Source organism: Acomys russatus, chromosome 9 (assembly GCF_903995435.1).
Source record: "Acomys russatus chromosome 9, mAcoRus1.1, whole genome shotgun sequence".
In the NCBI taxonomy this organism is placed as follows: Eukaryota; Metazoa; Chordata; class Mammalia; order Rodentia; family Muridae; genus Acomys; species Acomys russatus.
The window spans coordinates 35,318,785-35,390,346 of NC_067145.1; the positions used below are offsets into that span (position 1 = coordinate 35,318,785).

Below are 71,562 nucleotides of genomic sequence, written 5' to 3' on the forward strand. Positions count from 1 at the left end.
TCACCACTGCACACTACACAATTCTGCCATTATAGCGTGAAAACAGCCATGAACAGTGTGTATAGGCACAGATATGGTTGTCTCCTGACAAATCCATGTAAAACCAGGATTCGGTGTTGGCTGTAGCCGGCTGATTCCTCCCTCCTAGGACTCACCAAATGCTTAGAACTGTTTGAGCTGCCGAGGCTTTCCCAAACACTTGTTTACAGCTGCAAAGCCAAAGGTGATTGGAAACAGAGTGGGGTATCTCTAGATATGTTCTCCTCATGCATGATGATGATGAAATCACGTCAGTGGATAAATACTTGAAAAAAAAAAATCACCCTGTACCAGGTTTGCTAGTACTACATTAACAGGTATAGTGTTAAGTGTGTTTTGTATTTAAAATACTTCAAAATTTAAATCACGTCTCTTTTGTGTGTCTATGTGTGGGCAAGTGCAAGTGTGTGCCGGTGTCTCCTGGAGCTAGAGTTACAGATCTCAGTGGCTCTCTGTAAGAACAGTGGTCATTCTTAACTACTGATTCACCTTTCCGGCCCATTTTATGTTTAGATTGAATTTGGCCTCACTTGATTCCCGAGCGCACGTATGGAAAGGGAACACTCATTTAGAAGGGTCATTAAGGAACTTTCTCAGTGTCCATAAAATAAACATAAACCAGCTTCCACAAGACTAGGAAGGGGAAATGAACATAGGCAGCCGGACACTTTTTTTGTGTAAGTTTTTAAGGAACATTCTAGAAACATGCACATAAACCAACAAGTTATATTATCTTTATTCATGTTAGAATTTCTATCAGTGTTTGAACATTAATATTTAGAGAGTTTTGTACATTTTCATCTGAGAACTGCACTAGGTCACAATGCTCACGTCAACACTTCCAATCACATGAACAGCTCTTCATGTACTCTCGTAACACTGTTAGACATATCTCTTCCTTGCTGTCATTTACAACAAATGTGTCCTCACACTCATGTCTCAGCAAAGTTCCAGACATTATGAATTTCATCACATATAAATTCTTTAAAAATATACTTCTGTCAACAGACTTGATGACTACTATGTACACTACAAAAATAAATTTTCATATAAATAAATTATATGGCATACTTTCATCTTTGTAATTGAAATGACACAAACTCATTTCTGCCCAAATTGGCAGACGAGACCCAGTTTGAATATTTATTTCCTTTAAACTCCTTACACTAAAGCCTACGGTGAGTCCTTAATGTCAATGTTATATACTCTGAACTATTTAACATTAGTAGCACTCTATACAAATAAAACTTCTGTTCAAAAGTAAAACATAACCGCAATATAGTTTCCAATAGAAATAAAATCCCTGCTTTTTTTTTCTTTTGTTATAAACTGGCATGACAAATTCTGGAGGACATTCTTATGATACAAAATTATAAATATCAGCAAAGATCTTTTCTTTTAAAAATTAAAACATCCAAACGAACAAATAATACAGACAAAATAAAACTATGAGAGAGAGAGACAGACAGATACACACACTCTGAGACTGTCGTCTCCTGCCAGCTCTGTGTTCTTCCTGCCTTGGCTGACGTGTTGTACAGAAACCAAGGGGCTGTATGGAAGAATCTCCTTTTGCCACGTGACTGGGGCTCAGGAGTGAGGGACACAACCAAGAACTGCAGGGAAGCGCCTTCAGGGTTTTACAGCCCCCTCCTCAGTTCAGGGTGCAAGCTATCTGAGCAGAGCTGGTGCTGGGTAGGCAGACAGTGGCTTGACAGGCATTAAGATAGTAGCAGTGGGTGGCCAGGGCCTCTGGCACATGTGTGTGCATACAAACGCACATACAAAGGAGCACATGGCAGCCACAGGTGGGTTCCAACTAGTATCTTACAGTTTGGGGGATACACAGGGTCTGAGGTCACTACACTGCTGATACTATTACTAGGGGCCCATTGCCTTAAATTTTCCATTGAAGACAGGAGGGACTCAGGGAAGCTACAGGCGGAGCGCACTCCTCACAGCAGCTTCCATATTCTCAGTGCTCACCTGCAAGGGACAAGGATATTGCTCTCCCATCTACCAGTCTCTAGGCAGCGGAAAAGCAGCTCAAACCTCAGGGAGAGATAACAGGGTCAAACTTTAAAATCTAACAGCGCGTTCAGAGAGCTTCCTCTGCGCACTTCTATGGGTAAGGTGGCATCTTCCTGCTCCTCCAAGGACATCCCATCGGATGAATGCTAACAGTGGAGAAAGGAAGGAAGTACACACAGGGTAACACACGGAAGAGTTCCCAGAAACCCAGCCGACGGCACCACCAGTTAGCATGCCCCAACTGGGCAGTCAGTTTTGCCAGAGAGAGACTCATATTTATAAAGGCCTGAATACGGACCTTGAATGTAATAGTTTTTTGTTTTGTTTTGTTTTGAAATGCCTGTATCTGTGACATGGGGGTAGGAGGCTGTGTGTATGTGTTGATCATCAGAAAGGTACAACCACACTTCCCTCGAGTGTAATCTCATGCCCAGCTGAGACTCACCACCAGTGGTAACTGGTGAGACTCTAGAGACAGTGGCTCTAACAGCCAACATTATGACCTCTGGGAACACAGCCTCTTTGAAACACAAGGTAGGGTGCCTGGAGAGCTACCCATGACCTCAGGAGCTGCCACAGGCATGAAGCAAGTCTGGCTTCTCTTGAATACTCCCAGAGATCAAGACAGATGATGATGGGGCCATCCTTCCACTAGGACCAAGGCAGAAAGAGACCTGGACCTTCCCAGCTCAACTAGGCCAGAGCTAAGGCCACACAAAGCAAAGAGAAATGACAACAACAACAACAACAAAAAAATCACAGTACAGTACATTGGAAAATCACATGCGCACACACCCATGAGAACCGTATAAAACCACCCCTAGAGAAGCCACTGGGATTAACCTGTTTTCTTCATGTCTGCTCGTTAAACAATTATCACGCATAGCGTGTTCGAAAGTTAACAGTAACATTTCATCCTACCACAGGGTTGTGATATGCAAATTTAAAATATCTTAAACAGAAACCTTTACAAATAATCCTATTACATAAGCAATATTTGCATAGAATTATACAGGTAAATTATACAATATTTAAGCAGCAGCGACATATGCTGGGAAAATTTAAAAACTAAGTTAAGCTTGGTTGCGGCACAGAGCCCAATGTACACAGGGGGAAGACCCTGTGGTCTCCCCACTCTGGGGCAGGAGTGGAGAGGCCCCAGGCAATAGACTGTACAGCATTTCCATGTATATTACATGTGTACACCTCTTAAATATTTATAGGAATATTTCACAAAAATAATACAATCAGTTACAGTAACAACGAACTGCTTTCCCATAATTCCAAGCAGTTCTCTTCAAGCAGTCAGTCTGGAAAGAGGTGGGGGCAGGGCTTTCCAATCTTTGGCCTCTTTGCTTCAGATTTTAATTACCCTTTAAAAGAAAACAAAAAAAAAAAAAAAAAAAAAAAAAAAAAAAGGAGGTCACATTATGGTCACGACCACACTGAGCTGTGCACCACTCACACAGCTCTTAGCTCTGGTGGACAGCTGAGAACTCTGCAACTCTGCAGTAGGCTGACTGTGGTGCTCAATGCGCTCCATCTACTTTCACCTTGCAAGGCCATCTGCATGCTTGTTAGAACTCTGCGGTAAGTGCTCAGCAAACAGGCACAAGGCAAAGCTGTTAAACTGCATTCGGAGAGATTAATAGTAAAGAAAAGAAATCCGGTTTGGAAATGTATTGTTACTCGTGGTTAGATAAGAGTTTGGCCTCATCAGCCTTGCCGTCAGGATGAAAGGTCCCCCAGAGTACAGACTGGGGTGTGCCACTGCTCAGGTGACCCTGGGAAGCACAGCACCACTGGGGTCCCTGTGGCACATACCTCAGTCGGAGCTGCTCCCCCATGGCCTCTCCTCACATTCCACGTCCTGTAGCTCTATGACCTCTACCTTCGAGTCCCTCCTCTCGCACCTGACATGAAAAGGCACATGGGGGTCCTCGAACACGCCGTGGTCAGTCTCAGGGTAGCTCTCATAGCCTGGACAGGGTCCCCCTCGGGGATTGCGCCCAGGCCCAGGTGGAGGGTGCACAGCGACAGTCACAGAGGCAGAAGCCGTCACAGTGGTGATGGGCTGGCAGTAGCTGGGCACAGAGCTGCCCACGGCAGTGGACGTCGGGTTCCGAGGGTTGTGAGAACGGGCCCCGCGGAGGCCTGAGCGGTCCCTATTGCTAGGGCCAGAATGCCCTTCAGCAGAAACCTCAAAAGCGTCTCTGCGCGGTCTGTAGGGGGGTGGCCGCAAGCCTTCTCTTGGGGGATCCCTTCGAGGCTGTTGGCTTTGCCGTCCGGGGGACAAGGAGCCAGAGTCCAGGTGGGGCTGCTGCCGAGGGTTTGAGGGAGGATGATGTCTCGGTTCAGGATGGACCACCTGCAGAGGTGACACAGGTTAACACAGGGACGGAAGGTGGTGACCTTCCACACACAAAAGAAAACCAGTCCCTTTAGTAAACTCCAGATGTGGATCCTGCCAGCTCCCGCATATAGCTGCTTATAGCTGCTGCCTACACTGCAGGAGCATCCCAACAGGGTCACTCTCACAACCAACTGCTCTACCCTGCTCAGTCTACCCTGCTCAGTGTGGTGAGACCCTAGGTCCTTCTCCTCAAAAAACTGCAAGTGTTTGGGCTGGGCTGGCCAAGAGGCAGGAGGTCTTGGTACATATACAACTATAGACTGTAGCCTTTAAAGGTGTAAGGCTCCTGTCTCTGGGTCATTTTGGCTTTGTTTCATCTGCCAGGCCAGGTGTGGCTAGCAGCTAATACACTGAAGAGCAGAGCAAAGACAGATAGTTCTGTTAGGCAATGTGCCTCTGCCTGTCTATTAGGAATCTGGTTTCTGGGTCTCTATACAAAGCTCAGAGCAACACAGTGGCCACATCAATCAAAGGACCGTGACCAACTTCAAAGTCGGTGAGCTTGTACCTATTTTTAGGCTCCTGCTGAACCGAACCAGATTCACACTGCAGCTCAGCAGGGCATCGTCACGGGTGTGTGTGGGGGGAGGTGGGGGGGAAAGGGGACAGGGACACAGTTCATTGGCCAGCCCCTCTCTCCCTTCATGGAAGGCTGCTCTAGCCTAGGACTGGAAGACACATTTCCTGTAAGGATGGTGTGGGCCTCGGGCACCAAAAAGGGGGCTTTGGAGGCGTGTTTAACATCTTGACTGGGGGCTGGTGAGGGTAAGGAAGGAGCCCATGGATTCCTCACTATCTTCTTAATTAAAGTTAAGCTCAGGATGATTCTGAGCTCCAACAGATGGAGAGCCAGCTCTAACAGTAAGAGCTTGAGGCCACAAACCTATGGGAAAGCCTTATGGAGTAATTAAAAAAATTTTGTGCTAAGGCCAATTATAGGTGATAGAGATGAGAAGAAAAAAAATGCTTCCCATGGCAGTATAATAACTGTTTATTACATGTCCTCACACATCATTCTGAAATGACAGGTAGTGTGAAAGGATAAGAATGGGGAGGGGAGAGGGCGCTGGAGAGATGGCTCTGTAGTCAAGGGCATTGGCTGCTCTTTCAAAGGACCCAGGTTCAATTCCCAGCACCCACATGACAGCACACAATTACCTGTAACTCCAGTTCCAGAGAATCTGACAACTTCACACACACAGACAGACATGCAGGCAGAACACCAATGCATAAAAAAATTAATAGATTAAAAAAAATTCTTAAAAAGTTCTGAATCCACCTTGAATCAAGGTAGGGCTGGGAATGAACTCCAAGGCTTTAAGTATTCGAGGCAAGCACGTCACCTCCCTATAGCAATGCTAGCACTACTCCACTTTCATCCACAAGATTAAAAGGAAACATGTCACAGTTTACAAAGAGTGGCATGCTGGCAGTTTCCTGTGACCTGACCTGGTGGTGTATGTACTTCTTTCTTGCACCCCATCTGTCTACGAGATCTGCTGCTCAGAGTAGGAAGGGGCCTCCCCTGGACCTACTGGCCCCTTGCCACAGGAGAGGAATTGTTCTAAGTCCCCCAGGTGACTTACAGTGGACCGGGCAAAGACAGGGTTTTCTGTGGCTTCCACAATCACTTGATGGGCAGGACCTCCTGCGCCCCGCTGCGCCTCGTAGTGCCTGAGCTCCTCACTGATGCCGGACACCGTGGTCTGAGAGCTGTACTCCGAGTCAGAGGAATCAGACCCATTGTTCATGTGACCAGGAGGCACTGCAAACCGGACGACGCTTGGAGGTGGCTCAGGCGAAGGAGTGGGCAGCCGGTTCAGGCCATTGGCTGGAGACACCTATGGAAGGGGATTGCAGATTAAAAGTGTTAACATTTGTTTATCGATTTCAAAGTTCAAAGACAGAGTTGTTCATCACCCTCTGTCACCTGACAGGGGAACCCCACACGTTACACTGTATCTACTTCCTTTCTCCTCGCTGTCTGGAAAACCAAGATCCTGGCACAAAACACTACCCCTGTCTTCTAGCCCCTGAAAGGCAGGATAGATGTCTTTCACCTATTTGTCCTGTGAAGCCCAAACACTTATCTGCTGCAGGAAAACCTTCCCTTAGGTACCCTCAAGACTAAACGTGCCCATCAGTTGGTCTAAAGCAGCTCTATAGCCGCCCACCACCACCTGAACTGTCAAAAGAGCCCATACCATCTGCAAATACAGCAGCACCTGACTAAGTCTGGCGTAGCACTGGGGAAAGCAGGTGGCCCGGAGGGTGAATGTCTCACCCGGGGCAATCACTGACCTCAGGACACGGTCCAAAGAAGGACAAGAGCACAGGCAGCAAAACTAGTCCATTGAGAACCCCCAAGACGGTGAGAATAGCCAGGACAGCAAAGAAGTACCTAGAAGACAAAAAGGGGGTACGGGACTCGTCAGTGCGAAAGGAGAGCACCCCGCCCTCCATGCACCCCCCTACCCTGCTGAAGTCAGCTGTGGAAACCATAGTTCAAACTGAGCCCAAGATTAGTTTGGGATTTTGTTCTTTTTTCACGTTATGACTCTGAGGACTACCCTCTGCACCCTACAGAGCTACAGCGCTAGCTCATGAAGGTGAAAAAAAAATTATTAGTTTGCTGAAATCTCATGCCTGTAATGTTATTTACAAATGTGTTACACCAACACAGAAATATGGAATGTGAACCGAATGGCTGAACAACCTGAAAGCAGATACAATGCCGAGGGGCCCCTCTCATGAAAACCCAGCAGAAGCAAACAAATGAAGTGAAGGGTGTAGAATTTAAACAATTTGGCCCAGGAGGAAAAGCAGCCCGCTTCTGCAGGCAGCTAATCCACTGTGAAATGCCCTGGCCTCTCACGGCAGAATCTCTAATTAAGTCTCCAGTGCATCAGGTAAGTCTTTCATTAATCACAACTTTCTGCCTAGAGTTCTCTGGGTTCCAGTTTTACCAAACAGCTCCAATTGCAACCTTTTCAGAACACAGGAACCAGCTTTCTGCAAAGAAAACGCTGCCCATTCTGTGGGAGCTGGGGCATTGTGCGGGGTGAGCGCGCTCCACAATGGCAGCGCTGCTCTGCAGGCCAATCTTTTGTTGAACAATTTAGCATCTTTGAATACTCTTGTTTTGCGTCAGCCAATTCAAACATAAAGGCTGAAGCACCATGGCAGAAGAGGGAGAGTGAACAGTGAGTCCTGCGTTCCCACCATTGAAGGCTAAAAGGTCTGGGATCCTTCAAGAATACCAAGGTAAACCTGTCGGCCAGGGCCCGCCTCTGCTGGGCACTCTGCACAGCTGGAGGGCACACACTCCACGCAAGGATGCTTTTCTGGAACTAATGATTTCTAGGGCTTTGATGGAAGTGGGTTGCTGGGGCTGGGGGGGGGGGTGGGGGGTTCATAAGTTCTGGAAAGAAAGAGTAAGTTCTGGAAAAAAAGAGGGAAGGCTAGATATCTATCTGTGAATGGTCCCCTGGATCATAAAACCCAATAGCCACCCTACAATGTCCAGTCTTATGTATGTTTTGACATCAGATGAAAGGAGGGAGAATCCTTATAAAAAAACAAACACCTTACAGCTGTTGTAAACACTAAAACCTGCTGAGTTGCGTCAGTAAGAACCTAAGCAGCCAATGCCTTTCTCTAACATAAACTGTGGAGCTTTTGGTGGAGGCACGTATCCTCGGCAGGCATTAAGACATTTGCCTCTCATCCATCTAGCTGTGACATAAACAGACCAATTAGATTTCTGACGGCTTCGTGTATACAGTGTCTAACTCATTTATTCGACTCCAGGGAGGGCTTTATCTATCCTATTTTAGAACATGGCAAGCCCTTCTGTGCTTAAAACAGGAACCCTGGGATCTCTGGGAGGGGATGAGGAGGCCCAGCTAGGACAGGATGTGGGGACACAGGTTCTGCTCTGGGGCATCCTTTGCAAAGCTGTGGACCACCTCCTCAGCTGACCCGCAAAGTCCAGCACACCCTCCATTTCTCTTGGCTTTGAACTGCCTGGGGAGACATGTATGTCCCGAAACCTGCAGACCACAAGCCGCACAGCAGAATGGGTCACATGCTACTTTGCCAGTATCACAAAAATGGCACCCGTGAGACTGGCTTTAGCTTCGTGTTGGAAGGACTACCAGGCCATGCCAAGGCAGTCTCATGTGGCATCGGGCTTTTATACGAGAAAGACACCAGTGCAAGAAACACCCAGCCAATGGTTTAAAAACAAACCCAAGCCAACATCTAAGTTAATCGAACTGACTCACCAGTATTTGGCAAATGTGAATCTACTGATTGGCCCTCTAACTTACCACTAGGCTGTGGGAAGACAAGCATGCTCAGGCTCACCTGGGAGCTGTCTGGAAAGGCCTCTGTCAATGTGCACTTTAATAGGCCCAGCTAAAGAAGGATATTATATAAGAGGGCTGATCTACACTGAACCGGAGTCAGCCTCTGCTTACTCTACCCGCAAACAGTGAGCCCTCATTCAGAAAGACTGACACCCCAGCCAGCCCCAGAAGCTTGGCTGCCCAATGGGGCTTATGCCTCAATGGACTCACTTCCTTTCTTTTTCTTCTCTGGTGGTGGGGACTGACTTCCCCTTGCCCCAGCTACCTTAAGGCAAATGCTTCATGTATCACCGAGCCAGCCACACCCACAGCATAGCTAACTTTTGTTCCTTATTCATCTTCAGCTAAACTTCTAGCTGAAAGCCTTTTTTTTTTTTTTTTTTATCTGAAAAGGCAAACTTCCCCTACTTGGCCAGGCTGTGTGTATCCATGTGTAAAACTGATTACAGCCAGATGTGGTAGCACATGCCTATAGTTCTAGCACTTTGGAGGCTGAGGCAGGACAATCAGTTCAAAGCCATTCTCTGTTAGGTGAGTTTGCGGCAAGCCTGGGCTACAAGAGACCTGTTTCAAAAACAAACAAACAACAACAAGAACAACAAAACACATAACCCCTTAAAAAGCATTTTCTCGTCTTCTTCATACTTTTCTGCTTTTAACACAATGCCGCTTTTCCTGAACAGTGGTCTGAAGAGCAGCCAGGCTGTACAGGAGCTCTAGCCTAGCCAGGAAAGCACAGAGTGATCCTGTTTCCAAAAGCACCAATAAAGAAAAAACCAAGCAATGCTAACCAAAAATGGGCTGGTTAGGTCCTATCTCTCCAGACACATAGGGTTCTGCCTTATTCGAAAGACACCTTACTTATTTTGGACACAGGCTCTGCCTCTTTGCAACAGAGTTTGGTTTTAATCCAGTGGTAACCCAGTGAGGTTAACAGTGCTTTAGAATGTTGTTTCTTTCTTGTGCAGATAAAAATATTTTTTTTTTCAAAGTGAAAACTCACCGTCCTTCATACTTTGCAAAGTTACCATCTTACCCAAAGTAATAAAACCCTGCCTTATGATCCAAAGGGACTCAAGTACACAGGCCAAACTTGGGAGTCCCTGAATCGGACCCTGCAGCCAGGTGTTCAGCGTTACTAAGTTTTCTTCCTACTGTTTGCTTTAAGGCAGGGCCTCATCAATCCCTGCTGTCTTCAAATTCAATATAGAGAGCCACGGACTGGGACTGAAGAGATGAACTACTCACACTTGTTTTACGTGTTGTGGGGCACAGAACCCAAGGCGCGCCTAGCATCCCACTGAGCCACATCCCCATTCCCCCACAGTTCTGAGGAGGGAACCAAAGCTGAACTTCATTGACTAGCCAGAGCCCAGTCATCTCTCGATAGATGTTTGCACCTCATGCCTCAACACGTGGGATACCATGTGACTCTAGCTCCAACCTGTGGTGCTGCCTCTACTCCAACCCTTTCCAATTTGTCTCTTAAGATACTGCTAGGCCAGGATGATTATAGGAGCCAGGTGGAGATGCTGCCACCTACAGAGAGAGGAGGAGTAAGCCACAAAGACAAGGACGATTTTCATACCACGCCTCCTCTTCCATTTTTGCTTACCTGACAATGAAATCAAATTCGGACCCTGCAAGCATCAATACACCCAGTAGAGTGGACACAGCACCATCCAGGACAGGAGCAAACATGTGCTCCAGGGCAAGCATAGCCCTGTGGTTCTTGTCACCAATGGCTGTCAGAAAGGCCTGAACAAAGGAAGAATTGAGATGGTCACAGGCTGTGTAGTAGGTAGGCAGGAAAGTGCTCAGCTCTGTCTACACTTAGGTTTTGCTGACTTTCTCGTGCATCTCCTGAGATACTGTCCTCAAACTCGTTGCTATAAAAGACTGACCTTGAACTTAACTCCTCTGTGCTCCACTTCTGGAGTGCTGAGATGTACAGATGTGCACTACTCTGCCTGGTTCTATGTTGGTGCAGGGGATAGAGCTTGGGCCCTCGTGCAGGCTGGGCAAGCACATTACCACTTTACTCACAGCCCTTACCCTACAAGTTAAGTAACTGTTAAGTTCATGTAGGTGACTGGAGTCACCTCAAAGAGACTAACTACTCCATTGGTGAGAAAAAAGCATCCAAAATGTAGAAATAAACCCAAAAGGATGACTGTCTTTTTAACATCACGATAAAGCATCGTTTTACTATGTCTTCTGAAAGAAAAAAGTGTGTGTGGGTGTTTTGCCCGTGTGTGCATACATCTGTGCACTGTGAGCTTGCCTGATGCCCACAGAGGACAAGAGAGGGCATTAGGTCCACTGGAGCTGCAGTGGTTGTGAGCCTGCACTAGCTACGCAAGCCCCCACCAAACGAGCCTCAGCCCTGCCTGAGATACAGGTGCTGCCTACACCTTTTTCTCCAAAACACACGCTCAAGCTTTTATTTCTTAGCTCCCAGAATGTTTACTTGACCTCATTGGATCTGGATTCACTACAATGGCCCTGTTCATAGTACTGAGCCATCGTTAGTTGTGGCACGTATGTATCTTGAACAAAACCAAAAGCACAGTGCTCTGGGCTTACAGTCCCCCCAGGCAGACCCCTGGACCCTGCTCATCATCCAGCCTAGCCTACTTAGTGATTTCCAGGCCAGTCAGAGACTCTGTCCTAGAAAACAAGGTGATTGGTGTCTGTTACCCTCCAGTTTCCACAGGCGTGCACGAACACACACACACAGACAATCCTAAAACACTGTTTCTAAATCATCATCTTACTAATAGTTTCAAAACATGTTCTGAACTTCTGAACATCCAAGCCCACAACCTGTAAGGGCAGTGACAGCCCAGAGAGGCTACAGAAGGCACATACCACGCACTACACCCAAAGAACAATGCAGGAAAAGTAATGCTCACATCCATCAATTGGTTCAGGCCCAGAGCTGGGTTTCCCAACTTAGGCATTCCAAAAGCCAGCACTTATTCAGTCAATATTATTTATTGAATGCCTGTTAACAGCCCCCAGGTACTTAGGCTATGAGCACATTTGTAGATGGAAGTTAAGACGGCTACAAGATTTTTAAACTAGTTTTCTCATCAGTGTGTACAGATGGCTCATCTTTGGATTCTAGACTCTCTTTCAGGTTAATTTCTCCCAACAACAAGGCAGTGTATAAAGAAAGAGGGCCAGGGTCCTGGTGAAGAAGCATCTGGTTCTGTCTTCTGCTGCCACAGATGCAAGCAGAAGCTGGGAGGTCTAGCGAGTTGGGTGGGCTGAGGTGGAAGAGCAGGATCTTCAGGGCTGTGCACCTGAGCTTTCATTCACAGGCCCGAGGGTGTTTCTGCGGCTGGCAGCTACCTCACCCTCAATTACGCTATCCCTACACCAAGCCATTGAGGGTGGTCTTGTTTTATCCCCACTTTATGACTGTACTTAGAACAGTGTGGATGTTTGCCTAAACACATACAATGTCCTGGGACAATGGTGACAACCTCAGAACTGAGTGCTACTAATGGAAATGCAACAGCACCGTGCAGAGCCCTTGCAGGCGTCGCTAAGGCACTGCCCTGAGTGGCGTGTGGTCATTTTTACTCCCCATGCCTCTAATCACACACATTCCAGACCTCCTTGCAGAAACTGCGCTTGACGCTGTCCCTGTGAGCAGACAGACTCCTTTGCCCTGTCAGTGTCAGCTAATTTCCCCTAAGAACCTCCCGTACCAAGGCCACGTGAACGGTGAACTCCACTCCGATGCCAACAGACGCGATCAGGATGACCACAGGCACAGCGCTCAGCTTGATCCCAATGAGGCCCATCATGCCGAAGAGCTCAACAGTCATCAGAGCCAGGACCGTGACCTTGAAGAAGGAACACACAGTAACTCAGTACAGGGTATGCCAGGAGTGCCATTGAGTGAGGAAAAAAAAAAAAACCCCAAAGTGGCTTCATTGAGTCAGGGTCGGGGTGGTGAGTGGGTGAGGGGGTGGGTGGGAGAGCAACAATACATCTGTCACCTAAAGACTATGAAAACCTCTTACAACCTCAACTTCCTGCTGGAATGGAAGTGTTTGGGACAATTTACTGTCAGGCTAAACAAGGTGTGTGCACATGTGTGTACATGGCGTGTGTCTGTGTGTATGCGTGTGTACATGTATGCACATGTGCTAGGAGTAAATAAAGCCTGGGTGTTCTCAGGAGCCTCCACGTTGTTGATCACTGAGACCTCAAGTTCACTGGTTAGGCAGGCTGGCTGGCCAGGCCCTCTCCTGTTGCTGCCTCCCTTGTCTCCCAAGCACCACACATAGTGCACTTTTGTGCAGCACACACTTTAATGGCTGAGCTATCTTTCTATCCACCCAGTTTAGTACTCTCTGCAAATTTCTTTTCTAATATCTCTATCCTAGAAAAGGAAACGTAAAGGGAGCACACACTGGAGGCGTCTGTGAAGGGTCAGACTGTCATGGAGTGCAATCCCCCTGGCATTGTTGTTATCAGCAACACAATACCTACACTGTATTAAGTACTCTTAAGTCACTGCAGATAGTTCAGCGTACACAGGAGGAGGTGCACAGGTACACGCAAATACAGTCCTGCTTGCTTTAGTACACCTGACTTGAGTCTCAGGGGACTCTGGTACACAGAAGTCCTGCAGCCAATACCTAGGAGAACTGAGGTTCCCAACTAGGCCTTTTAACCTTAAGCACCAGAAGGTGTCTTCTAATTTCTTGGGTTCATACTGTGGGGTTTTTAATTGTGAAGGCTGCAGCCTAAAGAAAGCTGATAGGATGGGGTGACAAAGGCCTTGCGCTTTGGTTGGAGAGCACACAGAATGAAGAGACCTGGGGGCCTAGGCCTGTGGTGGTTGAGAGGACTCTGTGCTCTGAGATGGGGAACAACTAGGATGCACAAAGCAGATACCCCACGTTTAAGCAAAGGCTTTGAAGAGCCTTTCATCCTGCATGTAAAGATGTGCGGAGGGATGGTAAGAAAATCTGTAAGGTAGACTTTGAGTTTCTTGATAGAAGTTATTAGAAACAGATGGCATGGGATTGAGGCAGGTATCCCATTCCTGTCCCACTACGGAAAATAGTTTAGAGGATTAAATGTCTGCCCTGCCCTAGGTTAACTAAGGCTATTTTAAAATATAACAAGTGTCTATGTCTTAATTGATTGCTAGCCAGGCCTACTGATAATACAGATAATTTAAAAACAGTAAGTGGCACCCAACGTAGTAGACATGTATTCACATTCTTAAAAATCTTATTTTGTCAAAGTCTGAAAAGGGTGAGTTTAGCAGTTAAGAAGTTAAGATAGATACTTTTAGGTTGATAGATTTGAGCTTTGATAGATACTGATTTAGTTCAAAACTTTAAACTCATCAAGATAAAACAGCATTTTCTTCAAGGTTGCCAAATACCTTTTGATTAAACATGTACATAAGTCTTACTTATTGGTTTTTATAATTTTTCATAATTGGACTATGTATGTATGTATGTATGTATGTATGGCCTTTTTTACTTAAACAGAAAAAGGGAATTGTTGGGCGATGGTCTAATGGATTTTGATACTAATTACTGCTTGCTGTCTCTGTGACCCACCTTTTGGTTAATAAAAAGCCGTCTCTCCTGGGCAGGGCAGATGAGATGGGTGGGGCTTGGGGAGAGAGAGAGGAATCTTGGGAAGAAGAAGAAAGACCCCCATGAGGAGGAAGAAGAGAAAGACCAGGAGAGAGACTTGAAGGGAGAGGAGTAGGAGGCCGCCATGGGTGAGATGGAGAAGCACATGGCCAGCGTGGATGGAGAATCCAGCCCAGATGAAGAACATTAGCAAGTATTTGGGATTATGGATGGGAGGTAGCTTGATAGAAGTTATTGAAAGCAGATGGCATGGGATTGAGGCAGGGATCCCTTGCCTGCCCCACTATGGGAAGTAGTTTAGAGGATTAATGTCTGCCCTGCCCCAGGTTAACTAAGGCTATTTTAAAATATAACATGTGTCAGTGTCTTCATTGATTGCTAGCAGGGCCTACTGACCATACAGGCAATACATGTAATTTAAAAACAATACCCCACCACTTTGACCACACAGAGGAATAAAGAAATGATCTTCCTTGCTTGGAGTTAGGACTGTGGGTGGTGGTAAAGGTCAGGTCGGGAGAAACAGTGAAAGATGGACATCATCCATGTCTTAAGTGCTGTGAAGACTTCTGCAGACTAAATATTTACCTTTAATGTACCTGCTGCCCAGACTGAGCACAGAAACAAAACCTGTTTTTATAATTCTGGCACTTTAAAGGCTATACCACAGTTCAGGGAATTTAAAACAATGCCAGGATTTCAGACTGTACATGAGACTCACTTCAAATCTGAGAGAAATTTCGAGAAAAGATGCCCCAAACTGGCTTTGAGTGGCAGTTCATCACTTCCCCAACAGTTACAGTGTACATGGCACACAGAAGCCCCAGTGTCATCCTTAGCCCTGCACTTCTGTCCAAGCTTCTCTGTGCATGCGTCCACGCTACACACAGAACTGGCCACACAGTTATTAGGTCTGGGATGAGGACACACAGCGAGGCTTAGAATTGGAAAATTAGCTATGCTCTGGTTATTTTTACTTAGTAAATTTCCAGCACTTTTATGCAGTGTGTTTACAAAGCCCCCAAATGCACATCTTCATGCTGTGTGAGAGGGAACCCACATTCTAGCATCAGAGGCTCTACCTTCCCCATGAACCTCACCACCTCAAGTAGAATAAATATCTTACAGATGAGGCAATCCACGCCGCCTCCTCTAAAGGCCCCAGACATAAACAAAACTTCCCGGCTGCAGCAAGAGCTGTGCTGAAAGGAATCTGACTCCCATAAAGACCCTTATAATAAACTCACAATGATCCCGGCCGTCCAGGGGTTCAGCAGGAAGACGGCGCACACTAGAAACGTGCAGGCCAGCACCACGCTGATGGCGAGCAGCAGCCAGTGGCGCAGGCTGATGTATTGCTCCCAGAATAGGAAGGGGTAGCCGTTGGGGTAACTGGACAGGCCGAGGCTTGTGTAGTTGTTACAGATGACTCTCACTTTTTCAATGGCTTCCACAAAATCTGAGGTGTCTCGTAGGCCGTTGAGGTAGAAAGGGAACTGAGCGTATTCGATGGGTTCAGCTGCTGGGACTGGACAGAGGAGAGAAGAGGTGGGGTAAGTGAGGAGGCCCCCGGTGAAGAGACTCTTCATCCCAACTCCACACATGTTGGGTATAAAGATGAAAAGAACTTCAAAAAAGCTAAGCCATTATTACCTTTCTTTAAAAAAAAAAAAAAAAAAAGGACAAACACTACACGATTCTGGGCTTTTACAATATTCACAGTTGATTTAAAACTTCTCACTAATAATCAACACTTCCTCTCCTACTTTCTTCATGAAAAGTCTCTTGCTGTTTGCCGCAGCATATTCGAGACGAGCTGGCTCTGGAGCTCCCAGGAACCCTTCCCAACCCCGCCCCCTCTCATCGTGCCATGTGCGCTGGGATTACAGATACGCTGCCACACCCAGCTTCAAGTTGGTTCTGGAAACTCCAACCCAGTCCTTAGGCTCGCGTGGCTCACTCCCTGGCTGAGCCATCTCCTCAGCCCATAATCAACACTTTGATTTCTATTTGCTGGTGGCAAAGGGTAAAGGTGGGTGGGCAGTGGAAGGCCTCTGGGATTTTTTTTTTAAAGCCTTTGATTTTATTATCCCAGAAGCAACTACCATTGAGATGGTCTCAATGCTCTAAGACTTATATGTTGAAAATACTTTTTATTCCCACATTCAATCTACTCTTCTTGACCATTTATAAGACCAAAGTAATCTCAGAGTCATGCCTTGCAGAGAGAAAAAACAAAAACAAAAAACCCACTTCCCTTTCTCGTCCTTTAGTGACCTAGCAACTTAAATAGTCCCTGCTTTTCTAATGCTAAGTCTTCAGCAAGAGGGGTCGAAATCCTCACACAACAAGCATTTAGCTACTGCCCTTGTGTGTTCCACACCCTTTGGGGTCATTCAGCTGACTTGCTAAACATGATTTGCCCTATTATAATCTCAACTATAAATTTTCATTAAGACAAGCCTTGGCTGCTTGCCACCAGGCGCTGGGGTTTAGGTACAGGGGAGTTCAGACTGCTGGCGGCCCTGTTTGCACAAGGGCCCGTCTTCTTGCTCATGTCTTCTCTTGGCCCAATATCCAAAGCATATGCTGCTACTAACATCTCTAACATAAATGCAAATTAAATCCACACAGAGCCACCTTTCAAACCCTAGGCTTAGGGGTGAGGGGAAGAGGAGAACACTGATGTATACAGACTTTTCTCCTCCAGTTTAAACAGCTCTGACGGAGCACAGGTGCTCGGTGGCTTACAGAAATGACCCAACATGCCAAAAATCCCTTCAACACCAGAGTTGACAAAGTTAAGATAAACATATAATCCCCAGCGATAAAACTCCACAATAGTAAAATAACACTCAATGTGGAGGCGTCCCCAACTTTCACATGGACCAGCTGGCATCAGGAGAAAAGCTACAAAAGGGGGTTAGAAACGCTTATTTCTCACCGTTGAGAGTGCAGGGCTCTGTTCCATTACACATCCTCATCTGTCTTCCCAGAGTTTTAAACTAAAAGAAATATACTGTTCCATTTACACTTTTGAACCCTGGGCAGTGTCAATGGATGAGGCTGTGGCTGAGCTCTAGGTAGTGACTGAAGGAGCCTCTGAGGGCTCCCAGCCTCCCTAGATGGATGGCTACTTACTTCTCAGCCTGGTCTCTGGCATGTAGTCGGCTTTGTCATGGACCCACTCTGGCCGATGAGGCCGGATGTTGGCCTGGGAGGCAGCATAAGCTACAGGGTCGTTGCTGACCCAAGCCGTCAGGTAGATGTAGAAAGCACTGGGATTAATGATGCCATCTGCGTCCACCAGACGTTGTTTAGTCAACTACAAAAAAAAAAAAAAAAAAGAACAGAGGTCGCTCAGAGCAGGGCTGTGGGGTAAACACACTCCTGCTGGGACAGCAAGGCTTTGTACCTACATTCCCAACAAACAGTAGAATGCCCATGGCTTGACAGTGCCTTTTGCAAGCCCCACTGGAATACCTTTGATGTCTTTCAAAATACACTTATTGGGTGGAGGGGGCGGGGGATGCAGCCACCAGTGTGTTTACAACAAGCACACGGTTCTGCAGATGGCCCAGGAGTTGGCTGAACCAATTAAATCTGAATGCTAAAAAGGACAAGTCTACAGCCAAGGCGGGAATGAGCAATCTGGAAAAACATATTTATAGGAGGGGCAGGGGGAACCTGGCAAGCATCCCCATCCACGTCTGTGTGCAGTTAACCTCTGTTGTTAACACTGAAGGAAATACCACCCAGTAAATGGAGGGGGCTATAAAATAAAACAACATCTGTATAAATTTTGCTAACACAGCCTCCGATGACCTGTGTACTCAAAAAAAAAAAAAAAAAAAAAGCCCATTGCCACAGAGTAGGAAGACAATGGTGCAAAGCCAGGGCCCTTCAGAGCAACAGCACTTCTGAGCCTTGGTCAGATTCAGCGGTTGCATCTGCTCCCTCTACTGTAGGTCTCGTGGCTTTGCTTGGGTCAAGGACACTATGAGACAGAATGTGGATTATGTATGTATGGTAGATACATCAAAAATTTTTTTCCTGTTTACTTTAGATCCAGGCTTCCTTCCAACGTTTGGTTTTTTTTTTGTTTTTTTTTTTAAACAAAATGAAAAACACCAGTGACAGCAGTTCACAGAGAAAGGGTGGAGAAATAAAGAGCATGGCAGAGACGGAGAAAAGCAGACGGCAGGGATCTGGATTCAATTAATCCACGGGATCCCTAACAACTGTGGGTCTTCAGACTGTCTCTGGAATTACACAGCACAGCTCCTGGCCTCCGTGCATGTAGCATTCTCCTCTTTCTCCCGAGAGAGGAAATGGGATCTTGGTGCCTGGCCCCACCACAGGCGTCCCGCAGGCTCCCTGATCCCTAACTCCCATTCAGTGTGTCCCTGCTACACTCTCAGGCGGGCTGGTCTGCCATACCCTTGTCAGACCCTGACAGCCCACTGCACAATTCTATAGAGCATCCAACCTCACACTCCACAACGGCTCTGAACAATGTACTTTGTAAATCTGTCGCCTTTAACGCCCGTAAAAGGGAGAAGACAATACACAGAGCTGCTGAGAGGATCATTAACATGATGTTTTCTGCCTAAAGATACAGAAGTCAAACTACCAGAAGCAAAGAGGCCTAGGCTCACGCCAAATCCAGGGTGCAAACATACCCCTGAACATGCCTGAGGAAGCCAAAAGGGATGTGCTAGAATCCAAGTGCTTCAAATACAGACTGCTATCCAGAAGAACAGTTTTCACTACACTAGGGAGTGAGCAACATGGGGGAGGGGGCGTGATTCTCTTTGCTATATTCAAGACACAAGCTTCCTGCCCTTGGCATCTTCTGTTGGGGCCACAAGGACCCCACAAAGCATTAACTAACAAATATATCCTTCTGTAATGACTTCTCGAATCCTCTAAGCCACCTACCTATCCTGTTCAGATGACTGCTGCGCAAGAAACCCACCATCCCATGTCCGAACACTAACGTGTTATTAGTAGGATAAACACTTCAGAATTAAACTCCGGAAGCCCAGCATCAATTGGTGTTTCTCGTCCCCAGGAAACACCTGCATTGTCAACACTGTATTCTGCTCATTGCTACTGGGTCAGAGGTAACACCTGCCCCCTCCCTCGGCAGGCAGGGAAAGGCGAGCTTTCTGGATGGCTAAAGGTCACTTACGTTAGATAGTGGGGTAAGAAGGCTCAGAGAGCCAGTGCAAGCTTCTTTCTGCCACCTCCTACCTCTTCCTGTCCTCACGAACTCTGCCAGCCCAACAGGTCAGCTGCCCTGAACAGTGGGATTACCTGACTAACATCGATGGGCTTGTCTCGGCTGCCAGTCTGCACCAGGAGCTTGTAGGCGAGGACCCCGTCGTCTGATCCATTTTTGTAATTGTTCGGCATGATCCTCCCAGTTTCCCAGTCACTGTCAAATGCGTCCTGAAGTCCTAGAAACAACAAACATGTGCAACACATTAAAACCTGGACCGAGAGCTCTGGTCCCGAGGGACTGTGCTGAGGACAGCGGGCAAGGCAGGGGACTTGTCGGCAGCTTTCACTCACTTAAGGGAAGACTCCTGCACTGTTCCTGAATGAACCTTGGTGCCAATCAACTACTCAGAAACGTTTTACTTAAACTAAGGAGCTGGCTAGACGGCTCAGAGCACTTGCTGTTCTTCCAGAGGATCCAAGTTCAAACCCAAGAACACACTCTGGAGGACCTATAACTGCTTATATAACTCCAACTCCAGAGGTGACACCCTCTCCTGGCTTCTACAGGCACATACACACACAAAAATAGATTTGAAAAAAAAAAAAAAAAAAAAAAACACACAAAAAAAAAGGGGAGGAAGGCAAGGTAGTAATTGCAGTACTCAGGAAGCAGAGGCATGCAGATCTGTGGGTTGGAGGCCAGCTTGTTTTACCTAGTGAGTCCCAGGGCAGCCAGAGCTACATAGAGAAACCCTGCCCCTATACCCCTCCCCCTGTCACCAAAAAAAAAAAAAATGAGTGGAGGGGAGAGGGAAGGAGGTTTGTCACTAGGTATCCCAGTATCGCAGTCTGGCCTACATCTTGACTTCACTATGTAGATCAGGCTAACCTGGAACTAACTGAAATCCTCCTGCCTCTGCCTCCCAAGTGCTGGGCTGGCTCAACACACACACACACACACACAAAAACACACACACACACACACACACAAAAACACACACCCCACACACTTACACTCCCCGCCCCCAACCTGCCTCCTATTCCAGCAAGAGGAAGCAAGAGGGAGAAGAAAGACACATAGCCCATCCATTAACCATTTCATGCTACACAGGGAGCTCTGGCAGAAGTTCCTGATCAGGACCAGAAATCATACCCACAGCAGTAAAATCACATCCAAGCTCCCAGCTTCCACCAGCAGCTTGGCTGCCCCTGGAGTCAGGGTGAGGGAACACGACTCTGTCAATCTGATCCATCTGTTTGACTTGTGCAGCTAATACAAGCTGTGGGATCTGCTGCCAGGCCGTGTAAAGATCACAGCCAACACCTATTCACTCTCCTCCTGCTCTCTTCCTCTCGCGCCACCCTTTCTCCCAAGTAGAGGGTGTGTGGAGGAGAGGGAGCCCAGGGAAATCCCTCACAGGGTAAATTTGGATCTGTTTGAGCACAGGAAGCCGCAGGCCAATACAAGGAGGCTCTGTGAGAACAGATGACAAACCGCAAGCCCTGGGAGGGGGAGAGAGCCTTCTGGGCTGGGGGGGGGGGGGGGGGGGATGGGCAAGCCCACCAGCTCACCGCACACAGCTGGGCTTGGCTGCTGTAATCGAAACCAGCACCGTGGACCTGACAGTTTGGCTACAGCTGTAAAGAGGTAAGCATGTTGGAAGAGAAAACAGGGCCCTGGTGACCCAGACTTGGGGGCCGAGCACTGCCTGGAGGGCACTCTCCTCTGCACCCCCAGCAGCCCTGCACCTCAGCAGTCACCTCCCAAGTAGACCCCCAAGTCTACTCAGCTTCTCAGAAGAAGACACCCCCCCCCCTTGTTAGACCCGGCTACTCAGCGAGGTGCATTTGACTCCGTTGCAGGACGTGACTGTGGAGACTTCAAAAACTAAAGCAAACTAAACAAAAGGAATATTTAGCATAGTCAGGTATTGGGGGGGGGATGGGAAGTGGGAAGAGGTGGGGCAGCCCTCAAAACAAAAGCCTCTCTCCAACATTGTTATGCTGTGAGCACTGTTTTTAGGAAGTAGGCTGGGTTGGTCACCCATGGGCCCTGTTCTCTGGAGCTGGGGGGAAGGCAGCAGAGGGACCACCAGGGTGGCAATCTCAGTCTCAAACAGACCTTTTCACAGTGAGGTCTGCACAAAGGCAGCGGTAAGCAGATGTTATTTTATGACCCAAAGCCCTTCCCAACCCCCAACTCTGGAAAAAAAAATAATAAACAGAGGAGGACGACAACCGCTTCCCAACCCCCTACAAGAGGCCTGGTTGGTTTCCAAGCCAGGAGAGAGGAGAACTTTTATTACTTCAGACTTGTAAGGTCCTCTTGGCTCAGTGCTCACGGGCTACTCCAGGCAGTCTGCCTTCATCAATTCTAACACTTACCTCCTGAGAGGACAATTAGCATTATCATCCCCACTTTTACTCTTGAGGGCAGTGTGTTGTCCAGAAGTGATGGCAAAATGCACGGAGAGCAACAGTAGTTTAACCCAGGTACCACTGGCATCTGGCGTCAAAGCAGGGTACCAAAAAGGCATTTGCAAAGGTATGTTCGCACAGAAAGACTTCTGTGCCACTGAGGAGGGCAGAGGAAGATGAGGTCTGCAGGGTCTGCTAGGCCGCCAACGCTGGCCCCGTGTGCTCGGCAGCTCCTGACTTTATGAACAGTAAAAGCTCTTCCACGACTAGTTCAGTATTTTCTGACTAACCACTGAAAACCTCAACTACCATGGGCTGAACATCAAACACTTGCCCCTTGGCTGACACTTACATTCCAACAGTTTACAGCAAAACCTTACATTTCAGCTGCAGTTCTCTCACTAGAAACATTTTACACAGAAAATTATTTTTGAGTCTAGGCTAAAGGAATTACCCAAATATACAAGGCCCTAGAAATGAAATGATAGGTCTATTTCATTCCTGTTAACTCAGTGTGATTTAAAAATGAATGCCATCTGTACACAATGCAGTCAGAGGCAGAGTGCTGCCCTGGGATTTACCTCAGGACCGACTCTAAATGGCATGAGATAAGCCCTATATTACCCCGAGTGAAAAAGCAAAGTAACTACTATTGGAGTGTTGACAAAGACCAGAGAAAGCACAGTTTAACGGACTTCAAAACTACACACAACAATTTGGAAGAAGTGATTCCTCCAAGGAAATGTTCAAGGACCTGAGCAATCACTCAGTAGGTCTAAAACATGCCTCAGTAGCCAAGAGCCCTGCTGTCTGTGAACAGTGCTCTGAAGGGCACTGCAGCCCCAGGGGTGCATTAGATTCTGCCATCTTAGCATTCATGAACATAACAGTCTGGCTGGGTGCTGTTTGCTTAGCAACCAAAATGTAATTCAAATATACAGACATTTATATACCTGAATGTTTTGGGTATTGTAAGAGGTGGAACTACAGACTAATACTGTTTTAAGAAGGTTGGCCTTCAAACTGTCAGTAGTTCCCTTCTCAACCCTGGCCTACCTCACCAAAGGGAAGACACAGGAGGGCACAAGCTTCAACACCCTCCTCCACTCAGCACAGCACTCCTTTGTCATTTGTGGCAAGTTATTTGCATGTCTTTGGTCAATGCTGGGGGTTGGCTGCACAAAGCAGAGACTCTCCCAACTGTTTGGCTCTCTGCTAACTCACTACTTAAAAAAAAAAAAACAATGCCTCCAGGACCAAGTGTAAGAAAATAAAATGCTGAGTGAAGTCAAGTTAATCTCCTGGGTTTCCAGGGCTGCAACAATAAAGCGATGCTTTCCCCACCATCCCCCAAAGTTGGACCCGGCACAGGTGTATGAGCAAATTCTAATCACTGCTCAATTCCAACTCCTGTCAAATCAAGTTGTTTATCACTTAATGCAGACTCAAATGCAAACTGGCTGCCTGATCTTTACATACAGAGCACTGACTTAAGACAAAAAGAGGGCACTTAAATATGTGTTTAAACAAGCCTAATTAAGTGGGAAATTAAGACAGCGCCTGGGATAATCTAAGCCAACAAATGCTGGAGTCGTAATTATTTGGGTACTCCAATAAAAGCAAATTTGCTTGAATTGTGTGGATAATGGTCCCGTTTGTCTACTGTGCTTTGCATGTGTCAACATGAACAGATGTTCTGGGAACCACTGAAAGAGTTTATATTCAGTCAGCTTACAGTTACAAGAAAATTCAGACCATCTTAACATTTTTCTCTAGTTAAATAATGTTTCCTAGAGTTGTGTCTAAGAGGGTAAAGGTCATCACACTTGATGAATTCGATCCATAGGACTCGCATGGTGCAAAGAGGAAGTTGTCCTCTGGCCTCAGTACACCCAAGATGGTATGCAGAGACACCCTCACATCCAAACCAATAGATAAAATGGAGGGGTGTGTTTGTCAGGATTTGCCCCTTTATGAAACAGCAGGATGTGGCTAGACATTTGTAAGGTCATCACCAAATGGAAGAATGGTCACTATGAAGCTCTTTAGAAGACAACAGCGTATATGGTAAAACCGAAGGGTGAAGTGCACACACCATTTTTGTGTTGGATGTTGACACTCAGGGAAAGACCCGGGTGGGAGCAAGAATCTTCTAAACCTTCCACTCAAATTTGCTATAAACCCAAAGCGTATGAAGAAAAATGTAAAAGATGGTCAAAATGTGCAACAGGTGACCCAAAATCCAGGGTTACAGTAAGCTGTAATTTAGCAGGGGACTCAGAAACCCCACTAAATACTCTAGTGTCACTTGGTCACTAAAGTAGCTCCCATCCAAAAGGAAAAGAGCAAATAGAAGCATCCGGGCTCCCTATTTTCAAATTCAAATGTCTTTCCCCAATGCAGGCTCATGAATGAGTTAACACAAAGCTCTTGCTCAGATGGTTACAAGTTTTTAAAGCAGGGTAGGGTGGGGTGGGGTGTGTCGCGCACCTGCCATAGAAGTGGGCTTTATATAAAACAGACTGGAGAGGCACTCAGCAGTTACAAGCACTTGCTGCTCTTGCAGAAAACCTGGGTTTGGTTCTCAGCGCAGACGTGTTGGTTCACAACCATCACAACTCCGGTTCCAGGGGATCTGATGCCCTCTTCTGACCTCAGGCACCAGGCAGGCACATACATACATACATACAGGCAAAACACACACTCGGGTAAAATCAGTGTCTTAAAAAATGGTTGAACACGCTGTTGCCTTATGATGCAACAATCCTTTCCTATGGTGGGCAGAAGGGAAGCCGACAGCAGGTCAGGTCAAAGAGTGACAGAGAAGCACACAGGGGCAGCCGCCTGCCGCGGCCCTACCTTGGAGCCAGTCTCTGAAGTAGTGCAGCCACATCTGGGGAAGTTGCTTGTCCTCCTCCAGCATGACATACTGGACACTGCTGAAGCTCTTGTGAAGGTCGTAAAGCAGGTGCTGGATGTTGGGGTAGTCTGCTTTCTGGGTGACTATGTACATGTTGTAGAAGGAAAAGTATTTGAACTGTGCAGCTATGAAGTCATATTCTCTGGTTTCCCGGGGGACAATGTCCGTGAGGTCCAGCCCATCTCTCACTCGGGTGGTCCCATAAAGGCTGACCCCTAGCAAGCCCAGGAAAAGGAGGATTACCACAACCTGCAACAGAGAGAGGAGTACCGGATGAGATGCAGGAGAACATTCCTGATTCCTCCCAGACCAGTGTCAACTGCTTTCTTTCCTCCTTTTTACCTAACAGCCCAGACCTGGCACGGCAAGTTAGGGGGCCAGTCTCCCAGAGAACATAAACCCACAGTTAATCGTCTTTCAAAGTAATGTCACGAAGAATAAAAATGTTAATATAAAGTGAGCAGCGCATTTGTACTTGTATTAGTATTCGATACATGGAGCCTCCCACTGCAGGAACATGCACATGGCGATGGGTCCAAAAGGTGCCAAAGGGCTTTTAGATTTTTCTTCAGGGCAGGAAGTCACACATGGTGGCGGTTACCTTGGCTTTGGGTTTCAAGAGGAAAGGAGCATAGTGCTTCTGTGCAAACGAGGAGAGTGTCCACTTGGTGCAGGGGGGCTCCAGGCAGTGCAGGCTGGAGTCCGAGAACTGAGAGAGCAGATCCCTGGTGGAGCTGGTGCTCTCAGGGCTCTGACAGCTGAGGGTGTCCTGGGTGACGGTGACAGGCTGAACAGAGATCTCGGAGCGTGGCTCGGCAGTGGTGTAGTACACATGAGTGTGAGGGTCGTACTCTGTCCGGAGCTGGACCGTGGACTGCATGGTGATGTGTGTTTCATGGGCGAAGCTATGGCTGCTATAGGGGGGTGGGGGGCTGTAACGCGTGTTACTGTGAGGTTCCGTGTAGGCCTGTGGTTCGACCTGAATCACCCTGCTGACACAGGGGCTGAAAAAACAAAAGATAAACATACCATAATGGAGGGAGTGGGCTCTCATTTCTGCTGAAGACTGCTGCTACCCACTGACATCACTGACTGAAGAGAGACACAAGCAGCACCTGACCTGCTCTGGACAGAGACCAAGCCCCAGCCAAGGCGTAGTTCTCCCTGAAATGACGATAACTCTCTCCAAAGCACACCACCCTGAATGTGTTCTAAACAGGCGGTGGTCAGCGTTACTCTGCTCTGAAGAGCTACCAAACAGTCCACAGATGAACAGACACAGGCTCACAGTGGAAATGAATGACCACGGGTGGCAGAACCTCTAGGGAAAGGTTTATGGGCAGATCTAGGTGCGGGGAGGGGAAGTGTGGAGCTCAGCCATGCCCTGAGACACCTGCCTACTATTCTTCCCAGTCCCCATGACGCTAGCCCAAACCCTGTCAGCTACGTTCCAGTCTGAGGGAGCCCAGGGACCAGAAAGGCCTCCAAAGAGCCTTCCTATACACCCGACCAATAGAGGCCCCAGGTGCCGAATGTACCTTGTGAAACAGCAGAAAATGTCCAATCGTCTGTCCTCACGTCTATATAAGTCCATGCTGAGAATTGCAGGAAAAATGAGCAGCACCATGGCAAAGTTGAATACCACCACTACAGCAGCCTGTAGCAGAAAAACAGTAAGTCTTCAACACACCTGCTATGAGCATGTTGCTGTATAAGCAAAGATATCACCACCACCACCACCACCATCATCATCATCGTGTATGAACAAGTAAGTGTCTGCCTGAAAGTGTGTGCCTCGTGTGCACACAACTCTCGCGGAGGCCAGAAGAGGGCGTCAGATCCCTGGGATCACAAACAGTTCTGAGCTGATATGTGGGTACTGGGAACAAAACCCGGGCCCTCTGGAAGAGCAGACAGGGCTCTTAACCACCGAGCCATTTCTCTCCCCCCGCCCCCCAAACAAACATTCTGGACAGTAGTCTCTCACCACTCTACTGCTACCTAGTGAAACAGAGCTAGCAGACAGTCAAGGGGCTCCCTCTTCTTCCCCACCACTAAGAGGCTGTGTGTGACTGAAATGGAAGAACCCCAGAAGCTACACAGGTTGGAGTGAAACCAATGCTGACTTAGTAACGTAACCAAATCAACCTCTGCAAAGCCAGGCAGAGAAGGACTTGAGATGTTTTACTCAAAAACAAAAAGAAACATCTTGCGTTTAGTACATTTCTAAGAGATCCCACAACCAAGATTAATAATATGTATATAAAATAGGTTGAGTCTATCAAAGTGTCACCATTAAAACATGAAATAAAGTTTCACATGTCCCCTGAGGTTTTTAATAGGCATATTCCAAATAGCCCCAGGAGCAGCCTGTGAGGCATGTTAGCGAGTAACAGCCAAGGTCAAGGAGAGCTAAGCAGAAAGAAATTCCAGTGTGTGATTATCGTCTGCAGAATAAATAAGTAAGGATTCAAAAGCCACCCCCGTAACCTAGAATAAACACAGGGCTAGGTTCTGCGGCACTTGGGCAAATCTTCTGCTGAGCCAGTAAAAATTGCAAAATTGGGCTGTTATTAGGCAAAGCTGACAGGACGTCCAAGGGCAATCCTGTTCTGAGAAGTGGACAAGAAGCAGAAAAGAAAAATGGAAGGAGAATGCTAAACAGCCAAGAAATAATTCGATATTCATTTAAAAATAAATCCTCCTAGGAGGAGCTTTCAAAAGACAGCTTCTGAGACCTCAAAGTAGGAAGATGAGGGAAGGGAGCCTAGCCATCATTGGTACCCAGAGCTATAAACCAGAAGACATTCACAAAGGGCTTTTTGATGGAGTGTGGGTTTGTGCTCTAGGTGAAACAGCAAGCCAGGAGAGCACTCCTTCAGCAACGAGTCCCTGTTAAGTCTGCAAAGCCGTAAAACAACCAAGTCTCCTACATTACGCCAACTCCTTTCCTGAGTTAACTGTAAAAGGACCTCGTCAACTCACACAGAACAGGTTAACCACAGCTCAAATGCATGTGCAGGGGCCCTGAAGACATATGAAACAGCACATGCATGTGACAACCTAGGACACCCCCCCCCCCTTTTTACAGATTAGCCCTGTGCTGGGTGCTGGAAAAGCAAAGAGCCCTCAGAACTACAAACAGGTTACACCACACAAGGCTGACTTGTGCAAGTTTAAAAACCGGTCCCCAGCAGCTCAGAGGGGAGACTGCTGCTTGTGGGTCGGGGTAGGTAGTGTCTGGTCCAAAAAGGCTTCCGGGGAAGGGTTTAGAAGAAAACAGGGTCCAAGAAGAACAAGGAAGAGACAAGATGTGTGGCTGGAAGGTACAGGACAGGAGAGGTGCTGTGACAGGTGATGGGAGGCCAGGCTGTCAGTATGCTTCAATTGCATTTTCACAGAAACCAGGTTGTGAACATTTGCCTCAGAACCATTACCTAAAAAGCCTGAGGCTTCCCAGGCAATTAGATTCAGATGGAGGCCTGACACAAAGTCTTCATCTTAACTGGGTTGGAAGCTCTTGTTGGGGATGGTGACTTCCTGAAATTGTCTACTCACATTAAGTGTGAACTGCTGACCAATTAGATGCAGGGAATGCTGGGAAGTACAAGAATAAGACTCAAAGCCAAGCGATATAGTGACGGATGCCCAGATGCAGAGGCAGGTGGATCTCCTGAGTTTGAGGCCAGTCTGGTCTACAGAGTGAGTTCCAAGATAGTCAGGGCTTACACAGAGAAACCCTGCCTCGAAAACCCAACCCAACCTAAAAAAGACCAGAGATTTTCCAAGAAGAAAGTCATGCGGGGGGAACGAATCCTATTAGCTTTTTAATTTCAGTCATGTGTACAGCTCAGGAGTAGGATACAGAGATATACCCTCAGCATCTCTGGAGGGCAGAGACTCCCAAAGCTGGTAAGCCTCACAAGCACCTGGGCAGCAGGTGCTGCCATGGCAACACAAGCTTTCCACAGAGGCTCATCAAGAAGCCTGACAGACAGTATCCTTGCTCATTTGGACAGAAGCGGGGGGGTCGAGAGAAACCCGTAACATCCCCGCTGACCTGTTTTCTGATGATATGTTACATATTTAGAGGGAAAAAATCACTTTCGGCAAAGAAAACAAAACGAACGTTGACAACCCCACCATTGTCAAAACCTTGAAAGCAATTAGCAAGGATTTCTCAAGTAAGGCAGAACGGTCTCTGCAAAGGAAGATGAGATTTAAAACAACAATGAAAAGAAATCCTAAGTAAGTCAGAGAATCTGGTGAGAATGGCCTTGCCTGTGGCTGGGCTCCAGTTACTCGCTTAGAAAAGCTGTCCCTGTCATGCCCAGTAGCCCAGCTGAGGCACCCATAGCAGGACCCTAGCCTAAACCCTTTTACTGGGTAAGGTGTAATTCAGTGGTAAGAAAACTTCGTTGTGGGCTCCTGGGTTCAAATCGCACAGCCACACACAGAAAATTGGGGGGGGGGGGGCGGCAGGTAAGGGAGATGACTCAGTAAGTAAGAGTAGTCGGTCTGAAAAACCTGAAGGACCAGAGTTTAAAACTCTGCTGTGTAAAAATTCCCTCCAGGACGGAAACATTCTATCCCTGCAGGAAACTCTTTCAATAGGAAGGGAAAGAACTCCAAACAGCTTCAGGAAGTCCCTGTCACTGACCAGGTTCCCTAGGTCCCCTCCCTACCTGAGGAAGCCGGAGCGAGGCTGCAAAGAAGTCTGAGACCAGACCAGCTGCCTTGGAGAAATGAAGGGGAAAACAACAGAGCTGTCTGCAAGGTGTTTAGACCAAGAGGCACCCAAAAAGGACTCCCTTCAACCTGTTGAGCTGCCTGAACGTTGGGCAGCGTGCTTCAGGTACCCACCTTTGAGCAGTCACTCACACTGGCATGGGCTTTGATGATACAACTGTCTTCAAATCATTTCTGGCCCTGAAAGTGACCCCTTACCATACTTCTGTAAGTAACCCCAATAAAAATCATCGGTTCACCAAGTTGGGCTTTGCTGGTATCCATACCTCGGTCTATCGTAAGCTCAGTGTCTGGTGTGAGTAGATGTGTGTGCTGCATCTTCCCAGGACAAGTCTTGGTCACACAACCGATTCCAAGCATCCCATAAAAAGCTTAACAGTTTCTGTTTCCCATGCCTCTAACCCCAGCACCGGGGTGGACACAGGAAACTCCCAGCAGGTTACTGCCAGATAGCCCAGGTGGCTGAAAAGCTTCTAGTTTGCTGCACACTGCGCGCGCGCGCACACACACACACTCTCTCTTACACACACACACACACACACACACACACACACACACTCACTCAGATTGACTGATTGAGAGAGATTTAAAAAGCGAACCTTTATCACTAGATGAGTGAGGGTCTAGGTCTGGGGCTTTTCACTGAGGAACTGACACCACAGTGAAGGTTGATCAGGAGACCAAAGATATTTAAGAGTGGGAACCCTATTATGTAAGTCAGGGTAAAAAAGAAAAAAATCTGCCAAGTTTCCTAAGGAAAAATCCAAACGCCGCACTGTTTCATTGCAGCACAGGACCTCTGTGTCTCTCCAGATGCTCTTGGTGGCTACAGATGACAGACACACAAAACACAAAGGCCTCATTTTTGTCCCTATAAGGTGCTTACCTTGGGAGAGCTTAGCGTACTGGATTTTCTAAAAGGCTATCCTCAGGTAAACCTCACGGAGCTTTCAGAGACCACAGCGTGGGATACCATTAAAGGAGGAGGGTTTGCCTTGATGAACCATCAGTACTGAGAGGAGAGGAGAGCAGAAAATGAGGGAAAGAAAAGAAGTGTGCAAGCCGACAGAGCAGAGCAGGGAGCGCAGTGAGGGGACAGGCAGTGGAAAGGAGAGCACGGACAGAGGGTCCCAGGGTTAAAAGCTCCACCCAGCACACCATCATTCCAGAGTCAGCCGCACACGAACGAGAGCAGACGCAAGAAGAGCGTGCAGCACAAACATGCCTGTGCAAAACAGCCTCCTGAAACATCAGCGCTGCCACCGAAGCCATGGCATCTTTTCCCTTATCTTTTCTGTTTCAACACTTGGCTATTCTCACTTTCTTGGGCCTCTGGCCAGCTTTTGAGTTGACTTCATTCATTAACCCACTGCTATCTCTATTTTCATAGATGTTTATAACAACAAGCCTCTTTCGGATACTGTTCCCCCCACGGCAGGAGCTGGTGCTTATGACTGACAAAGACTCTTCTCATAGTGTCAGGTCTTTCACTAAATGTTAAGGAGGCCTTGCACCTCACCCCCAGTAGGGAGATGAAGCTCCAACACCTAAGGGATTGCTTCCACTTAGGTGCCAGATGGGTATCTAAGAGCATAAAGAGGAATACAATGAAATCTTCATCACCTTCTCTTTTGGACATGGCCCTGAGCACCTGTTGAGGAAGGAACAGTATGAAGGACTGCCAACTTAAAAACCATCTCACACAAGTACAATCCTTCAGGCCAACTGGCTACCTCATGAGTTGCAGGCCCTAGGCTAAGAAAAGGGGACACAAATGCTCCTTTCAGCTGATGCCTTAGAACTTAACTCAAGAAACTTCTACCACATCATGAACTACCCAAGAGCCTGCTTCCTCTGCTACACTGCCCACTTTAGGCTTCCTATGAACTGTTCTGCCTACTAAATATATGGCTGACAGGGCTCCACTCACACCCAGGAACATACTCCTCAGGCTAACAGCCTAAGTATGAGAGGACCTGGCTGGAAGGGATTGGGCAGAGTAATGAGACCAGCAACACAGCCTTTGCACAGTGAGTAGAAGGCACTTTAAGCTTGCTTAAGCAGTCTGAGAAGGAGTAAGGAGCCAAAGAGCACAGGAGAAAATGCAGAGGACAACAAAAGGAAAAGGCAGTGGTGCACACGGACCCCAAGAGATTCCCCCTGTAGGACAGAGCCAAGTGGCCCACACACCCTCATACAGTGTGAATGACAGTCACTCCCTGACCCAGGGCACAAACAGCCTTATCTACACACACCAGTAAAGTCTTCTATGGCCTTGGGGTGGGGCTGGAGCTGTTTAGGGAAGGTAGACATGAGGTGACCAGAAGGGGAGTATTCTAAGGATAGAGGCCAGCCAAGCGGGACCTCAAGGAGTGTTCCTGGGCCCACTGACCCACAGTACAATTCTCTAAGTTAACATCTCCTGGGGCTAAGGGTTAATAAAGCAAAGAGCCTGGGTGCCTTACCCAACAACACCAAGACCCGAATGCTGCCGACATGCGCCTGATTTGTAACATTCGTGCTGAAACCAAGAGAAGCAGAGCGCAGATGCTAAATCGCCAAGCCACAGGGACCTGCCCACTGTAAACTCACCTGGAGGGAGAACGCCCGCAGTGCAGGAATAGGGATTAACGCGGCCATGAAGAAGGCAGTGACATTGCTGATGGAAGTGAGGGCCACACTGGCTCCTGTGCGCTTGAGGCACTCCCCGGTCCTGTCCTGAGGATGACACACATTACAGTGCTGGGGGCTGCAGCCTCTACTAGCCACCCCTTAAGAGCACACTGTGGCAGTTTCTAAGACTGGTTATACCAAGGCTAAGAAACAGGGAAAAGTCACAACCACCTTGACCTCCAACACCAGGTCCTGTTGGTGCCTCCGGCATGGTCACGTGTTGCCCGTGGTTACCATCACCCAACCAGAAAGCTGAAGATAATGATGACTTAAATGCAGATCCATAGCCAAGGAAAACCACAGAGGCAAACGTGGGCTCTGTGAGTGGACGGCAACGGGGACCCACACAGGCACCCTAAATGAGGCTCCTGGGCATTTTCTCAGTGATGTGTCATTTGACTTGGGGTTGACCAGATGGTAAAAAAGATGACAGGACAAATACCAAGACAGGGAATGGGTGTTGGATGTCCCCCCAAACCTTCTTTTCCTTGCTGTTACCTCAAATGGAATCCTTTTATTCTGTCCTGTCTCACTGAACGCATGTGCCAGGAGGAAGACGTCGTCCACACCAACACCAAGAGCAAGAAATGGCAAAACCTACAGCAAGCAAACACAAGCAATGACAATGTCAGCCAAGTAAGATCTCACAGGGATGTGCCAAAGGGGAGCTTACACCAAAATTCAGGGGACAATCTACTTAGCCAATAGCTTGCACCTCTAAAATCTTTTCAGTTATGACTCAAGAGATGTTCTTACAAGCTTCTATGTTTAAGGTCCAGGCACAAGGATTTGTTTTAGAATTGGAAGTTTAAAAACCTGTCAACTCATCCCTAAAGCCCTAGTTCTTTGTCATCCCTAGACCGGCATCAGTGAGAAATGCTGAAAATATAAGGCTATGCCTTCTCGCAGACTGGACTCAGTCACCTCAGTCACTGTTGTTTTCAAAGATTCTAACGCCTACTGGAGTTTGGGAATCAGGGTCTGATATAAACTATTCTAAGTGAATGTCTCTACCTTAGCAAGAACATCTTCTGACTTAAACAAAGCAGTGTTAATACGTGTTTGTATATACGTACATGGTATATGTGCAGACATGTGTGTGACACAGCCCGTTATGTAAGGTGAGAGGGCGCTTCTAGAGAGTCTGTTCTCTCTTTTCACCTTTATATGGGCTCTAGAGATCAAACTCAAGAGACCGCCAGGTTTGCACGGCAAATGCCTTTACCCACTGAACCATTTTACTGGATCTCCGGGCTTTTAGTCCACAGACCAGATCGGCCCACTGAGAGCCAGCCCTCCCCTTTCCCTCACAGCAAAGGCTTTTTACAAACTCTTCAGATAAGACACACAGGGGGCAGGCAGGCCTGGGAAGGTGTTGGCCCAGAGGGCAGCAATGATCGGGCTCCCCATAGTACCTGAGTTGTTGCAGCATTAAAGGAGATCCCGATCAAGGAACAGAGGCCCAGTCCTGCAGCCACCGACAGTGCAACCAACAGGACGCCAGCCAGCCCCACGGCACCCTGGGACTTGGAGCAGTCCCAGCGCAGCATGGTTAAACAGGCATAGGCGAGCTGCAAGCAGAACAATTGGGGAAGGGGGGGGGGGTCAAAGGGGAATCAGAGAGAGAAGGTGGGGAGACAGAGAACAAGAGCCAAACATCAGACCGGGCAACATTCCCCCACCCATAGCCCTACATCCAAGGGAGCTGTATTTACTTCCTACAACAATACTTTACACCACCAACATCACACAACGGCACAGGGACCACTTTGGAAATCCTTACAAGGCTGAGCCGTCTGTCTCTGTCTTGGGCACACTTGTATGTATATTAGGGACAGTTGGGGAAAAAAAAAAAAAAGTAGGTGCCAACAAAGCAAAGAACTGAAGTTACGAACAAACCCGCAGTAGGCCCAGAATTACCATCAGTAGGTAGCCACTGGCCACTCGGATGACACTGACATCAGAGAAGGATTTTAGGATGTCGTCCAGGGTCGTGGTGGTGAAGGAAAGCACTTTCTGAGTGGAGTTTGGGGCAACGCTTTGATGAACCACCTGTGGTCACAAGACAAGGCTAAATTCCCAGAAGGAGCTAAAACAGTAGCATTCTCCGACAGCACCGACCTTGGGAGACACCCCCGCATCCCCCTACCCCACCCCCGCACCATGAGCTGATCCATTAATACCAGGTCCCACACATGGACAGAGGACAAGGAGAGACTTCTGCCTCTGACTGTGACTAAGGGAGAGCCAGCAGGCCTGTGGGCGGGTAGTGCCACCCAGGGAATTCTACTCTGTAACTCCAAGGTGCTCGCTCTCCCTTCCACAGCCAGATGACTGCTCCCTCTTCTTAATCCAAAAAAACACACTCATTTTTATAAACTCAACCTCCCCCCACCTCATTTGCTGGCCACTTGCAAAAGGTCACAGGCAGCTCCACAGAGGTCACCCTCTTGGGAAACAAAGGCCAGCCTCGCCTCCTCTGTCACATGACCTGACTGAGGGGGCCCTGCAGTGGTGAACAGATTCTGTTTTGCTAATGTTTTCCAGACACCTTTTCTTGCTCACCCAGCTTAAAAACAAAAACAAAACAAAGAAAAACAAAAACAAAAAACAACAACAACAAGAAAAAGTTATGCCTGGACTCTGGAGTCTACCATGAGAGTTACTGGGCGTGCTTCAGAGCACCCCAGCCAACAGTTGAGTGTCGCTTCAGACACTGCTCCCAAGACTCTCAATGGCTGGATAAAGAGAATCAAGCTTGCATCTCACGCAGTGCTCAGAATTAAAATCTGTATTGGAAAATTAACCTGATGAGGCTGGGTGCAGTGGTGTAATCCCAGCATCAGGCAGCTAAAGCAGGCGGCTAGCAGGTATGAAACCAAAATCCCACTAGACCTAAGGAGAAACAACGCTTTCCACGAGAAAAGGAAGACTAAGTTGCAAGTTGCCCTGATTTCTAGGCAGATGGAGGCTTACCTCCACGTAAGTCCTCTGCCACGCCTCCAGGATGGCTGCTGCCCTGTCCTCGTTCCAGTTGATGTGGGAGACGTAGTCGTAGCCCCTGAAGTGTTCATACATTTGCTTGGGAGTCATTAACTGGAACATGGTCTGCAGGGCATGCGCGCTGTGTGTGTCAAAGGTGAAGAGATAGACGGCAGGTCAGCACTGCCAGCAAACAGTGTGCTGTGCACCCTGAGGTCTCCTCAGACTTCGTCCCTCCTCTGTGAGCACATGTTTCCATTCAAACGAGGCCAGGATGGTTATTGCATTTAATAGATTGATGTACCATATTACAGGTGTAACCTTACAAACCTTTTACAGATAGGCCCCAAAATTAAATTAATAGGCAATTTCCTTTCTCAGTTCCTATTCCATCAAACAGGAAGTAGAGGGGAGTAGATAGCTTGACCAGATACACTGGGCTCAGGCACACACTCTCTCTGTGCAGAAATCCCAGAGACAGAATCCCGAGGGAGAAACCTCAGCCGAAACACCTGACACTTGACTGACTGGAGTCCCTGGCTGACAAAGGCTAACTCTTGCATTGCCTGCAGTTCCTGGCCTCTGACTCTTTAACAGTAAATGACACTGATCAGCTCCCACCTCTCAACTCTACACTAACACTGGATTTTCTTGCTCCATTAAGTCTACATGAGGGGGCAGACCTTCCAAAACCCTCAAATCAATAGCTGCGGCTCTGCTGAAAACTACAAATCCATTCTACAAAATGTGTCCACGAGACCTTTTTCAAGTTGGGCTGGTGTACTAGTGCTCCCCAGAGTCCAAGGACACTGAACGGCTAGCTAAGGTTAACACGAGTCCAAATGCCCATGTATAAGGAGTCACTAGAATCGTGTTGTGTGGCGGGGGGTGGTGGTGGTGGTGGTGGTGCTGGATTACCTGACCAGTTTTCCAGTGGCATTCTTGACTGTGCCACCCACAATCAACTCCTCCTGCCAATGCATATACTTCCTGGATAAACCTTGACATCCACCATTCAAAACAAGGGCCACATCAAGAGGCTGTAATAAAAAGACAGCCACATAATTATGGGAATTAGTAGGCAGGTCACATGCCTCGTTAGAATCCAGTGAGCTAAGGGCTTGTTTGTTTCAGAGAAAACATTAATAACAAGGCTAATGAGGGCTACGCTGAAACTCAGCAGCAAAACTTAGCTCTGTTACACACACTAAATTAGAAGGAAACAGAAGTCATGGCAAATAAAATCTTAAAGATGAAATCATAAAGAGAACCTGTCAATGAAAACAGAAAAGGCTTCCCCCCCACCCCCAGCACTTTCTGAAAACTCACTTTGGTTGAATTTTTGTTGGGGGCTGTGGCAGGGCAATCTGGGTCGGCTGGGTTGAGGCAGGGCCGGTCCATGTACCCATGGCCAACTTCGGCTTTATTCAGCATTTCCTCCCAGCTGTCCACTTGGTAGTTTATTTTCTTTAACTCTTCTAGGAATTCCAAGGGGTCAAAGTTTGTCCACCGCAAAGGAGGCTTACCTCTGCGAAAGAAATTAAGAGGTGAGGCCATGAAAAAAAAATGGCTTCAGACAGGCAGGAGGGCACCACAGCTGCATCTGTCCAAAACAGGCTTTTCAAAGCCTAATTCTGGAATTTGAGTATAAAGGAAAAAAATATAAACATCCCTTCCCAGTAAAGCCACTTGCAAACTTAAGTCAAGAAAAGAATTCATGGCTGAAGACGGCAAGCAGAGAGCTTGCAAATTAACACAAACAACAGAGAATCTTAATCCCCTAGTATTGTATTTAATATCTTTTAAAAATTAGCCAATGGGGGGTGGGGGGAAGGATACTTATAAGCAGAACACCAAGATCCAAAATTAAAAACCCAAAAAGCAAATCACAATATTACATTAGCACCTGCCAGCTTAAAAACTGCTTTCTGAATGGGACCAACCAAAGTATTTGATCTGTTACCTTTAACAATTCATTCTTATGCGTTGTCTCTGACAGGCTGGCAGTGGGGTGGGTAAGCCCCCCATGGGCTCTGCCATCACCACCATCACAGCCACTTCCCCCCACACTCACTTTGGAAATTGTGCTGTTGACAGACCAGAAAGGCTTTTGGCTGCCTGTTATGTGGTTCAAACCGCACTGTAGCTGCTTAACCAGGCTGAAGTCATTATTCAGGCTCTCCCAACCAGAAAACACAAAACCCCTTATTTCCCATCTAAAACTGTATGCTGAAGGTCAGGGGATGGCCACTGCAAATTGCTTTTGCAGATATGTGCGGGCCAGGACGGAAACAATAATCCAAGCATTAACTCTTGGATAATTAGCTGAAAAGCATCTATACTGAGTAACCATCATTCTTTCAATGATGCAGTATATATGTAATTCCAAAGCACTGGACTATGAAGCATCCCTTGTCAAGGCCAGCATAGACAGCACATTTCCCCCGTATACATCACCACCATGATCCAAACAAGGCTAATATTTTACTCTGCAGGAAGATCTTGAACCTTAGTTTGAAGTATTTCATTGTGACATGTAACCTGTAATAAATTCTCTTCTTAAGTGCCTGAGCACTAGCCTGCATAACTACAAGCATTTTATAAAGAGTTTTTTAAAAAATTGCACAGACTGTGTGGCAATTTGCATTTTATTTGCATATAAATAGGTTGGTAAAAGTGAATGAAATTTAATGACGCCTACAGAACTGTTTTTGAAAAGAGGAAAAAAAAAACATTCTGCTGAAATCCCCTCTTCTCCCCACCAGTCACTCAGAAATGCGCACAGAATTTCAATGTTTTTATTTCTTGTCCAAAACTGAAACAGAATAAACAATGGTAAGCCACACCGGAAACAGTCACCAAACCCGGCAATCTGACACCAAGGGTATACTTACAGGAGGTACGCTGTCCCCGACTGTAACTTTGCCCCTTCCCAGAAGCAGTCCAGAGGTGTAATGATCAAGCAAGGATAAAGGTATTCTATTATCTGTCAAAGCAGAGAACAGCAGGGGTGCGTCAGGCTAACACTTGCACTGGGGTGGTTTCCAGAGATTTTTGAACATTTCCCCCTCTTTACAAACAAGAAAAAAACAAAACAAACAAACAAAAACAAAACAAAAATAAAACCATACCTGATCCATGTAACCTGTTTCTGTGATAAGTTCCCCTGATTTGTAGCACAAATGTTCCAACTTCCACTGCCTATTGGGATGAAAAGCAGAGAAAAATAAAGAAGCAAAACAAAACACTTCTTACTGCAATGAAATGAGCTTAAAACAGAAAAACAGGACTTATCAAAAGGCTGTAATTTCGATCACGTTGAAGCATCTGTCAAAACCAGCAGAGCTTTTGCCAAGCAGAAAGCCAGCAAGCTTGCTTTAATGAACAGAGAACCCTGGATAGTAATTAACATGCGGGGTGTTTATGTAAATGAATGCTACCGAAGTACTCGAAAAGTCTTGTTTCCTTAAGTGTTCTACCAATAATCTTGTTTACACCATTAATCTGCTTTTCTACATACATTAAACGACCTGCAGCCATCCAGTGGAATGATCACAAATTCAAAATAAGTGGAGCCTGAGTTAGTGGAGCGTGTGTTGGATATATTCAGGTGGGAGAAGTATTACTGGCTTTTGTCTTTTTTACTAGCAGAAGTTACTTTTGGTCATGCTTGAAACAACATTCCTGTCCTTAATCACAGATGTTATAAACAGCTTCTGCCAGGTAGACTCAGTTCCTCGTCTGGTAGACATGACATTAAATATACTGACCATGAATTAATTTGGTTTTAGTATCTCTGGGAGAGTGGTCTGTAAACCCATGGCTTTGGAAAGAGTAAAGATAGGATATTAAAGGGATAAAATAAAAATTCACACACACAGCCCGGCGTGGTGGCGCACGCCTTTAATCCCAGCACTAGGGAGGCAGGGGCAGGTGGACTGCTGTGAGTTCGAGGCCAGCCTGGTCTACAAAGCAAGTCCAGGACAGCCAAGACTACACAGAGAAACTCTGTCTCAAAAAAAAAAAGAATCTCACACACACGTTGCTCTATGGTCTCCTTAGCTGGTCTTCACCCAAGGGCGCCTTTTGGACTTTATGTGTTCTTCCTTATGCTACCTTCTAGAACTGTCCAATCTTTTGCTCGGGGACCCCTTTGAAGTTCTACCTTCCTGACAATAATCTTTCTTTGCCTAATGCTGGTGCAAACAACCCTCTTGTGGAGCCTGGCTCCTATCCAGTACCTGGTGTACACACGGTAGGCACTGCTCACTCCTGGCTTTGTCTGTTCCTACCTGTGCTGTCTGCGTTTCTCTTCTTGGTACCAGGGCTATCCTCCTTTCCTCCTCATCATCAACCTGTTCATCATCACACACACAGAGTCTCTCTGCCGGATTTTATATATAGTGCCAGCACAGAATGTCCCATGTAAGTAGGCCTTCATTGCCACCCGATCAGCTGGTTGTGTTTGAGAGGGCACCACTGATCACTAATTGGTCATGGACCCAGAAGATGGGATTTGGAACTTGACTGATGGTTCAGTAGCCCTATGATAGTGGACAAATGTTCCATTTGACTTCACTTTAATCTTTTCATCTAAAATGTGCATACATTCGCTATGCAAGGGTTGACTCCTACGCACAGCAGTCGGGGGGCCATCCTGTCTTCCTTGAGAGCCTTCCATCTTGTTCTGAGGCATGTGAGTGCCAAGTGCCTCAGATCAGGTCTAAGCACATGATGTATGAGGGATAGCCTTGGGCATGGCAGGCTCTTCACAGCGCCTTTGACTGCCAATTTTGCCATCTAGACCAGACAGTTACTTTCTCTACAGTGCACACTACTGATGGGAGAGCAAGTCCCTAAAGTATGTCTACATATTCCCCAAAGCCTTTTCAGTAGACATCTGATCTTGGTCCTGCTCAACAATGGGCCAGAAGTACTTATGGCTCCTATTCTGAAGTAACTGACAGTATAGATGGAGGGGTGTGTGTGTTAATTTTGTTCTAAAACTCTCTTAAATAGTGTATTATGAATCTACCTCACTCAGACAACCCAGAGAACTCCCAGAGGGCTCAACACACACCCACCCCTTTGTGAGCTATGCATGCAAAGTCAGAGAGTTGAGTTCTTCCCTGTGGCTTTCCTCTCATCCCCCCACTGCCCTTCACACTGCTGACTGAGGCTACCTACCCAAAGCATAACAGCTCCAAAGGAGGGTTCAGAGATAGAGATAATTTACCAAGTTAACCAAATAGTCCTTTTGAGAAAAAAATACCTTGGGCAATGAGATAACAGGTGTACAGTCCCATCCCCCCCACCCCACCCCAGAGAATCACATTCATTTGTGGACCACACCAAGATTCTTTTTCAAAATATATTATAGATGCTGAAGAGATGGCTCAGAGGTTCAGAGGGCATGCTGTTCTTGCAGGTGACCTGGGCTCAATTCTCAACACCCACATGGCAGCTCACTCTCTAATTCCAATTCCAGACTGCACACATGTGGTACACAGACACACATGCAGGTAAACACTTATACACATTTTTAATTGAATACATCCCTAATATGAATATGACAGCTGAAAAGCTCTAGACTTCTTGACATCAACATAATGCCTCAAACAGAACATTTTATATCATGAAACTCCATTTTGTGCACAAAAATAAATATTATTATAGCCAGGGGGTGGTGGCTCAGGCTTTTAATCCCAGTACTTGAGAGGCAGAGGCAGGCGGATCTCTGTGAGTTCAAGGCCAATCTGGTCTACAGAGCGAGTCCAGGACAGCCAGGGCTACACAGAGAAATCCTGTCTCGGAAAAAAACCATTAAAAACCAAAAAATTATATAAGGTATACTGAAACATAAAGTCAACTCTGTCTTCAGTCTTGAATCTTGCCCCTAATATATCTTATTACCTATGGAAACACTCCAAAATAAATATAAATGTTTAAACGTTGAGACACCTCTGGGTCCCGAGCACTTCGGACAAGGAACAGTCGGTGTGTGGTGTTCTGCTATCGAACTCTGATAACACGTCAAGGTGGGACGTGCATAGTGGCAGCATTGTGTAACATCTATGAAACCCTGGATTCTAAAGTTACCAAAAAACAAAACAAAACAAACAAACAAACAAACAAAAAACCCTGTGGGAACTAATTTCAGGGGCCTACCTGCTATACCTGTTCAGGTGACACAGGTGGCCTTACCTGTTATACATGTAGACGTGCACACGGCTGGCCTGGAGTGCTGAGTCCAGGTGTTGCAGGAGAGCCTCTGTGGTCAAGACATTAGCGCCTTCTTCTTTCGGAGTCTGTATCATGAGTTGAGGATTAAACATAGCCTCTTCTCCTATCTTCTGGCGGGTATAATTTAATTCTCGACTCACTCGTCCACCAACTGACAAACACGGACAGGTATTGGTCAGAACAGAACTCACCTCAAATCTCTGTTGTCTCACTTGCTAAGAGACGGATTCAGGAACAAGGAACAAGCTAGCGATGGAATGTGAGTTAGTAGCAAGGCTGGGTTTGCAAATGGTAAGCCTAATAAAACACCACCTGTAAGCTTGGAGCTGTCTGGCCTGTCACACACCCACATCTACGGGATACAGTCTGACTTTGACGTTGTGTGTCTCTAAAGGGGAAAGGGGGCATGAAAACTCGATATACTTTTTCCCTGCAGGCCAGACCAAAATACCCCATTTAGTCTCTTTTGCTCATATAAACAATGTGGCCTGCAGCACATTTCATGATAAATGGCTTCAATTTCAATGGCTAACACTTTCTTGAGTAGTTTAGACATGGTAACAAGGAAAAAGCCACAGGAAGGTGGTCAGTGCGTGTTCACAACACAGCCTACGGGCAGACAAAGACAGTGAGTCAAGCAAAAAGGCCAGGGCAACTCCACAGCAGGGGGACAATGCAGTCATGGCTACTGCCCCTGGAACCTGCTTCCATAAGCATCTCCTGGTCAGCGCCCAGAAAACACAGGTGCCAGGCTCTGAGTCACCCAGGGGGAGCGCAACCTGTGTCTGCAAGCTCCCAAGTGAGGCTGAACCTGCTACTGAGGCCAACAAGGTGCCCTGCCCATACCAGCTCGGATCTCCTACAAGTTGGCTAAAGCTAGACACGCTGGCAACCAGCCCCACCTGACCCTGCTCTAAAACTATTTTTACTCAGGCTCTCCTTTCTGTGTACGTACAGACGTGTGTACACTAGGTTTTGGGAGTGAACCAAGCTCAGAATGGCACCTCTGTGCTGAGAGCCACCTTAGGAAGACAGAGGGTCTGCTGTCCGTGTGTGCACACACACGCTCCAAGGCTAAGGAAGCCGGTCTGAATAGTCCCCAAAGTCACCGATAAGCTCAGTGTTTCAGAAAAGGAGGCCTCCGGCTATAGCTCAGAAAGAACTCAGTGACTGTCACTTTCCCACGAGGAAGAATCCTTTTTCTTCAAGTTTAGTATTCAAGGACATAAACATTTGGTTTGGGAAAGTAAGTAAGTACTGAGAACAGTGGGGTGTTTGGTTCTCTTGGCATATTTTATAAACAAGGGGGGGCAGGCTAAAAAGCAAACAATGCCCTCATTAGGAAAGCTAGCGCGGAATCTCGAGCTGGCAGGGCCCTACGAGTAGGTCCACGAAGCCGCCAAGGCCACCATGGAGCTCTGAGGTGAGGCGAAAAAGTATTGTATGGCTGTGGGAGGAGAGCAGCAAAAGGCTCAAAAAAAGAAAAAAAAAGTATTCGAAGTGTGCAGACAGCTTGACGAATGCCAAGGGATATGGCTGAGGGCTTCAGCAATGTCAAGCTAAGGAAAAGCAGGACTAGGGGTGTGGCTCGGTACTGGCCTGGCATTCACAAAGTCCTGAGTTCCAGCTCCAGAGCCAGGGAAACTGGGAAACGGTCTGGAACAGAGGATGCACAGCCCTCTCATGGACCAGACAAGCCTCTTTTCACTGTGGCCAGAGTCAGAACCCAGACTTGCAGCCAACTAGCCAACTAAATTTGACATCTGCGGGTATAGAAGCACCTGGAAGCTAAAGGGGCCATGTTTGGTTCAGGTCACTTCTGAAAAAGCAACAACGCTGCACGTGAGGGACCTCAGCCCAATACCTGCTCAACTTCTTTTTATTTTTCCTGGTAATGTCACATCTCATACCCCAAACTTAGAACACCCCCTGGAGCTCCCTGAGCTTCCTTTGTCCTCTTGTGACCAGATCCTGCTCAGCTGCTTGGTGCCTCGCTTGCTTTTTAAATGAAAACTCAGGTGACTTCAAACCAAGTGGAATGATAATAATTAATAACGGTAGTGTTTAAAAAGAAAAAGTCAAGCAACAAAGCAGAGAGTCCCTCCTTCCCCAACACACAACTGCTTTTACAGCTGGGAGCTATCCACGCAAATCAAGACAGTTTGACCGGGTTCCACCCCTGACCCCAAGGGGCTTAACAGACAAGTCACTATTTACAGCACTCACAGAAATAAGAAACCCACTGCGCAGCCTAAGTCATACGGCTAAGGGTAACCCAGCACAGGACATTTCAGAAAGGAGAATCTCAAAACAGGAAATGTAATTCGCAGGCTCTATTTTTCCACCCTGTGGTATATGTTAAAATAAATGCACTTTAAGCAACTCAACATCCATGCTACCTTTAGGGGCATGTGAGTTCGTTCCTCTCTTTTCTCTCATGGTAAGTATCTGCAAGTATCTTTTTTGAAACATTTATTATTACTCATCATGTGTATTGATTAGTGTGTGTGTGAGGGTGTGTGTCTGAGTGAGCTGTGCACATCAGATTGGCCTGGAGCTGGAGGTACAGGTGGGTGTGAGTTCCTCTATGTGGTGCAGGGTATTTGGGTTCTCTGCGAGAGCAGTTTGCTCTCTTCACTGGTGGGCCCTCTCTGTTAGGAATCTTATCTATGTGACAGTCAGGGCCAGTCAATGCAAGGTCATGGAACAAGCTGACAGAATTGCAAACCTCACAAGATGATCACTGATAGGTTTCCCTCTGCCTCTACATTTCAATGTATGTAACTTGAGTGTTTTGGCCAAATGACTGGCTAGCCAGTACATCTGGCCACTGCTCATTTCATGTCACCCACAGTTGCTTAAACAACTCGACTGACTCACTCAGCGTCTATCTCTGGGTGCGCACAATGCATGGCATGGGGTGTGCGTTGAGGAGTAGGAAGGCTTGGTGGACAGGACCAGGATGCCTTTCTGCTGCTCTGCTCCAAGAGGGCTACAGGGCCCACAGCATGAACAGGCAATGCTAAGAAAACCGGGTGTTGTGAAGGAAAATAAGGTAAGGAAGGGAAGGGAAAATTGAAACTTAGTGACTCTGAAGGGCTGGGGTACATCATTCTGAAGCAGAGGGCAGCAACTGCAGAGCCATTAGATTTCTTCAGGGAGAGAAAAGAGGCCAGTGCAGCTGGAACCTGCTGAGATCTGATTATGTCACTCACTTGGTTGCTCCAGGAGGTTCAGCCCATGAAATATACCCAGGATCCCTGACTGCAGTGTTCAAAACTGTCTTCCAGCAGCACCCAAGGCACTCTGAACAAGCCTCTGCGACCGAGCAACTTTTAAACCCACCTGACTCTTGCTAGCTACCTTGGCAGACACCCATGGCGAATCACGGCAGGGCAGCCTGAAGCGGTTCATTCAGTACCTTTCTGTTTTCCGGATGCTCTGACACCACAGAACCCACTGCAGATGATTACAGCCCTGCAGGGAAGAGCAGGGCTCCAACCCGCCAACTTAAAAAGGTGTGAAGGGTACAGGGTCTTGAGAGGGGAGGTGATCCCATTTACTATGTACAGCATAGTAATCAAAGTTCTGTAATCTAAAATTAATTTGGTTTGGACTTAGGATGTAGTTTAGTGACCGAAGATAGGAGGCACAGGGTTCAATGCCAAGAAGGAAGGAAGGAAAGGACGGAGGGAAGGAGAGAGAGAGAAGAAGGGAGAAAAAAAACCTTCCTAGACATGTGGATTAAAAACAAATGTAAGGGCTGAAGAGAGGCACTGCAGTTAAGAATATTTCTAGGAGTTCAGCTTAGCAACCATTTCAGGTGACTCCCAAGTGCCTACAACTCCAGCTCCAGGGAACCTAATGTCTCCTGTCTCTTGACTCCTTGAGTACTGTATTTGCATATCCACCTGCAGACCACACCCACAAACACACAATTAAAAACAAGGAAAGAAGGAAGGAAGGAAGGAAGGAAGGAAACTAGGTAAGTTCAACTGCCCAAAGAAGGGGAGGAAGCACTCTGCTCGTTTGCAGGTTAAGAAATCCCGGTTCGATCCCTGGCCAAGCACTGCAGGAAGCAGGGATGGTGGTGCATCCCTGCAACCCCTGCTCTCTAGATGGACAATCAGAAGCTCAAGGTCATCCTTAGCTACATAGTGACTTTAAGGAAAGACCAGCCTGGACCACATTAAGAACCTGTCCAGTTAACTAATAAATGGGTCCAATACAAAGATAACCTTGTTTCAACTTTTAATCCTTCACATACCTAAATGTATTATCTCTAACAAGAGAATAACCACTGGCCTCTCAGGGTCCCAAGACGTGCAAAACAATCTTTTTCTGCATTGCTTAACACTGCATCTGCAGAGTTCTGAGAAACTTTGTGGCTGCTCCTCAGGCCAGGCACTGAGCACCCAAGACCCATTTCCAGCGCCACCACTGGAGGAGGGAGATTTGGGAAGGCCAGAGAGGGGATATTAGAGGCAGTACTGATCTAATCCAACTCTCCTGGCCAGCTTCCTCAAATCCAGAGTATGGGTACCTCAGAGGTGGTTGAAGCATCAAATTCTGTATCCCAGAGTACAATAAGCTCATGGTTTGAGCTTTGAGAATGCAGATAAATGGCTTCCATCTTACTCAACAGCCAGTAATGGTGCGTTGACTATTTTGTCGCCACTTAAGGAAGCTGCCCTCTTTAGCAGGACTCCAAGGAGCCATGGCCATTTTCCTTCTGGTCCCTCCAGAGAGTCCAGACCCTTCCTTCTTTTAAAGTCTACATGCATCTCGTTCTCCACAAATCTAAAGGTGACACCAGTACTTTGAAAGAAGTGACACAAGCATCGCTTCTGCCATGAATTTCTCAATCAGGCTCTGTGTATCCTTTTCTCATACCATCCAGCATGGTTTTCCAAAGGGAAGCGTGGGCAGAGCATTCGACCAAGCCCAATCCTCTGAGTAGGCACTGTTCCAATCTGCTGTGGACCTGAGACCTTCCCCTGCGATGTCCCCTACTGAACAGGTCTGCATTTCACATAGCCTAAGTAAAACATGTCTCCAGCATTCACAATAAAAGTTTTCAGCGAAAGCCCTTGTGAAAAGCTCGGATCATCTATAGAATGATCATCTGAAGGTTCAAACCAAGGTGTTACGTTTAAAGCTCCATGAATTCCAAGTCCACTTATCCCCCACAAGTGAATGACAGGACAAAAAAGAGAGCACTGCACACACTCAGAGTGTGTTGCACAAATAAATGAATGAATGGCCTCAGTACAGAGCCCTGGGAACAGGCAGTCATCTGTATAAGATATTAATTCCCCCCAAAGCCCCCAAAAGTCAGTCAGTCAAAACAAATGACCCTTTCAGCCTGAAAAAGTACCCACTCAGAGTCCAATTAGGAAACCGGGGTCTGTGCATATGAGGGCGCATTCACACTTGGCTAATCCTGTGAATTATCTAGCAGTCTCCCCTCCCCTCCCCTCCCCCAGTTGCTTCAGGTCCTTCTTTCAATGATGTGACTAGCTACCAAGAGGCCAAAAGATGCATACTGCTAAAAACGACAACCTGCGAAACTACTGGCACGGACTCATATCTCTCTGGGGGCGGGGGGGAGGGGGGCCGGGAAATCAGTAGTAATGTCAGTAGTAAACTGGCTGAAAACCCAGGGTTGAGGTTTAGGCACGCTCCCCATCCACCTCTCTTATGGGGGAGGGGTGCAGCTTTTATTTCCTTTCTATCATATTAAGTGCCTACCATTGGAAAATGCTGGAATCAGTTCAAACCACACTGGTCCCTCCTGAAAGGACAATCACACAAAAACACACTGAAAGCAAAGCACATCCATTCACACTAACCCACACACCTTGGACAGCTGAAGGCAGGTAGTGTGTGTGTGCAGGCACCCACCAGAGCACTGGGGCAGGCAGGCAGGCAGGCAGGCATCCATGCCCTGCTCCATGCCCACCCCCAACCCCACACACCAGCAGCTTGCTGTGCCATCTGTTACCAGCCTGGCCAGGGCTGCTTCCTCTGAATGGCTTTCCCTGAGACCAACCCTCTCGTCCTGTCGGATGCAATCAGGTCAGCCCAGCGCTCTGCCACCAGGCCTGCTGCCTGCAGCAGCTCCGGAGACAAGCCTGCATCTGTTGGTGGCCCCCTTCTTCATCAGTCATCAGCTGCAACGGAAAGGGGAAGATGTGTGTGCTCTCACCCAAATCAAACTGCAGTGCTTTCCTGCCTTCCTCACGGGCTATGCTTGCCAGGCTGTACCTCAGAGGAGTAGCGCCTCACCTGACTGCACCCCGAGGCCAGTCTGAGCGTTCTGCAGAACAATGAGCATTAAGGGAGATCGACTCCCAGAAACCGACACAAGTCATTACGTTCAGTTAAGGCCTGAGGCCTTAATTTTCAAAAATAAAAAGGGCTGCCTGACAAGGTGGCCCTTTGAAGGTAGAGGCAGGCAGATCTCTGTGAATAGAAGGCTAGCCTCCTGATCTACCGATCAAGTTCTAGGCCAGGCAGGGCACATAGTAAGGCACTGTCTCCAAAAAAAAAAAAAAAAAAAAAGTAAGTAAATAATAGAAAGGGGGGAGGCTGGGACGTCACTCAGTTAGTAGTGAATCTACCTAGCACACCCTCAGCTATAAGAGACTCTGTCTCAATAAAATAAAAACAGAAAGCAACAAAACCCAAGTATTTGCTGGCCATGGCTATGGCCTAACACCAAGCCCAAGGTCCTTCTTGGCAAGGCTGGCATCATGTCTCTTTGCCAGTCCTCTGAAAGCCCGTATCTAGAAGCATCTCCTGAAGCAGGCATGCAGAGGAGACAGTCAGTCCCCACCTTTGCAGGCAGGCAGGCTCCATGACCTCTAGCCTGTGCATCTGTGCAGGGAGTTGTGCAGCCCTGGGGGCCTGCAGCCCTGGGGGGCCACGGTCATGATTTAGTCACCATCAGGATTAGCTGGATTAGGGGGCCTGTACATAAGGACCCCCTGGTGCCAGGAGGAAGTGTCATCACCGGGTCAGCGTGGTGTGCGAACTGTATTCTGTCAACACTACCACTTCTTTCAGCCACCAGCCACAAAGTAGGGGAGGGAAGAACAGAGAAAATGCTTTGAGTGGGGTGTGTGCAAGTGCCTCACTACACCCCCCCCAACAGGCATTTCAAAATGTGGGCCTTTCTAGGCTGTCCCTTCAAACAAGGACCCAATTGGGTTTTTTTTTTTTTTTTTTTTTTTTTTTTTCTATTTTATCTGTAAAGAATTTAGTGGGACTGGTGATGATTACAGATAGATAAGGAAGTGCTACTGCCCACAGGGGGGTAAAATACACCCCAATACTCCCACACTACACACCTCATATCCACCCACACCCCACACAGATACACACTACACACACACACACACACACACACACACACACACACACACACACACCCCTTTTCCCTAACCGGACAAGCAGTTTCGGCCAAATTCCAACACTGAAACCTTGTCCTCCTTTGGTCAAAGCTCACATGTCCAAGGCCCTGTCCCTGAAGATGAAAACGGTGACCCACCCAGCAAGGAATTCTCTCCACATTTAAGGTGAAGGAAAAGCCTGTGGGTAGGAGGGAACGATGACAAAACCACAAGTTTCAAGTCTCCTTCTAGGAGACCCCCAAGTCCATTTCCCCACCCAACCCCCTTGTTCATACCCACTCAGGAAGACCTGCTTAAAGCAAACACCACTGGTAGAGAAAGTACTGGGATTTCTGCTAGTGTGCACAAGCATGTGTATATGTGTGCAACGTTACAGAACAGTCCCTCTTGCACAGAACTGGGCTGTTCCATCAAAGCAGTATCTGTTATATTTCTGTCTTTCTCTTCTGTTTGGCGTATTCACTAAGGAGAGAAAAGGAGGTAAGCTTTGGCGACCCTGACCTGCAGCTGGGACACAATGCTTTCGCACAGCCCTGCCGACCCCTGACATAAATTTTACTCCGCAGCTGGCACTTACACACTCAACATTACCATATGTATGGCTGGGCCGTGCTAATTATGCTAATCACCTGTCTAACTCGCTGCTGCGAAAAATGGTTGTATTTAGCAGTCCAGTGCTTACCAATGCAGCTTACTGTGTGGCTGAAATGTACATTCAGACGGCCCTGAATGGCAAGATTTTTCCACGTTGCTGGCTACATTCAGGCCTCAGAAAAATTTATTCAAGTCAACTGGTTTCGGTCCGCAACAAAAAAGTTACGAGAAAAAAGTGAGTGTGTTCTTGCCCTAACATTCTGGATCTGCTTGCAAGCAAAATGATAAATCAATTGGTGTGGGAAACAAAAAGGGAGAGAGATTTCTTTGGGGAGCCCATGTGAAACTGTAGCCTATTTAAAAAAAAAAGTAGGAAAAAAAAGGGAGAAAAAGGGGGTCACCCTATCCCCCAAATCTCTAGAGAGAGCAGCTAACAGTTATTTACTCTTAATCCAAAGTGTCTCAAACTGCAAGTGTGAGTTGCAATTGAGCAAGGTATTAGACGTGCTTTTCCTGGACCGTACATAGATTAAAATGACTGGACACCTTTTTAACTTATTATGACAGTGTGAGAACCTACCAAAGGGAGACAGGTAAAAAATGACCTCAAGCAGCTAGGAAAAAAATGTTTTGGAATTTTCTTCCCTAGAAAGACTATTTAAACAGAGGCATGTGTGAGGTTTAACTCCAGTTTGTGAAGGCTTCTTGTTTCCCACTAAAGGAGCAAAGAAAACTAAGGAGTGTGGGAGGAAAGGGTGGGGGAGGGGAAGATGGGCAGACTGGGTGTGGGGGTGGGTGAGGGGGCGAAGGCAGGGAGTCAAGAAGCCTCTATTTTCTGTAATCTCAAATTTCCTGTTTTTACTATTACCATTTCTTAAAGGAGTACTTCCCGGAGCACGCTACGGATGGATTTCTGAAATCAGGAAAATATTAGAGCAGTTATTTTAACAATCGCCAAAATCCGATTTCCTCCTAACTCACAAAATATGTTCCTTTTTTCCTTAACTGTGAGTCTGGTCCGTCTGAGGACAGCTGAACACAAGTTCTGTGGTCTCTCACTCTAGACCGTCCAACTTTTTAACTGTCTACAGCACTGTAAAAACACACCTAAGTGGACAGCAAGCAGGCAGGTGCCCAGGCACTCGCCCCCTCGGCCAGGTACAGCATCCTGCCTCCCTCTAGAAAGCACAGTAGGCTGTCTGACAAGGTATCTGAGCCACCTCCTAGCGCTACACCAGAACAGCCTTGTGATAAATCTTGAACTTAAACCAAGGTGAACCAACCCAGCAGGCTTTCTCTGACACAGTAGGAGGTCCTGAGGAGAGCTGGCCTCTCTTGGCCTAGCTTCCCCTTACTTTTCAATTTAACTAAGAGCAGATGGCAAAAATGATGTTCACAGTAACTTCAGAATGCTTCTTGAAGGACACAGCTTTCTTCCTACTCATTCCCAACCCCCATGCTAGTCAACGTGGGAGGGGGCAACAGTGGGGCTAGAAGTCAGAGCTTTGGGCGGCCTAGCAGGTGCTGCACTCTACTGAGCCTCCCCTCCCCCCCTGTAGAAAAGGCACGTTGCTTCTTTACTGCATCTGAACGCAGGTTGCCGTTAGCTGCCTTTCAAGGTGTTAATTTATCTGGCTTTTGGACTGCCAAATCTTGCTTGTGTAACCCTTAACTCAAGCAGAACCACTGTCCTCGGTGGACAGCCAAGGGCCTGCTCTTGCTCCTCTGAGTCCTCCGGCGGCGGCGGCTTTTCTTAAATAAGAGATGGACCACCCTGCCTCGTGGCACAGAGCGGTGTTTACATTGCAATCCCTGACTATGTAATACATCTGGCATTTTTGGGCAGGATCCCTGAGCTAGTAGCCAGAAGCCCTTAAGCACACTGACTGAAAGCCCATTTCCAGTTCCTTGTGCTTTCCTCTGTCCATGTCCCATCAAGAGCTGCTAAACTGAGCAGGCCTACAGCTGCTGCCCTTCATTTACCCTTCCAGGAGGGATGTTGAGTGCCTACTGGGGACCTGCTTCTTCACTTGGCCTCACCTCCACCCCCGACTGTCCAAGCCAAGTCACACCTGCGCTTGGATCACAAGGAAGGTCCCGCCTTCTCACACTAAACCTCTCCAACGACGAAGACCTTGTCTTTCATTCGCAGGTACTTGACTGTCCACCACCAAAACAGTTTCTTTAACACAAGGCAACTGTTTTGCCAACCAGGCTCTAACCTCCAATTAAATCCCAACACCTCCCCTCCCAGGAGAAGGGGATGGCATGCAACTCTCCTGACAGTGGGCTCCTACCTGTACACCTCCCAACATTCAGGCAGTTCCTCAACAGCAGCATTTTACTGTCTAGGATGGCTAATTTTTTTCCCTACTAAATCTACTTAAATGCTGATGCCCAGAAAAAAAAAATTCAATGCAGTTCATAGCGTTTATCAGTCTAATATAAAAGGGCCAACAATCTGATTTTTGAAAGGGAGAAACCCTGTAAGGCACCCAAATCCAGAGATTTGGAGGGAGGAAGAAGCAACAAACGGGTTTGCATTTCCAGGGCAACCCTAACTGTATCTGTGCTTCAAAAATGTTCCCACTGAGAATATTCCAAGAGCATCCGTCCTCCTTCTGTCTAGGCTGAGCTGCCTTCCCCAGAAGAGCCTTGTGCACTCTGGGATGTCAAAAGAGATCTCTCATGAGGACAAAGCATCTAAGGCCAAAATGTGGATAAGAGAAGTCAGGCCTCTCCTGTCTCTATCAAAGCGCCATGTTCCCTCTGGTTCTGATGGGTGTCCCACCCAGGGACAGGCTGAAGCAGGGAGGGACCGCCATGGCAGTTTGTGTCTCAGCAGCTCAGAGACCTGCACGGCCCACTCTCCCTTACATGGTGCCACACAAGACTTGTTTCGCAGACTCTTTGGCCACTTTATGCACACAGAAAGAACATGCCCACAGGCCCTAAAGTTACCTTATAAGTCTGTCAAAATGCCAGAAATCCTCACCAGGAAAAGCAACTATTCTGTGGGTCGGAGCCCAGTAGAGTGCTCCACAGACTGCACCACAAGTCAGAGGCCACGGTGGCTCAGAAGAACACATCTACTGATTCCTTCTTAATTGACAGGACAGAAAACTTTTTAGATTTGACCCACTTGGGAGGAAATGAACTTGTGCAGTTTAGGGGAGAGAGAGAGAAAGAGAGAGAGAGAGAGAAAGGTGGAAGCAAGGGGTGGGTGACAACAGATAGGAGGGAAGAGTTAGAAAGTAGCCTGTCAGGAGCCTGTAACAGTCACTGGAAATAACTGTAATACAATATGAAAATCCTAGGGGCACAGTGATTTTTTTTTTATGGATAATCCCCTCACCTCCCCCTCTCACCCCCAGAAATTGTCAAAACCGTGTTACCAAGAGGTAAAAGGCTTTTTCTTTCTTTCTTTTTTCAAAATGGCTTCCACACAAAATCTGGTTTCCTTCAAAATAACTGTGAAATATTATTGTATTTAAGAGCCCTGACACACCACCTCCTGAGCACGGCGTTCTCTTCAGGGTTTCCCTCTCAGGCACTTGCTGCATGGGAGGCAGTCATAAGAAGCCCCTCTCTGCTTGCAGAAGCGCGGGCCCTCCCCCCCCCCTCCAGAACTTAGAACCTCCTCTTCACCCTCCAGCAAGACATTAAGCAAGGGCGAATAAGTACCACCTCACCCCAAGAGGATAGGGTTCCAGGGGTCACAGGCAGGTCAGCACTGAAAGAGAAATCCAAATGAAATATAAACACGGTATTGTGGAAGGCAGACCAATCTCCCTAGCTCTCTAGCCAGCATTAATCTCGGCATCAGCTGTGGTGCATAACCTAAACACACAGCCCAGGCAGCTCATACATCTGGAAGCTGTCATCTCCTGGAAGCTCCAAGCAGTGTTGGATGCATCTGAAACAGTCCATGGTCCAAAGTGGCTTATGAACTCCTTGATGGGTCAAGAACGGTGGGCAGCATAGAGATGGGTTCAGAGGCCGCCAACATGGGGGAATACCTGAGCCACCTGCTATTTTTTCCAGCAGTTATTGGTGGTTTTTCCTTTTCATTTATTTTTCTCTAAGTATAAAGGGAACACCAACAACTTGTTCGCTCCTTTCCTGTGTGCGCATTTGCTCTTTAAATAACAACCTCTTGTTCACCAAACTGTGCAGAGACACACCAATGGTGGTGCCTTTGCAGACCCAAACAGACCTACAAAGCAGTCCTCTGCCCAGTCACTTATCATCCAACTTACTGGTTCTCAGTTGGGGGCATCGAGCAATGAGTGGGAACCAGGACAGTGCTGCTGGCAACTAGTTGGTGGAGTCCAATGGATCTGCTGAGCCTCTTATAGAGTGCATAGCTTCTCAAAGTAGACTGTTATCCCGACCCAAGTGGCCAGAGTGCCAAGCCAAAGCTGAGCAACTGAAGGGTGGTACCTCTAACGGGGCACACCGAATACACAGAAAGCACACAGTATAGACTGGAGGGTGTGAATGCCCATCAAATGGGTATTTTTAAAGAAGCAAACCCCTCTATTTCTCTTCAGTAAACTCTTGTCCTCCTCTGTGATACTGCCTTGAAGCCCTTAACAACCAAACACCAGGGCAATATGGAGTCATTTCAAGGTTGTTGCCCTTTTCAGAGGAGAAGGCCAGGGGCCGGCTAAGCTTTTATCTCAGGGAGATAAATGAAGGTTCTGTCACAGGAGTACCTTGACAACAATCTTGTGACAGAGAACTGGAGGGGGAGGGAAGGAGGGAGCACGCAGAGGGAAGCAGATACCAAGGTGGCTAGGGGGACCGATCTGCTAAGCCAAAAGAAAGATACGCCTCTGAAAAATGGGCAAGGTTAAATAATAATAATAATAATAATAATAATAATAATAATAATAATAATAATAATAATAAAAAACAACCCATCCCCTCAGTGCCCTGAGAAGCAAATGCAAGCACTTCCAGTATCAGGAAGGGTACCAGAACCAGACTCCTGACAACATCTTGTAGGAGAAGCCTCAGGCCCCAAACACTGTACATGGTACATCTACTGCCCACCTATCACTGGAAGGCTAACACTAAAGACCACCCACAAACTATTTTTTGAGCCTTCACCTATCCTCTTCCTTCGGCTTAGAATGTCCCTCACCTCCACCTTCCCAAGCCTGGGGCCATCCTGGAAGCCCAACATCTTGGCAATTAACGTCCTACTGATTGTCATCAACAGTTCTCAGGAATTTTGGGGCAGTGCCTGTTGCAGGGTAGGCACAGAGAACCCACACTGACCAAATAAATAGTTCTACTTGGAAATAACCACTTCTGGTTCATTCACAAGTAAGCATCTCTTGGTACCTATGACATACCAAAAATACACCCCAAGACTCAGGGTGCCGCTTCACATATGATGGACAGCTTCTTCAAAGGCAATCACTCTGCCAGCAGCTTAACAATAAAAAAGTGATCACTTTATGCATGCATGGATGGTGTGTGTTTGTGAGAATGGATGGAGGAAGGAAATTCCTGTAGTGAATAGGTTCATAAGCTACATTGCCGTGAAAAGACAAAGATATGGATGTCAAAGTGGTTCCCTAACTTTCTGGCTGTATTAAAAATATTGTGGCAGATAAAATACAGAGTAAGTGTACACAGACACATACACAATAAGCATAAAGGCAACTCACCACAGGTCATTTTTGGGGAGGAGGGGTGACAGGAGAAATCAACTTTTCCAAAGTGTCCCCCAGCTTCCCAGCCTCCCTTTTCCCTTCCCTTAAAATCCTAGCCTGTCCTGTCTTCTGCTGCCCAACTCTTCATCTGGTCTTTGTGTCCAGCAAGCTCTGGCTCCTGGAATCACAGCGAATGACTTTGTTGATAGTGATGAGGGATTTATCTAAGCACCCGGAGCAAAGATGAACCTAAGCTTGGGTCTGCTGCTCACCTAATTCACTGACCTCCACTGCTGCCCACAACCGTCAGGAGTTTACTGGGGAAAGCAAAGGCTTGGGGTAGTCTACGGACTGCTGCCATGAACACTCTCATATCAAATGCTACTTGGACATTGAGTTCCTCTTGTCAAGTTCACCTACATTTATGGAATTTGCTTCTTGTAGAAGGCAAGAATAAATACAGAGATGAGTGAATGAGACCGAGACAGCATCAGACTAAATGACCTAAATCAATGGTAGGCAAAGTGAACATGGATGGGCATGTAAACCATCACTCATGGTCATCATTTAAAAAGAGAGAACTGTTATACGAAACACTCTATACATATATAAAACCAAAGTAAGGGGCTGGAGAGATGGCTCAGAGGTTAAGCTCTTCTAAAGGCCCTGAGTTCAATTCCCAGCAAACACAGGGTGGCTCACAACCATCTATAATGTCATCTAATGCCCTCTTCTGGCCTGCAGGCAGAATACTGCATACATAATAAATAAATAAATCTTTTTTTTTTAAAAAAAAAAAAGCAATAGCGCTGGGCGCAGTGGCACATACCAGTGATCCCAGCACTCAGGAGGCAGATCTCTGTGAGTTCAAGGCCAGCCTGCTCTACAAAGCAAGTCCAGGATAGCCAAGGCTACATAGAGAAACCCTAACTAGAAACAAACAAACAAAAAAAACCCTAAATAAATAAATAGTATTTTATTGAGTTGTGAGGCCTGTTAAAATACATTCTATCTGGAGTATGGAGATTGCTCAAAAAGTAAGTAGGTATAGAGTATTAGGTCTATAAAACCAATTAGCCATACTAAAATACTAATACTTCTGAGCCTGGTGTTAGGATGTAGCTCTGTGGAGAAGGGTTTGCCTAGCATGCTAGTTCCCTAGGTTCCATTGCCAAGGGGGTCTGCCTCAGGTGTGTCTTCAGAAGCATCTTCCCAAGTAGCCTCTTCAGAAGCCTCACTTTGTTCTTGACACAATGTTAAGAAAACTCTACTACCTCTATAAGCTTGTTAAAATCTATGGAAACAACTGCTCCAACTACTAAAAACCAAATTGTTTATGGTCTCCGATGTGGAAAAGGCCAACTGTGTGGCACCTAGCTCTATTACCATTCTACAGCCCTGGTGGTCAGTTCCTATGCCTAGGAACTTAGGTCCTGGTAGTTAACTACCCTCTCTGGGGTCTTGCTGGGGTGGCCTGTTCTTATTACACCACCATCTTCCTCTTGAACCCCTTCCTACTTCAAGACATCCACTAATGCCTTCTCTCTCCTAATTTAACTTCATGAACTCCAACACAGTGCTAGCAAAGTCAGGAACATTACAGATAATAAGGAAATTTGTTGCTAGGGACATAGTGAGTGCTCAATAAAACTACCAAAACTCTGAACTACCAATGACAAGGAAGCAAAGGAGTGGAGGGTAAATTACCTAATGGAATCAATTCAAGAGACACTTGTATTCATTAGCCTAGCTACTGAAGGCAGGAATGTGTTTTGGTTTTAATGGTTAGGATTATTATTTTGATTGCCACTTTTCAACTAAATACCACACCATTAGTCTGCAAAACACTGAAAACTAAGTTAACAGAATATTCTGGAAGGTTAGTTTCCAAGAGCATCCTGAAAATGGCTAACTTAAGAATTACCCATTAACTCAAATTTCCAAATTCTGTCTTGAGTTGCTTACAGTAGGCATGCACCAGATATTTGGGGTTGAAACATATGCCCAACTTCTATGATGCCCAAAGCAATGTTTGCTAGAGGCTCAAATGTTTTCAAACAAGGGATTGGTACTTTTCAAAAAGATAACTGAGAAACGACCAACAAAGAAAGAAAAAGGGAAAAAGGAAAGCCTACAATCACAAACCTTCCTTGGTAGTGGGAATGGGATAGGGGGAAAACTGCATTCCCCCCCCCCCCCCCAAACCGAGGAACATGGATAAAAGACCTGCGCGCACGCGCACACACGGGGAGCTCCACGTAGCCCCTCCCATCAAACCTGCATTCTTTTAAAAAAAAGAAAAAACAAAACAAAACAAACAAAAAACCCCACGTTTCTTTCTTGCAAACCTGCCACACGCTGCCTCCCCCCAATAATAATTCCGTTTTAAAAGCCCCCCACCCGCGAGAAAACATTAATCTACTTTACAAAGATGCGTTCCAGTTTGTGCTTTGCTGTTTTTTTTTCAACTCCCCCCCCCACCGCCCCCCCTTCTTTTTTGTACCTTGAGACAAATGTTTTTCCCCCCAGAGTTGAAAGCTGTCCAAAAACAGGACCACACACGCGGCCTCCTCCGCAGGCCTGCGCGGCGCCCGCCCCCCGCGCGCCCAGGGGGCGCGCACACTCCCTGCAGCCAGAGGGGTGGCCCTGCCCTCCACCCCTCTCCTTTCTCCGCAAACGCGGTGGGTGGGTGGGTGGGGGGAGGGGAGGGAAGGAAGCAGAGCCGGGGATCCTGGATCCGAGAGGCCTTCTCTGGCCATGGCTGCCCAGTCGGAACCAGGCAGGCGGCCATGGCGGGCCTTGGGGACTACCCCCTACCCCGACCCTACGGAGTGGTCCGTCCCGCGCCGAGGCCCTGCGCCCCCGCCACTCTCTCCCACCACACCTAGCAAAGCAAAGCGCCCCGAGTAGATTACAGCGCGGCCTTTGTCGGGCGGGCCTGGCTACAGGCCAGGCATGCAAACAATAAACAGTCGCCCCTGGTGCGGGCAGAAGCTTCCCTGGCTACAGCGAGGGCCTAGGTGCATGATGGCAAATATCTTTATCAAACACAGGGAAGGGAAGGAAGACGAAGGACACGCCAGCGGCGAGGAGTTCGCTTACCTTCCACCCACAGCTCCTCCACGTTGGTCTCGAGATTAGCTGCCTTTAATCCCACAGCGAAGGCCCCAAATATGAGGAGACCCACAACCAAAAACTTGCCGCAGTTCTTTTGAATGTAACAACCCAGTTTAAATAAGAGTCTCTGAAACTTCGCTCTCAGCCACAGTGGAGCTTTCCGGCCAGTAGCCTTCCCCTGGGGACGAAACAGAAGGGAGGAGTGAACGCCCGGGAATCCGCGCACACCCGCCTGGGGATCCCCCCGAGACAGCAGTGGGGGACGTGGGCGGCTGCAACGCAGTAACTCGCCCTTGGGGCTGGAACCTGGACAGTCCAAAGAGAGCCCTGGGGGGGTGTGGGGGACTTGGTTGTAAATCAGTGAGGCTGCAGCGTGGGAACTGCACTTAAGGGACCAGGGGGCGCCCCCACGCGTGGCCGGAACACCATCCCTGAAGCAGACTTGGGGTGCTGGGAGAGAGGCTAACGGAGGAGATGCCAACAGCCAGGCGTTAGTACCACGGACCTGGAGAGGGAGGGCCTGAGTGATCCTAGAGCAGTCCAACACTAAAGTACCACCAGGACAGGACACGTACTCCCTTCACCTAAGTCCCGCTCCAGCCTTTGGTCTTCTCCCATACCCAAGAGGGCGGGTGAGGGGGCACAAACGCCACTTAGGGACAGTATACAGCGACCGTGGCCCATCTGGTCCCTGGCCTGGCGTAACTATACGCGGGATCCACGTGGTGAGCCCAGCAGCCAGAACTCTCTCCACACACTTTTCCACCGCTTTGGGACACGCCGCAGGAGCTCAGTTAGGAAATGCGGCAGCCATCTGCAACTTACACTATTTGTGCTCGGAAGAGGGCGGCCACAAGGATCTTTCCCTCCTCTCCCACTCCCTCCTGGTGAATTCTTTTTAAAAAGCCGAGTGCACGGGGAAGAGGCCCAAGGCGGCGCCGGCGGGGGTCCTGGCTGGGCGCAGACTGCTCTCAGGGCGGTGGAGCCCCGGTGCTGGCCAGGGCCCCAGCGGGCCCCAGGCTAGGTGCTCGCCTTCCCCGGATTCCACACATTTCAGCAGCCTCGTAAACACAATGAACCCAGCCGTTCAGTACATCCATACCGAAGATTTAAGGTGGCAACTTGTTTACAACTGCCCCTCTCTCTCCCCGGCAGGCTGGGAGAAGAGGCGGCCCAAAACCTGAAAGAGAGGGGACGTCCTCTCCCGAGAATAATTTTTAAGGGAGCAGAGATTTTAAGCTCAAAGAAAGCAGAACCGGCTGCCAAAAAAGGAAACCACCTTTACTTTGGCTCCCTCCCCTCTGCCTCTCTCCGCCTCTCTCCACTCCGCCTCCCCCTCAAAGAGGTTAAGAAATGTGGCAGTGCTGAGCTTTAGGCTGCAACCGAGGGCAGGGGCGCGGGAGAAGGGCGCTGGGGCCGGGGGCAGTGCCGCACCGCAGCCGCCCTGGAGGTGGTCCACTCAGGACGGTTTCCAAAGCTCCGGAAAAGGCACACCAGGGAGGGCGTGTGCGCGCGCATACACTACACACGCACACACAAACGCATGCACGCACCCCTCCACCCCCTGCGGACCTCAGACAGCCCTTTCCTCCAAAGTCCGGAGGGAGGGTTTGAAATTTTCAACCTTCACTTGTCTGCTGCTTTCTCAGGAGGGTGTGTGTGTGTGTGTGTGTGTGTGTGCCTGTGTGGCAGGGATCCCAAAGAGGAAGAAAAAGGAAAAGTGGAGAGGGAGGAGGGGGACAGACGTGCACCTTGGAAATCTGCTCCAGAGCGAAGGCGGCGTCGCAGTAGCTGGGCCGGTGCAGATAGTCCCGGTCCGGCGTGGCGCGGTGCGGTCCTCCTGTCCGTCTGCGCCTTCCGCCGCCGGCCTGCCTGCCCAGGGCCCCGGCGGCGTTACCAGCCGAGGCCATGTTGCCGCCGCCGCCGCGGGCTCCGGGCGCGCCTGGGCGCTCGGCTCGCGAGGACGCTGCTGGCCGCCGGGGTCTCCGGCTCCCGGTGACAGACCCGCTGCTGCCGCTCACACGGCGGGCGCTGCGGGTGCTGCGGCCGTGGCCGCTGCCGGGGACTCAGACCCTGCGCCTTCCATTGCCACATTGCGCGTGAGTCCCGAGGTCTCTGCGGCCGCCGCTGCCCACATCCAGCTCGCGGGAAGGCGAGAGCCGGCGCTTCCAGGGCGCGCCTCGCGGTCCCCAAGTCCCCCCAGACGTCCCCGCCCCGCGCCGCGACTCCTTCACGGCAGAAGGCGCGCGCAGACCCCCGCAGCTCGCGCCGGCTCCCTTGGCGCCCGCTGCCGGCGACGCGACGGTGCCCGGCGGGTCTCAGCGATGCCGGGCCGGGGTAGCCGCTGCTCCCGCTGCTGCGGCTGCGGCTGGGGTTGGCGGTGGCGGCTTCTGAAGCGGCTGCTCGCTCTCGGGCTGCTGGGTTCGCGGTGGCTGCTCGGTCCCGGACTCTGCTTTCTTGTTCTCCTCACCAACCCGCTGGACCATTCTGCCCCCGCGCCGCGCGCCTCTCTCGTTCCCGGGACTTGGGGACTCCGCTCTGTGTGTGTGCAGCGGGCAGCAGCCGCAGCAGCTCCTTGACTCAATAGATGAGATGGAAGAAGAAAAAAAAGAACTCTCTCCATTTGGAGAAAGAGGAGGAGGGGAGGGGGTGGAGGGGGAGAGAGCGAGCGAAAGAGAAAAAGGCTGGAACTCCCGCCCCCGGGGCTGTCAGATGGCTTGGGTTTCTGCGACGCGATTGGCTCTCGGAGGGCAGAAATTACTCAGCAAACATGACTATTATTAGCTGCTTAGCAACAGCTCACCAAAGTAGAGAGACCACCCAGGTAGGCAACCCCCGTGTGTGCATCCCCGGCTGCGGGGGTGGGGGGGCGCTCGCTCAGCGCCAACCTTCTCGCATGCAATACTTCCATTAAGGAATGCTTCCCCCCTCCTTTCTTTCTTATTTCTTTTCTTTTCAACAGTGTCTTCTTTTTGTGAGACGCCTTTTGCGAGCGCACACGCACACACACGCACACGCTCACACATACAGGAGCATTTGCCTCGCGATAGAAACGGGGGATATGTAATTTTTTTAAAGCGCTTAAACAATTTCTGAAATTCCTCAAAGAAAACCCTTTTAGAGGCACTTTGGCCTCAAGCTGCAGCAAATACTGGGAGGTCCGGCTTGAATTCCCAGGCCTGCACCAATAATGACAGGGTGGTGGATCGTGCGGCAGTGTGTGCCAATTTTTTTTTCCTCTTTTCTTTTATAACCAAAGGCAAGACTTAGACTCTCGCAGGGAACAACGCCTCGTATTAAGATAAACAAAATGGAAAGTTAAAGAGGAGCGCAAGGATGTTGGGAAAAGCCACCCTTAAAAAAAAAAAACCCTCTCATTCCCTTAGCACCCCCCCCCCCGCCAAACACACACACACACACACACACACACACACACACACACACACACACACACACACCAGCACAGCCCAATTTGAAAAAGTCTGTAAAGAGAAGCCAGACACAGTCTCGAAGGAGAGGCGGTTTTTTATTTGAATCTTTAATATATAAAAAGAAACAAATATTTTCAGCAGACCGGAGAAATGGACTGAAAATTTCACGATTATTTGGGGTTCATCTGGACTCCCTATTATTAAAGTCAGTTTTAAGGTTAAAAAATAAAATTTCTTATGAATCCTGTAATATTTAATCGCGTGACGTAGAATAAAGGCTTTGATGTCTAATTCATTTTAAACAATTTGTACATAGATCGTGAAGATTTGTCCCGATATTGGGTCCAGTGTCACCAAGACTTCCCGGGGATTCGCTTTAAGTTGAACAAAAAGAATAAAAAAGCGACTTGGGGGGGGGCGGGGGAAGGGAGGTGAATCTTGGAGTCAGCGACAAATTAAACTATCGACACGACTATGCTCCTTAAGAAAAAAAAAAAAAAAAACTTAAGAAAGCACATTCCATTCTCCAATAAGTTTTCAAGTTAAGTTTCTCCCCCCTGCAGTAGACACCAGACCCAGAAGCACTGAATTTTCCTACGTCCTATTATTTTTCTTTTCCGACTTGAACTGCAGAGGGAACCGGAGAGGAACCAAAAGAAGTCGTGAAATGGGGCAATGTGGCTTTAAGATGCACACGGTGTGTGTTCATTGAAAAAAAAAGAAGAAAAGGAAAGAAAGAAACCCAGATGGAGGCAAAGGGGGAGGAGCAGGGAAGAAGGCGGAGCCTGCTCCGCCACGTGACCCGGACCAAGAGGCCCATCCGCGCGCCCGCGTTAGTGCGCGCCCGCGCCCGCGCGCTCCGGTCTTGGGCCTGCGCGTGGCGCGGGCGCAGCAGGTAACAGGGTCCGCGCGCTGTGGAGCACAGGCCCTCATCGCCGCGCTCACCGCCTTTCCGGACCCCGGACGATGTGCGCGCCCTACCGGAGCAGACAGACATGCTGGACACGCAGTAGTACATTCCTGAAGGCGGCCCGGCCCCCTCGCTCTGCCCAATGCGCGCGCGGCCTCCCCGCTGGCGGCCAATGGCTGAGCTCCGGCCCTTCCATTCAGCAGCGCGGGCTGCGGCTAGTCAGGGGCCGCTCAGGGGCTCGCGGCCACCGGCGGCGCTTGCGGCTGGGGGGGGGGGGGCGGGGAGGGAAGGGGAAATTCCCCTCCCGCCGGGTTGCTGTCCTTCATCCTTGCCCAGCCTGCCTCCCCTTTAGCCTTGTCTCCTTCCGGGCTTCCCTATGACGCCTGGCCACCCTGTATCCCAAACTCGTAGAATTTGTGCGGTTCCTGAAGTCGGTGGTGAATCTGAGAGAATAGAGAGCATGGGAGTGCTCACAAGATAAGGAAGAGGACCTGGGTGCGGGGCCAGCGCAGAAATTTAAAACTCCTAACACTAGGGAGCATGTGATTTTCCCACTAACTTTCGGAAGAGTTGCTGAAAAATCCTGAAGGGAAGACACGCAGGTGGAAGGAAGGACACTTAGTAGCGAGTCAAGTGCAGGAAGCAGGGCTGTTAAAACATGGGGTAAAATCCTACTCTCTGATAAATGGTTTGGTTATCAGCGTACGGCAGAAAAGAGCGAGCTACTACTTTAGCTTTCACGTTTTGTGCTCTTGAAAATTACGTTGTTTTTAACTTGGGGGTGACTCCCCGAGTTCAAAGGTCAGCCTGTTTTTTGTTGTTTTTTAAATTTGAAGCTTGCTGTATGTATGGTAGGCAAGATAACTACATAGACCTATAAAATTTGCCTTTTCAAATTCCTTACAATGTTTTACTCCTAAGCATTTGCTGTCGTCGTCGTCCCCCCCCCCCACCTTCCAGGTTCTTACTTCTTTGGTTGCAGTATAACTGTTTGGATTCTGGGATTCTAGAAAGAGACCATAGCCTAGCTATGCAAAGCCTCTTCCACTCGGGCGCTTTTCCCTCGGTTTGACTTAATTCCTAAACGGTTTGAACATGGAACCCCGAGGTTTGCAGCACTTTGCGACCCCTCGCCCGCTGTTTGATGGGTTAACTTTCCAGCGTCCCAGACAATGGTCCTGACCTGTAAATTCTACCCGTAGGTTTCAGGACGCAATCCCCAGGCTCTCTCTAACAAGCACTATCTTAATCTCCCCAGCCCCCACCCGCCGCTTCCCCTGTGGTCTGCTTTTTTCATAGAGATGAATTACTTTGGGGATCTAATTGGCCTTGTTTCTGTAACGTTTTTAAGAAAGGGAAGAGGAGCCAGTCTAAAAAGGCTGCTCGACTTGGGTGGTCAGGGCCGAGGCTGCCCCCAATTTGCCTCATTGCTGATGCATGTGAGTGTGACATTCTCGGCGATAATGTTGTTCCTAATCAATCTACCCTTATTTACATTTGTAAGCATTGTCGGCTTTAATATGCATGCCCTGTGCAGGGGACTGCTGAGCCACACCGGGTTTGTTAACTTCCAGCTAACCGCAAGGATTCCACAGACCTGGGGGGCAGAGTGATGGAGCCAGGCCTGCTAAGGTATCTGAACGGCCCCTTTAAGTTAAGGGTCTTTCTGCCTGGTGGCTCCCCAAATAACTGAGAGCTTGGGGCCTTCTGGAAGACCAGAGCTGAGTGAATATCTTCTGTTCCAACTCAAGTTCAACTGAAAACATACTGTCATTCTTTCTCCCCCATCACGGACCGGGTGTGAGTCTGTAGTTTCCAAATCGGCCCTTCAATGCTCTGGGTCCCCTTACTGTCTTCAACACCCTCTGTACCAGTCCTTCAGATACCCACTGCCATGCCACACACATCCCCAAAATGACATCAGATTGTCCAAGTGCTAAGATGACCCTTGAGATAAAACATCTGTCCTCTCTGCAGGAATGTTCCAATGGTGCAAAGCTATGGGTGCCAGGCTTGTTGAGGCTTAACTTTTCACTGGCTTCTCAGACAAAACTAAGAGAATCTTGAAGATCCATAATCATGTAGCTCATTTCTGCAGCATATAAATGAATGAAGGGGTAAAGATGTTCCAACCATTTGACCCTAGTCTTAGTCATAACTTTCCCCATCAAATTTAATAGTCTTCTAGAAATTCAAAGAATTGCAAATATGATACTAAATCCTACAGTATTCTTGTTGCAAGGGTAGGATGCAGAGAGGAAGGGAGTGTGATGTTTCATGTATGGATATGTAGCCCAGGATACAGGACATGAGTGACAGACTAGAGTCTGGCCAGTTCTAAGGCATCTTGGATAAGATTTAGGTTCTTAAGCCAATCTGCCACCATCTTACCCCGTTTCTTGGCTCTCTACGAATGTCTTACTTGCTCTCTGGCAGTCTCTGTTGTATACAGACTGTACAAGGAGATGGCAGAAAATAAGCCTAAAAAGGTTTCAGGGATGAAAGAAGGAAAAATCCAGAAACCACAAGAGTGTAAAACCACTGGGCTTGACTCCCCTCACTTCTCCCCACCTTCAGTTTCCTGCCCTTACAACCCCCCAGCTCCACCACCCCCCCCCCCCCACTGAAGGAAGGGGAACTGCCCTAGCCAACTTGTCAAAATAATGCTGCTAATTACCTCTGATCTCCTTTAATGGGAAGCTGCTCCCAACTCCACAAAGGAGTAAATGAGAAGTCCACAGCACAGACCCTGGAGCTTACAGTGAGCTGGGGATGGGGAGGGTAGCCAAGATGAGGGAGCCTCAGAAGGGCCCAGAAATGCCTGAGTCAGTCACTGCTGCTTTAAATAGGAGAATTCGCTTTATGCAGTACCAAAAGCTACTGCTACTCTTTTGCTAAGAACTTCAGAGTCCAATGAGCTTGACAGAAAACTCAGTGGACCCCTGTATTGACTCCTTCCCTCCCCTTCTCTAAATATCTCTTTTGCTACATTGTTCCACTCTAATGGATAGAAATGTGTTCTGGAAGCACTCAGGCCCCAGGCATTTTTTTCCCTCCATCCCTCTCCCATCTTCTATCTCCCTATCTAATATATCTATACCCTGCTCTGACCCTGGCAGAAAGCACACAGTGCATTTCAGTGCTCTCTGCCTTTGGGTCATACATGAAAAAGAAGCTGAGCAACAGGATCCCTTTGACCCACTGCTGGAGCAAATTTATTAGAGATATAGGCATGAGAAATGAAAGGGAAGTAAAACAATTCCAGCTTATTGTGTGTCTTTCTTTCATACCCCTAATCCGGTTTACACATCACGCCTACATGTCTCAGTGGGGCATTATACACTGTGGCACAGGCTATAGAAAATAAAAGGTGTGTGGGTGGGTGGGAGAGACAGAACAGGGAAGGTGGGCATTTTAATCCATATTTATCTTACAAATTTCTTATTGTAGACAATTGAAAGCAATCTGCTAAGCAGCCTCTTTTCACAAAACAGTTCCAAATGGTGTTGGCTTGTCAAACCAGACAAAAATCTATAACCAGAAATTAGACACACTTCTCACAATGAGTTTAAAATAAAGCTAGTACTCCAAAGTGAGAATTGGTGTTTTAAGATGATAGAGTCTATTGGTGTCACTTTGGTCCAACGTTTTAGTTTTAAAAGATCATGGATTCAAAGGCATTTTATTGCCCGATGGAAGGACGCTGGGTGACAACTGGAACACACACATTCACAATTGAAAGGCCCTTGTTTTACAACACAGTACACAATGCACCTGAGGCAACAATGTATCCTGAAGAACCACCCAGAAATAATGTTACAGTACCAAAGGGTAACAACAAAAACTATTGTCTTGCTTTGTGGAGACAGCTAATTGCATGTTGAAGTACTGGAACCAAGAAGAACACACACACAGAACGATGAAAAATGACTATTGTGGCTCAAGACATCAGTGGTCCGATTATTAACTATTTAGAGGCACCCATTAATGTGCCTAGGTGCCAAGGGAGGAAGGAAGGATAAAAGGGAAAGACGAGCTAGCATCTCATCCGGGTCCAAGACAGCACAGGTCTCTGGTGTCCTTCATGGACAAGCCTCCTTATGGTGGTTTTTATGGGACAGACACTGACACCAGAAACACACTAGGCATCTCAAACATGAATACATACACCGTGTCACCAAAAGTAGTATTTAGCAACAGGAGGGTCCCTGTGTTGGGAGCAGCTCATTCCACGAAGGTCTGGGTCAGTGAGACCCACTTCTAGGCTCCCCTGAGGCCGCACACAGCGTTCTGGGCACTGCGCCACCCGCCCACCTCTTTAATGGGTGGCAGGCACCAGAGTGCCCGATTCCGTAGGCGCAGGAGTCAGCACACACCCCTTTCCTCTACCCAAACCCGGCGATGAACTCAAAGCGCCCTTGGCCTCTTTTCTCCCCACCAACCGCAGCAGGGAGGAGTCCGCGGCTTTTTGACAAGGCGCAGCTCTGGACTCTAGGTGTTGCATTCAACCAGGTGTTTACGCCCACCGCAGGCAGCCCTACGTGCGGGTGCGTGGGTCCCCTCCAGCTGGTGTCCCAAGCGCCCAGAAAGACGTCTGTGGCGCGCGTGCTCCCTTGAGCAGCCCCCTACCCTCCCCCTCCCCTCCAACCCCCGGCGCTGTCACTCTCGCCACCAAGCCTTCGTCAGCCGTGCTGCCTGCACTGGCCAGGCAGTAGCTACCACCCGGCTGGAACAGCGGAAGCCAAGGTGGCTACCCTTTCAAGCGTGCAAATGGGATCCCGGGCGAGCCCTTCCGTGGGAACTCCCCCCGGAGCTGTTCCCCCACGCACCACAGCCAGCTCTCCTCCCTGCCGGGGGTCCCGGCATGCGAGCTGAAGGCGAGCACAGGGACGCAGTCCCCGATCCCGCACCCCAGAGCCGCAGCCATCTCGCCGCCCGCCTTCCTCGCTAGCCCCGGAGTGGGGTCCGGGCTAGGCGTGGGGCGTTCCCGGAGGGCAGAGCGCACTCACCATAGCGGGCCTCAGCCCCTGGCCGGAGCGCAGCTGCCGATGGCGCGGACGCTGGCCGTGAGGTTCACATCAATTCCTTTTATTAATTTCCCGGGGCCCCCCCTTGGCTGGTGCTGCGTGGCTCTGTCTTCTCCCTGTCTCTCTTCGTCTCCCCCGGGCCCTGTCGCCGCGGGTCTCTTTGTCTGCCCTGTCGCCGTCTCTTTCCCCCGTTTTCGTCTTCGTCTTCTCCTCCTCCTCCGTCTTTACAAAAGGAACGGAAAGTGTAAAAACCCCGGCGCGCGGGGCCGCCGCAGGCTTTCGGCGGAGTGCGGCGCGGACTCACAATTACAAGCCTGTTTCTATTAAGCAGGTCCATGGCCCTCGGCGTGGGTGGTCTGCCGCGCCATAGGCAGGACCTGTCAGGGTCACGTGACAGATCCGAAAACTTTACCCCTTTACAATAAACCCAAGGAAGGCAAAGTAAACTGGAGGAACGTGCTATCAGCGCAGCCCTCCTGGGTAAACAGGCTGCCCTCCCCACCGTCCTGGGAGGCACCCATCCTGGAGAGCCTTGGCGAGCCCTGGCCGCCCCCTGAGCGCCCCCCACGGTCTCAGCGCGGGGGGTCTCTGGGGCCCTCTCTGTCGCCAGCCGGCGCCCCCCTCCCAGAATGGCTGCCTTCCTTTTGGCGGTGGTTCCAGAACCCTAGATTGGGGAGGATACGCTGGGCAAGCAAGGAAGTGCGTTTTAACACCCCCCACCCCGCCAACCCCCCACCGCCGCGCAGCCTGAAAAGAGGATGGGGGTGCCCCCAGGACTTCCAAAAGACAGCACCTTACCCCTTCCTGGCTCTCATCCCCCCCTGAATCGCTGAGAAGCTGTCAGCGTTGCAGTTGACAATCCCCAGGCCTACATCATGGTCGTGGGCATATCACAGAGGTTTCCTGGGAAAGAAGACCTATGTGGGTGCTGGGTTTGGGGGGTTTGGTTTTTTGTTGTTGTTGTTGTTTTGTGTTTTGTTTTTTGTTGGCTGATATTGGAAGACACTACTTCTGAGGACACCAAGGTGGGGCTCTTTGGAATCCAAGCTGGGAAAATGGCTGAGGTATCCTAATTGATACTTGCTTCCTTTCCCCTCCAATTACTGTGGTTTTGGGGGGATACCACCCAAATGATCCCACCCACGCTGCCTTCCCGTACCAGGCAACCTCGGGTAATTGGTTTGGGGTGGAGGTGCTGGTGGCTTGGGCTGGGCCTCTCCCCTTGAATTGCAAGGGCCTGTTCAGGTTAGAGCAGCGTGTATCTTATGAACTGCTGGGTACATGTATAGCTGGAAGATGAATTATAGATGCAAAGCCTGGGGGGGGGGGGGTCAAGGTGAAAAGCTATCAAGAATTCACTAGCTGGTCTTTCAGCAGAGCCACCTGACAAACCTTATGCATGTTAGGTAGGCAAACCTCCACCACTGAGCCACATCCCAGCCCCCAACACCGGCCTGTGGGCTCTTCACTCTAGCTGACTGTGATTAGGTGTATGTGGGGACATGCCCAAGCCAACGAGTTATTAAATAATAGTAATCCCGGGAGTTACCATTTATCCCTCCCCCATGAGATGATGGTCTTTAATAGGGTCATTTGAGTTCCCAGAATGTTTGCACTTGAAGAGCTTTAAGTAATTAAGCATCGGAATGCTGGACGGCCCTGTGAGTTAGGCTGGTCTAGGAATAGGTTTCACGCCAAGTGACTTTAGTCAAAATGAATTAAAAAACGACTGTTAGCCAAACACCGAATTCTGAGTCATAACTGAAGAAAAGAAAGAAGGAAAGAAAGTGAGGAAGGGAGGGAAGCAGACAGGAAGACAGAAAAAGAAAAAAGAGAGGGGAAGAGGAAGGAAGGAAAGAAAAAAGGGGGAAGGAAGGATGGGAGAGAAGAAAGAGACAGGAAGGGGGAGAAAGAGGGAGGAAAAGGGAGCAAAATAAGAAAGGGGGAGTAGAAAAGGTGAGAGGGGAAAAGGAAGGGGGAGAGAAAATGAACAAACAGAGGAGAAGAAGGAACTTTCTCCCCACAAGACAACAAAAATACTCCAGTATCTCCCCTGACGTCATATCTAAGGGCCTCCCTCTTCATCTCTAGGTGTGGGTGGACTGCAGGAGAAACAGCTACGTCTCCAAGTAGAGAGATCTAGAATAGAAAAGAGAAAGGAGATAAGAAAAAAAAGAAAAGAGCTGTGCAAAGGATGTTTGGATGCCCCTACTGAAAGCTGTTAACTCTGCTAGTTTGGTGGGGAAATTCCAGAAGAGCTTAGAAAGTTGGTGTTTCCTAGTTTAAATGAAGACCCTTGTTTGCAGCACACTTGGGCTATTTGCTCTTTTTGCATTTGGTCAAGGCTGATAAGAGTGAACACTCATTTGGGAGGTCTGAGTGAGATGTTAGCAGTTTGCGTAATGCTGGAGGCCTCTTTGGCAGTCAGTTTGCAAATACAGAATTCAGCACAGGGTCTTGGAAGAGGCCTAGGCAATGAGGGACACTACTGACCTTCCAGCAAAGCATTCTCCATGAGGAGTATGGAAGGCAAGACACAGCCACACAGTATCTGTGGCCTTAGTGAAACACAAGTCCAACATCCACGTAACTGAAATATGTGCTTATGTTTTAGGTCCCTACCTTAAAATTGGGAAAACCTGTTTTCAATGCAAATACTTGACCTTGGGCAAGGATAGCATAGTGAGACAGAAAGAAGCAAGCCTTTGGTGCTGAAAGGAAAAAACAAAACAAAACAAAACAAAGCAAAAAACTGGGGAAGGGGTAGGCCAACGCATCAACAGCCTCTTCTAAAGCAAGCAACCCGCCATCTTCTTTGGAGTCAATCTTTACAAAATTTGCTAAAGCTGTGCCTCTCTTCTCAACCCACTGGATGTTCAAAGTACTTAACCCTTTCATTGAAGAGCATTCCAAGGGAAGGTAATGTTGGCTGCAGTTCACTCCCCCATGTTACTTTTTGGCACTTCTGCGCCGCCCCCCCCCCCCCCCCCCGCAAAGGGCCTTTCCTCCTCAAATGGCTACTTCTGGTATTCTAACATCGCTTATGTCCCATTCCTTCCAGAAGCCAGTTTCAGAGCCACCCAGTCTGACAACCCATTTGGCATGGAGGTGTTAATGACTGACAAGGCTTCCAGACAACACAGCTCAAGCCTGGCTTGTCTGGACTGATAAGCAATTGGTATGGAGGCGTTAATGGTGATGAGCTTCTAGGCAGTACAGGTTAACTTGGAGCTTTAGAACATACCCAGAGGAATAATTCCCAAAGTGGAGATTTCAGGGCAGGGCCAGATGGAGACTGAAAGCAACAGAGAAAGACGTTTGAAGCGGGACTGGAAACAGACCACACAGAGGCATGACCAAATCTGTGGCTCGGCAAGACTGTCCTACCTCTGCCTGTCTTTCCGACTGTTTTGGCAGAGGTGTTGCTGCTCTGTACACATGCATGCACACATGCACATGCCTGTGTGGCCTAAGCACTTCCATTCCTTTGTCCCCCATAGTGAACTCTGATATCTGCAAAACTTTCAAGTAAATAATAGGTTCCTAAGGAGGCATTTGCCCACAGTTGAAAGTTTCTCCCCATCAGGATGAGCTGGTGGCTGTACCATATTGGCCACACTTTAGGTGTGGCCATCTTTTGATTCTGGCATCAGACAGGTCCTCACAAGCTTTCCTGAAATTGTTCTTGCTCAATGCATGGAT

The 71,562-nt window shown here is 48.2% G+C and overlaps 1 protein-coding gene across 1 annotated transcript; it reads right to left on the reverse strand.

Moving 5' to 3' along the window:
* Nucleotides 1-2,348: 2,348 nt before the first annotated feature.
* Nucleotides 2,349-60,406, reverse strand: Ptch1 (patched 1). Its single transcript, XM_051151145.1, has 24 exons — nucleotides 60,244-60,406; nucleotides 58,478-58,670; nucleotides 41,662-41,851; nucleotides 38,589-38,658; nucleotides 38,352-38,443; nucleotides 36,787-36,985; nucleotides 36,376-36,497; nucleotides 35,452-35,599; nucleotides 34,396-34,527; nucleotides 33,891-34,046; nucleotides 32,974-33,072; nucleotides 32,395-32,520; nucleotides 26,592-26,710; nucleotides 25,655-26,057; nucleotides 24,993-25,302; nucleotides 19,809-19,951; nucleotides 17,631-17,814; nucleotides 15,737-16,017; nucleotides 12,573-12,710; nucleotides 10,469-10,611; nucleotides 6,785-6,884; nucleotides 6,070-6,324; nucleotides 3,895-4,438; nucleotides 2,349-3,443 (listed from the first exon to the last, which is right to left on the reverse strand). Exons 1-23 carry the CDS (start codon nucleotides 60,400-60,402, stop codon nucleotides 3,896-3,898), a joined length of 4,305 nt encoding a protein of 1,434 aa, XP_051007102.1. The 5' UTR covers nucleotides 60,403-60,406; the 3' UTR covers nucleotides 2,349-3,443; nucleotide 3,895.
* Nucleotides 60,407-71,562: the final 11,156 nt, after the last annotated feature.

What these genes read in the sequence shown, in the direction of transcription:
- Ptch1 (XM_051151145.1), bottom strand. Translation starts at nt 60,402, where the DNA reads ATGGCCTCGGCTGGTAACGCCGCCGGGGCCCTGGGCAGGCAGGCCGGC. An exon ending in GGAGGAGCTGTGGGTGGAAG is followed by an intron (nt 41,852 to 58,477) that starts GTAAGCGAACTC and finishes CGTGTTTGTCAG; the next exon opens with TTGGTGGACGAGTGAGTCGA. An exon ending in TCTTTGGACCGTGTCCTGAG is followed by an intron (nt 6,325 to 6,784) that starts GTCAGTGATTGC and finishes CCCCTTCCATAG; the next exon opens with GTGTCTCCAGCCAATGGCCT.